The sequence below is a fragment of the Vitis riparia genome, chromosome 19, assembly GCF_004353265.1.
Source record: "Vitis riparia cultivar Riparia Gloire de Montpellier isolate 1030 chromosome 19, EGFV_Vit.rip_1.0, whole genome shotgun sequence".
NCBI classification, from domain to species: Eukaryota; Viridiplantae; Streptophyta; class Magnoliopsida; order Vitales; family Vitaceae; genus Vitis; species Vitis riparia.
In genome coordinates, this window is record NC_048449.1 from 2,221,413 (window position 1) to 2,293,501 (window position 72,089).

The following is a 72,089-nucleotide window of genomic DNA, read 5'->3' on the forward strand; positions in this document are numbered from 1 at the left end:
CTATGTGGAGTTTATTTCCATATATACGGATTTGGATGTGGATGGATGGGCCGCGTCTGATGCGTGTCAGAACCGGTGATGGAGTTTTAGTATTATTAAATGTAAGGAGCGCAGCAGGTAAAATGAAGGGTCCGTTTCCTGGTTTTTCCATTTTAGGTAAATAGAGGTGTTCAATTGTAATTATATAATTTAAAAGGAATGTTTTCAACCTTTTTTCAAATGAGGATTAAAAATAATAATAATAAAATACATTTTTAGAAAGAAAAAAAAATTAAATAATTAAAATTAAAAAAAATTCAAATAAAAGTTAAATGGACTTATCACAGTTCTACTGCGTTTAATTTTTTTAATGGGATGAGATATGAATTATTTTGAATAAATGGAGTAGGATTGGGATAAGACAACCCGACTCCTAAACATAATTTTCTCCCAAAACTTTAAATTATATTTTAAAAATTATAATTAACTAGAAGATTGACTAACTATTTATGTAAATCACTCATATTAACCTTAATTTTTTAAAAAAAAATATTAAATAAAGAATATTGAGAAAAAAAATGGTAGAATAAATAATTTTAGAAATATTTTTATTTTAAGATATATAAGCACTAAACATGCTAAATTTGATTGTCTTTTTTAACTAAATTGTTCATGTTTTCCTAAAAAATCATTTGTGTTATTTATGTTATTAAATTTATATTTCTGAAAAAAAAAATCTTATATATAAGCTGAGAATTGAATGGGCCAAAATGGGACAATAATAGTAATTAAAGTAAAAAAAACAAAATGAAATGATTGCATTTTTTTTAATTTAACCGTTGTATCATACTCCATTACCTACAGTAACTGGTGGCTTTTCAAAAGTTAAAAGAATATGAAAAGTTGGAAGATATCGTTGTTGTGAATTAATAAGAAACAAGAAGATAATAAATCAAAATTAGCATCTAATATACACAATAAAAAAGTTAAAAAAATATGCTTAATTTTTACATTAATTAACCCAAAAAATAAATCAAAATTCAAAAAAAATATTGCTTTATATAAATTATTTTTTAATTTATGCACAAAGTTATTACATGTTTAACAAACTTTTGTTTTCATGTAAAATAATAATAATAATGACTCACATTCAATCTTGATATTTAACAATCACCCTTTCATATAAATATAACGTTCTCGTGGTGTCTAATAGGATTACGAGATCAAATAAACAAATATCTCATTAAACACAAATAAATTTCCACACAAAGATTAGGATCTCATTAAACGCAAACAAATTTCCACACAAAGATTAAGGATGACTTTGATATCATTTCTAAGAATTTGTATTAAATAATGCAGATATCGTCGTTTATCACTTTAAACCCAAAGAGAATTCACGTGGATTTAAAAAGCGTTTATAAGATTAAGAAAAATTCATATTTATATCATTTTAAGAATTTTCTCTTAATGTTAAATATGATAATATTATTATTATTATTATTATTAAAAAAAAACAAATCTAACGCTAGTAAATGAGAAAAATAATAAAAAGTAGGAACATGAATAACCCGAGAACATACTTTTTATAGAATATAATCGAGACATTGAATAATATTTCTCAAAAGCTTCAAATCTACCTTGATCTAATTTTTTATTTTCTATTGCAAATGCATTGGACCGTAGCTAACATTTCCAACGGATCAATCAAAATCACATGCTCTCACGTTTTTTTAACATCCCTATTTTGTTATTTCATATGTCCCACCAACTTCACTTTATCCTTGGCCGTTAATTTCCTGATTTGTTCCCACACCCATGTCGGCCCTTTCGAGGATAAATTAGATTACGTGTCATCAACACCATGTGATCATAAGAGAAAATGATCGTATGGTTAAGGTTTGTTGTGTTTCTACGAATGGTCTTATCCGATGTACTTGAATCGTAAACCGACCAAATCAGCATCGATCGATGATTTCAAATTTCCCCACTTCACATCATATCTAAAATTTATTTTTGAAAAGAAAATAGTTAAACACGTCTTGGTAAAATATTTTTATCTAAAATATTTCTAAAATGTAAATTTTATAAGTGTATTTAAATCAAATTAAACGGGAAAAGGCGGGCATGCTAATTTTCCATCCTGTTTAACTTTAGTTTTGAAAAAAAAATTAAAATTTATAAATTTTTTAATTACATTAAAATAAATATAGTTTTATAAATAATTAAAATATTATAATTATTTATAACTTATTTTATTGAAAAGTATGTTGTTATTATTATTATTATTATATAATAAAAATAAGATAATTAAATTAATTTTATATATAACCAGAGTGGGATGGAGCAAGACAAAGGCAATTCCAGAACTCATCTCAAATTTATTTAAATTTTAAACCCATCACGTTAAGACAGATTTCCCAAAAAGCTCATCCCCATTTATTGCATTTGGATTTTTCTAAATACATACATATATATTGCTTAGCTTCTATTTGAATTTATTTTTGAGAAATCAAAAGTTCTCTTTTAAACCAAATATCAATCTTTTCGTAAGGTTTAACTTATATTAGAACATCTGTAAACTTTAATAAAACTTTTATAATAGTTTTTTTTTTTCAATGAACCATTTTGAATACAATTCTCGATCATTAACTCGTAAGCTAAATAAAACATGATTTATGCTTTTATGGTACAATTCATTGTATATATTGACAACTATGTTTCAATGATGTTTTTATTAATTGAGTGATGTTTTTATTAAAATTAAGAATAATTTCAAAATTTTGAAATTTGCTTCTCCATTCACATTTAAAAAGGGATGCATTTAGGACTTTTTTTTTTTTTACAATTGAAAGTTTTATTTTAAACATTATTAAAATTAGTAATTTTAAAAGGTTTGATTTAATTGGGTTTTGAAGAAAAAAAGAAAAGAAAAAAGAATCAATATGATCGGTTTATATTTAAATCAAATCGAATCGAAGTCTCGATGATAGACAAACTAAACAAAATCAAACCCATATTATTCAACATTGGTTTGTTGGATTTATGTAATTGATTGAATGAAAGCTAATTTATGTCTTAAGTTCAATTAGTTTTTAAACTACATTTGACAAAAAATGCATGTATGAAATATTAATTACTTTTAGATAACTAATTAACATTTGTATTTTATAAACTTTGATTTCTATTTTGTGATTTTTTTTTATATAATGTATAAAAGCATGCTTTTCCCTTAAAAATAAAAAATTATGCAAAAATATTATTGTAAAAATTGCATGTATAATACTAATATTAAATTATAATTATTTAGTAAATTTTATTAGCCCAAGTGATATTTAATAGGAGGGGGAAAGTATTTGTTGGCTTACTCAATCCCATCTCATGCAATTAAGTTTTATTTGGATTATCATCATTTTGGAGAAAACAAGATGAAAATGATAAAAATAGAATCAAATAATTTAAAGAACACGATCTCATTTGTTGACTTTAGATTATTCGTACTTTAAAAATAATTTAATTTAAATTATTATATAAATTAAATATGTTTGATAAAATAATCTAATATTATAATTTATAGTTAAAATGATATTAAGTATTAGATAAAAATAATTAATTTATTTTTAATTTTAAATATTTTTGGTTTTATTTTTAGATTAATAAAAATAAATATTAAATAAAATTAATGATGATAAATATTAATTATAATTAATAAGGACAAATATCTCATTAAATTTTATCCGACATCCACTTAATCTTCTAATATTATATTTTGTTTTTATTTGTTTGTATTTATGATGGGTGCTTCGGAATTTTCATGAGTAGTATCACCGGCGCGTCCGTCACTAACGGACACGTACAACTCGACGGAGACGGCAGTGGGCCCCACATTTAGGTTGGTGAACCGTGCACGTCGGCCGATAATACCAAGCTACCCATTTTCCGTATGGTGACTTTAAACAAAAGTGTGATGTGCTGTCATCCATGTGACGACAAAAAAAAGAAAAAAAGGGTTGGATAATGCTAATGAATATCTCTCCGGTTTTCTACTGGCCAATCATATTTCGGCACGTCAGCAAGATAAGGTGGAAATTTTAATTCTTTTATTTATAAATTTAATGTAATGAAGCATTTGTAAAATTTCTTCCTATTTATTAATAAAATTTAAAATTTAAAATTATTCAGTTTAAGGCCATATGTTTCATTAAAAAAATTTTAAGAAAAATAAGAGGGAAAGAAAATAAAGAAAAAATAAATAAATAAATAATAGATTTTAATTTTATAAATTAATTGTTATAAATTTATTTTTAGTAACCAAAGATACAATAAATTTATTATTTTTATTTTTATTTTTCTTTTCATGATATTTGATATAAAGATTTTAAATTAATTAAACAATATAAAAGCCCAATGAAATTAAAATAAAAGGTAATAAGGTTTACTTATTTGGGGGACATTATATATATCATAAATTAAAAGTCACGATAAACATTTAAAAAAAAATTTTGAAAAAAGAAAAATTTTAAGAGTATGCACGACAATACATTTAAGAAATGTTTTTAACATTTCTAATACTTAATTTTTTTTATTTTTTTAAGAGTTTCTTTGTTAGTGATTTTAAGAAGTATTTTTAATATTTTTAGTACTGAAAATTTTTATCATTAAGATGTTAAAAATATTAAAAACGTTTTTTAGAATTATTCCAAAACGCAATCTAAGTATTAAAAATATTAAAAATACTTTTAAAAAATTATTCCAGATATACTTTATTCTAAAAACACTTTCGGAGAAAATAGTATCATTAAAAATATTTTGAGTATAATTTTCTAAAATCATTAGTAAACATACTGTTCTTTAAAGTGGGTATTCCATTGATTTTGAAAAGTGTTGCTAATATTTTTAATACTTAAAAAATAAAAAAAATTAATTATTAAAAATATTAAAAACACTTTTCAAATCACTAAAAACACATTCTAATAAATGATATTAATTAATTAATTATATCCTTTTATCTCTGTCCATTTGTACATGGCAGAGAATATTTGCGGATTACCTTATTTATTTCTTGTCCACATTATTAACAGTTTTTATTATTATTTTTTAATTAAATTAATCAAAGGCATTCAGTACTATACCAAAAAGCACTTTTCCCTTCAATAAATAACAAAACAAATAAGTGAAATTTTAAATTGCTAGATGAATTGAAAATAATATACATGGAATTGTGTTAAATAATAAATTTTCTTAAAATTGTATTCATGAAAATATATTTAAAAAAAAAGGCTTTTTATGTTTATTTATCATAAAAAATAAAAAATAAAAAAATTAAATTTTATGTATTTTTAAATTATTTAAATTTTATATAAAAAATTAAAATAAATGAAATGAATATGAAATAGTAGTTTTGTAACAAGAATCAATGTGATGCTAAGGAACCTTGTGAATGCATATTGTAAGAATAATTTTACTTCTTGGAAATAAAAACTTTGAAAGTGATAGGTTACCAAATTTGGATATTTTTTCGGGGACAGTGTTGGTAAATTTAGAATTTTTTGAACAACCTAAAAGCACTTTTTCATAAGTCAAATTTCAAACTGAATCCAGGCCCTCAATCAGTATTAACTGAAGTTGTGGAAAAGTCAACAAGTGGTTGGCAACCAAGAAAATGGCCAAAATAAAATGGCTTTATCAGTGTATCACCAAGTGGATATTTATGATATTGTCTTGTGTCTATCCATGAAAAACTCTTCCTTTAGGCTATGAAATATTAGAAGAAAACAAAATACAAGGTTGAGTTTAGGAATCTCTTTGTGATATTTTAGATAGGAGAGTTTATCACGTTATATAAGTATAAAATTCTTTTAACTTTATAGATATTTTTTAAAGTGGTGAAAGCTTTTTTATGTTTAAAATAAATAATATTTATACGATTGGAAGTATACCATTACAAATGATATTATAATCGATATTTAATTTTGGTGTGGAGGTTTGCTTGATCTTATGAGAACCGATCTTTAATTTTGGTGTGGAGGTTTGTTTGGTCTTATGAGGGGTATTTATCTGTTTTACCTTATAATTTTATTGAACACAACGAATGCACTATAGAGATATTATGTCTGCAATGTGCACATATTTAAAAATAATGAGACTCTTGAATTTATAACAAACAATATTTATACCATTAAAAACGGATCATTACATTATTTCTCCATCATTTTTAAAATATATAAAATATTTTAAACCCCACACCTCTTGTTTTTTGTTTTTTTTTTTGCCCTTACAAAAAAATGATAAAAATTATATGCATATACAGATATATAACACCAACTAATGTACTATATGTAGCAATCAGGTGTCTAAGCTTCAAATTTATTATTATTTTCTTGTAGTTAGATGTTGACCATGTCCCTAATTGGAAATCTAGAATACCCAAAGTGGGACCAAATCTAAATAATAAATTTGTATTTATTTTAAACCTCCATCAAAGATCAAGAAATTTGACTAGTTGGAGGTGTCTCTATCCCTCCATAACAAAATTCCATTTGCATTCAATTTTTTGGGGTGGGTCAAATGGACTAGTGGTTGAAATTTATGTTATACAAATTGAATGGAGGGAAAAATTTGGAAAGGTGGATTGATCATCAACCATATATTTTTTTCAAAAAAAATAAAATAAAAATTAACTTAATAAATTTGAGAAAAAAATAAAATAAAATGGGTTGGTCATTGGATGGCCCCTTTTTTTTTTTAGAACTTTTATTTTATTAAAATAATTAGAAAATAAAAATAAAATGGGTTGGTCGGTGGATGACTACTTTTTTTTAAAAAGAATTGAACATTATTTATTTTTTAAGACATGATTAAAAAAAACTAAAATGGGTTGGTCATTGATTGACTACAATTTTTTTTTTTTTAAATAATTAGATTTGTTAATTGAAGAGAGCGTCAAAGTAGGGTTGCCACCTTCCATTTTTTATTTATTTTTTATTGTGGGAAGGCATAGGAACAAAGTGATACCTTTAATTGAGGATCTCAAAAGGTGGGATAGGTCAAAACCCAGATTCAGAGTTGCCATTTGTCATTTTCTTTTCTTTTCTTCTTTTTTTTTCTTTGGTGCTTTCCTCGTTAAGCGGGAAAGTGAAATTACAAAACAAAAACACAAGGATTCATTCCAAAGTAAAGGAAGATGTGGGGCTGGTTTATTGCCATCCCTTTTAGGGTACCTTGATGTGGAGAGGTCCATTGAAGTTGCCCTACACATTTGTGATTTTAAATTTTGTTAGTTATTATGTTTTAATTGGTATTCAAGGCATTTGCATATGGGTGAGATTTAAAATTCATTCGGTGATGATTTTGAAAAACGTTTCTAATATTTTTGACATATAATTTTATTTAATTTTATTAAAATAACAGTATTTAAGTATCAAAAATGTTAAATATACATTTAAAAATGAATAAATGCCGTTATATTATAAATGAAAGAAATCATGATAATAGTCAGAATTGTGAATTTTATTGAAGTGTTTATAAAAACATATGAGAATAAAATTAATTATTATAAAGTCTTTTATATAAATAAATAAGAAAGTTTGATATTAGTGTTGGCTAAATAAATTAAAATATGTATTTGACCATCTATTTTTTTTATTTTATAATAATTTTTAATTTTTAAAAATAATTAGATTATTAAAGAGAGATTCAAAGTAGGGTTCCACCTTCCATTTGTCTAACAAAGGGTAGAAATTAGGAATAAAGAGATACCTTTGTAAGAGAATCTCAAAAGCTATGAGAAGCCATGCCTTTACTCTTTGTTTCCTCTCCACCCACAAAAAACGAAAGGAAGAAAAAAGAAAGGGAATAGGATAAAGGTGAATTTAAGGTATTTTTTTCTTTTTCTATTCATTTTATTATATTTATTTTTATATTGACTTTATCTTTTCAAAAGCCGGGTTTATATGCATATAAAATATGATCAATGTAAATTATTTTTGGGATAAGTGTATTTAAATTTTTTTAATTAAATATATATATATTTTTTAAAAATTGATTAAACAAGGATATAAATTTTGATCAAATTAAAAAAAAAAAAGTTTTGAAAAATTGTAGGATATCGTGTTGTAACCCACTAAATATTGAATCTCAGCGGTTGAAAAAAAAAATCCATGAAATATAAAACAAAATGATAAAACCTAGGGTGATCTATCTTTTCGTATTGACACGTAAGCACCATGCACCAATTTTCTTCCCCACAATTTCTGCCTAAACGTGAGGAGGAAGCATTATCCACGCACACGCAAAAAGCTCCATTGATTTTGCCTTGACCAAAATAGGTGGCAAATGGATATATCAATTACCAAGAAAATAGTAAAATAAATAAAAAGGTTCGTCTTTAATTTCTAATGTTTTAGTTGTTGGTATTCATGCCATTGATGAGGCAAGTTGCCCCCCATCCACCTATCAAACTTTTGGAAACTTTCATTGATTTTATTTTTTCAACTATTTTTTTTTTCAATTTGTTTAAGCTTAATTAAGATCCAAGGGTCTCAAATTTTTTAATTTTTTAATACTTATTATTTATGATTATTTTACATAACTTCCATAAATATAGAATTCAAAATAAAATCTATATAATCCTCAAGGCTAGGTTTGAATCAAAGAAAATATTAGGTAAAGGAAAAAGAAAATCAAATATAATAAAAATTATTCAAAAAATAAATCTTATTTTGTATTCTCCTTTATTTATTTATTTTCCTTTTTTTTTTCTTTATCTCAAAATTTTCAAAAGCTTGAGCAACTTATCATGCAAATAAACATTTTCTTCATAATATCAAATATGTACTAATAAAATGACATGATGCCATGTTAAATGTCAAGAATTAATAAAAAAGGGTGACTCTTTGATATTCAAAAATATTTTTCAATATTACATTAAATATTTTTATCCAATTTTATAACTATGTAAAATAAGAATGTGATAAAGGTACAAAAAGATCAAATAATATTAGGGGGTACAACTTGGGTAGATTAGCCCGACTCAACCCGATGTTTAGACGGGTTTGAGCAAATATTTTTAATACTTAGGGTTGAGTTTGAATTAAGTTTTTTCGATTTGAACTTAATTTGATTGGGTTTAGACCAAGATTTGGACAACCAAACCCTAACCCAAACTCATTTTTAATAAACTCGATTTGATATTTATATAATATTTATAATGTTTATTATCCTATATAATAATGTTCATTTTTTTTAGATTTTTAAAGAAAAAAAAATCAAATTGTAATTATATTATATATTTTTTCATTTTTTATAAAGATAAATAAGTTTATTTTATTTTATAATTATTATCTTAAAGTTTTATTTTATTTACTATTTAAATTTTGATATAAATATATAGAATTATAAAAATCAAATTTTTTATAACCATTATGGAATTTGAATCATACAGTCAAATCAACTTGACCAATTCCAATCCAACCGAGTCAAATTGAGTTTAATTTAACCAACCAAAGTTTAACTTGGCCAATCCGAGTTCTAACTTGACCAATCCGAGTTTAGAAAAATGAGATTGAGTTAAGTTTAGGTTGGATGCCTCGAGTTAGAAGTTGAGTTAAGTTTAGATTGATTATTTCTTAATTTGAATTTGGCTCAAGTTAACCATTGGCCAACTATCCCATTTAAGTTACAATATTAAATACTAATAAAAAAAAATGAAGTGTGAGTAAATCATATATATATATATATATATATATATAGAGTATATCTTGAAAAGTGTAGAGAGTTTCAAATACAAAATGGTAAGAATTTAATTTCCCATTAATTGCAAATTAGATTTGATATTTACTTAGTAAAAACCCTTTATGAAGTGGGGCATTTGGAGGTCGGCAAACCAAACAACCAAAAGCAATGAAGTAACAAACAGCAACTAACTCGAAAGAGTCGAAGTACTTTTGTAAGATATTTGATGAGACACCATGGACCCATTGATAATTGATTTCGTATTTATTGGCAGTTGCCCACCCTTCATCCCATTCATTTTTGCTGGCACATGGTCCTCCCTCCATCCCCACTGCCCCTTTTCCTACTCAACCTCATTATTTGGCTGTCAGACTATCATTCATCCCTTAACGAGAAAATCCAGGAGGGAAAGAAAAAAGGTTATGCTTGGGTTTGAGAAATGTTTGAAAGAAGACGAGAGATAAAAAGAAAATAGAAAAAAATTATAAATATATTTAAAGTGAATAAATAATTTCTTATAACTACTTTAAACTCATTTAACTTATTTTAACTTTTCAATATAAAAATTAAATAATTCGACAAGTAAACATAAGAAAAATTTTTCGTAATTTTTTTTTTTATGAAAACCAAATATAACCTAAGAAAAATAAGCCACGAGAAGGTAGGGATATTTTTGAAGGGACACTTACCAAGATTTTTTGATGAACTTATAGCATTTAAAAAAGAATTGTAAAATTAATAATTGTAAAATTATGAGAAGAAGCCAAACCCTAGGTTGAGGCATGCCTTTACTCTTTGTTTCCTCTCCACCCACAAAAAAAACGAAAGGAAGAAAAAAAAGGGAATAGAATAAAGGTGAATTTAAGGTTTTTTTTCTTTTTCTATTCATTTTATTATATTTATTTTTATATTAATTTTGTCTTTTCAAAAGACGGGTTTATACGCATATAAAATATGATTGATTTAAATTATTTTTGGGATAAGTGTATTTAATTTTTTTAATTGAATATATATATTTTAAAAATTGATTAAACAAGGATATAAATTTTGATCAAATTAAAAAAAAAAAGTTTTGAAAAATTGTAGGATATCGTGTTGTAACCTACTAAATATTGAATCTCAGCGGTTGAAAAAAAAATATATCCATGAAATATAAAACAAAATGATAAAACCTAGGGTGATCTATCTTTTCGTATTGACACGTAAGCACCATGCACCAATTTTCTTCCCCACAATTTCTGCCTAAACGTGAGGAGGAAGCATTATCCACGCACACGCAAAAAGCTCCATTGATTTTGCCTTGACCAAAATAGGTGGCAAATGGATATATCAATTACCAAGAAAATAGTAAAATAAATAAAAAGGTTCGTCATTAATTTCTAATGTTTTAGTTGGTATTCATGCCATTGATGAGGCAAGTTGCTCCCCATCTACCTATCAAACTTTTGGAAACTTTCATTGATTTTATTTTTTCAACTATTTTTTTTTTCAATTTGTTTAAGCTTAATTAAGATCCAAGGGTCTCGAATTTTTAAAAATTTTAATACTTATTACTTTTAATTATTTTACATAACTTTCATAAATATAGAATTCAAAATAAAATCTACATAATCCTCAAGGCTAGGCTTGAATCAAAGAAAATATTAGGTAAAGGAAAAAGAAAATCAAATATAATAAAAATTATTCAAAAAATAAATCTTTTTTATATTCTCCTTTATTTATTTATTTTCCTTTTTATTTTATATATCTCAAAATTTTTAAAAGCTTGAGTAACTTATCATGCAAATAAACATTTTCTTCGTAATATCAAATATGTATTAATAAAATGACACCATACCATATTAAATGTCAAGAATTAACAAAAAGGGTGACTCTTTGACATCCAAAAATATTTTTCAATATTAGATTAAATATTTTTATACAATTTTATAACTATATAAAATAAGAATGTGATAAAGGTACAAAAAGATCAAATAATATTAGGGGGTACAACTTGGGTAGATTAGTCTGATCCAACCCGATGTTTAGACCAGTTTGAGCAAATATTTTCAATACTTGGAGTTGAACTTGAATTAAGTTTTTTCAACTTGAACTTAATTTGATTGAGTTTAGACTAAAATTTGGACAACCAAACCCTAACCCAAACTCATTTTTAATAAACTCGATTTGATATTTTTATAATATTTATAATATTTATTATCCTATATGATAATGTTTAATTTTTTTTTTAAAGATTTTAAAGAAAAAAAATCAAATTGTAATTGTATTATATATTTTTTCATTTTTTATAAAGATAAATAAGTTTATTTTATTTTTTAATTATTATCTTAGGGTTTTATTTTATTTACTATTTAAATTTTGGTATAAATATATAGAATTATAAAAATCAAATTTTTTATAACCAGTATGAATTTTGAATCATACAGTCAAATCAACTTGACTAATTCGAATCTAACCGAGTCAACTTAAGTTTAATTTAACCAACCAAAGTTTAGTTTGATCAATCTGAGTTTAGAAAAATGAGATTGAGTTAAGTTTAGGTTAAATGCCTCGAGTTAGAAGTTGAGTTGAGTTTAGATTGATTATTTCTTAATTTGAATTTAGCTCAAGTTAACCATCGGCCAACCAACCCATTTAAGTTACAATCTTAAATACTACTAAAAAAATGAAGTGTGAGTAAATCATATATATATATATATATATATATATATATATATATATATATATATATATATATATAGTATATCTTGAAAAGTGTAGAAAGTTTCAAATACAAAATGGTAAGAATTTAATTTCCTATTAATTACAAATTAGATTTGATATTTACTTAGTAAAATCCCTTTATGAAGTGGGGCCTTTGGAAGTCGGCAAACCAAACAACCAAAAGCAATGAAGTAACAAACAGCAACTAACTCGAAAGAGTCGAAGTACTTTTGTAAGATATTTGATGAGACACCATGGACCCATTGATAATTGATTTTCATATTTATTGGCAGTTGCCCACCGTCCTTCCCATTCATTTTTGCTGGCACATGGTCCTCCATCCCCACTGCCCCTTTCCCCACTCAACCTCATTATTTGGCTGTCAGACGATCATTCATCCCTTTAACGAGAAAATCCAGGAGGGAAAGAAAAAAGGTTATGCTTGGGTTTGAGAAATATTTGAAACAAGACGAGAGATAAAAAGAAAATAGAAAAAAATTATAAATATATTTAAAGTGAATAAATAATTTTTTATAACTACTTTAAACTTATTATTTTTTTAAATATCTTCCTACAACCAAATATAACATAAAAAAAAATTAAAACAATAGATTAAAAATTAATAAATTTCTTTCAGCTCATTTTACTTGTTTTTTTCTCATTTACATAAAGGTGAAATAATTTGAAATTTTTTTTAACTAATCAAGGTATCGAAAAAATTTATTATCTCAAATGTTAATTGTGATGTCTCACATTGAATATAAGAAAAAGTTCATGATGCTATATTAGTATGAACTTTTTTAATCTTGTAGGCTTGTTTCAAAGCCGTAAGGACCCTTTTTGGGTCCAAAAAGGGACAATATCTACACATGATTGAGTGTGGATTGATCCTTAACTTTGGTGTGTGGGAATTTGTTTGACCTCGTAGAGAGTGTTTGTTTGCTTAACCTTACAATCCCATGTGTTTGCATAGGAGGATATTTGTGACGTCACACATCCGATAAATATGAGATAAAGTTTATGTGTTGTATCAGCATGAACTCTTCTTAACCTTGTAAACACGTTTTACAGCCATGATGACCCATTTTAGGTTCAAAACGCATAATATTTATACTGTTAAATATGTGTCATTACATTAATATGTTTAAAAATGATTTTCAAAGATATAAGATAAATTTAAACTTTTTGTACAAGATGCTCTATTTTAATATAAAAGTTTATGATTTCAAACATAAGAGATAGGAAGTGTATCCAAATGGATGCTTAACCTATTGTTATTTATTTTTACATTGATCCAATCATAAATCACAGATGATAAATAGGGTTTCGTAATCTTTAATTTTTTTTTACTAGCTTACCATTATAAAATACTAATGTTATATCATATTTTCACAATTATATAATGGGGTGTTAGGGTTTCTTAGTCTTAATCGATTTGATATTGACTATCAATCCATATTATTCAATAATTCTTTTAAGCTTTTGGGATTTTGATAACATGCACCCACATTTTTTTTTTTTTTTTTTGTAATATTTTGTAATGGGTTTTGATTTTTTTAAGGGTCAAGATATGATGATTCAAGAAAAAGACAAGTATTAAGAATGATTCTTCATTGACAAGGAACCAAATTGAAAGTTGGATCATGGTGATAGGCAATTGACATAGAAAATTTGATTTGCCAACTCATGACATAAAGCCCAAACTTGAACTTGAAGGTAGGAAACTATATACAATACCACTTTATCAAAGTTGAAATGATCTTCAACCTCAATGCTAGATCTAGATTCCTTCCTTAGTGGAAAAGCTTTGAACACTATTCCTTTAAACTTATCTCTTTACTTATGGTTATAACCATTTTTCTTTCCTATTCCAACCTTGAATGGGGTTCACATCAATCCTTTGATTTTTTTTTTTGTTGGGTCAACCCCTTTGATAGATTTGAGCTCACAACTAAAAGGAAATTGGGTCATGATGTGGGCTAGGGTCCAAAGCCTAGACATGGTCCAATTCCAATTTAAGGGGTCCATGGGAGGAATTCTAAGCCCATAAGCATAGCAAATGAATGATTTTTACAATGAAGAACTTTAAGCTATTATTAGTTGTTGGAAAATTTGGGGGAAAATATAAAGGAAAGAAAAAAATGAAGAAAAATAAAACAATAAACTTGAAGTTAAAAATTCTTTTTATATATTACTTCAAACTTATTTAATTCATTTTAACTCTTCGATATAAAAATTAAATAATTTTAAAATGTAATTTTTTTATTTATATATATATATATATATTATTTATTTATATTTTCTACAACACAAGTAAACATAAGAAAATTATTTTCCTCAATTTTTTTTTGTATATTTTGGAAACCAAATATAACCTAAGAGAAATAAGTATTGTGAAGGTAGAGATCTTTTTGAAGGGTTATTTACCTAGATTTTTGATGAACTGATATCATTTAAAAAAGAATTGTAAAATTAATAATATAATGAAAAAATAGAGTACATCGATTTAGCTCCATAGATGGTAGGTTGATGTAATATAAAATCGTCTCTTGAAAAGATGATTATTTATTTTTGATTTTTGTTGTTTTCCTTTTATAGAGGGAGGGGTGTGGCATTTAGAGGGATGTTGTCCCTTCTCATATTGGTATATCAAGATTATTTTTTTAAAAGACAACTTTATTTTTCTCATATTTGTAAAAATAATAATAGAATTAAAATTGCTTTCTAAATTGTCATTTTCTATATTTTTTTAATCGGTTGTAATTAGGAAAAAAAAAAAAAAAAAACCCTACTTACCCTCTTTCATAACTTCATCCATAGTCCAACTACTAGAATCATAGATCACCCTAATCTTGGATTACCTGCTAAAAAATTTCTTTTGTCTAATGAAGCACCAGTTTTTTTGTCCAAATTTTCAGAGTAGATGGAATGCTGAAATGCTCATGGCACATTTCACAAAATTCAGAATAAAACAAAGAGAAACCAAAATGATAAACAAAAAACCATATTTCATATCAAACAATTAATCAATCATATTCTTCATGCAACAAGGCCTCAATCCAATGAACTAACCAAAAAGCAAAAAAAAGAAAAGAAAAAAAAAAAAAAAATGAACACCAAAGCTTCCAAAAATTCTCTCATTTTCTACCTTCAATGGTTCTACTTTTAGAACCATTTGGCAAAACCATCAAGAGCATAAACCAAAAGCAAGGACAATGGATACAGTAAGTATGCAACGATGGATGTCCAGACTGGGAAGATGGAGCGCAAGCTTGCAAACATGCCCATCACCATGCATACGATCATAACAACGAGTACTTCAGCCGAGAAATCCCATGTCAATTCGCGTACGTAAATTATGGACAATAGTACTGAAATCCCTAGGACATTGTTCATGAAGACTCCTCCATAGATCTGCATAATCATCACATCACTAAGTATTAATCCTCCAAAGATTATAAAGCACTTATACAGATGCTATCAGCCACATTTCATTATCACATGGACTATACTTTTTTCTTTTTGTGCATGTAAATATTAGCATATACTAGATTGATGAAATGGATCGGAATAGTAATTATGGGGGGCAGACCTCAGAAAATGTCAAGGAAGTAGTTCTTTCTTTTCTTCTACTCGCGGCGGAGATCGCTGAAGTTGCAGCCCTAGCGTTGGTAGCTAACGGGACGAGGATAAATGCGATGAAAAACGACGATATATTAGCAGCTGTTGAGAAGGATTGTACACTATGTATGAGGGGTTCTGCTAGAACAGATAGTATAAGAATTCCAGCCAACAAAAGCATTATGGCCTTGAACCATGCCCAAGGAGATTTATCAACTGGCCCTGCACTGGTCTGTTCTACCAACTCGTCTGTCTCTTTCCAAGCTTTCTGCATCATCATGAAGTGTATAAATACTTTTAATATTGTTTCAAGTAGTCAAGGTATCGTTTTTGGTGAATACCTAACTCGAACCTAACCCCAACCTAACCCAATGTATGGATGAGTTTTAACGATCATTTTCAATTTTCAGCCCAAGCCTTGGACAACTCAAGTTTGACCCTAACTTAATTTAGTATTTTTATAATATTTATAATGTAAAATTTTTAAGAAAATATATCAAATTATATTTTATCATATATTTTTATATTTTCAAATAGATATATAAATTTATTTATTTATTTATTTTGCTATCCTAAAATTTTGTCTCATTTGGGGTTTATATTTTCATATAAATATATAGAAAAAGTTTCTTAAAACACATTATAGATGAATTTTAAATTTCACAACCCAATCAACCCGAGTCTAAACTCACCAACTAAACTTAAACAAATGAAGTTAAGTTGAATGTCTTCGGTTAAAAGTCAAATTGGGTTAAATTTGGATTTATTTATTTATTTTTTAATTTGAATTTGACTTAAATTGATCATCAACATGATCAATCCGTCAAAGTTACATTCACTTACAAGGAATATTTCGTCGTTCGGTTTGGGCGACTGCAGGGCCTGATGGCTGGAAATGTTAACCCATTTGGCAAGGCCTTGGATGAACTCCTCCTCATCGATTAATCGGTCTCCATTGACGTCAAGTTTTTCCATTATTCTTGCGACCGCTTCGTCAACGTCTAGCGGCATGTCTCCAAACTTGATGCTCATAATGAGTTCTTTTAGTTCAGCTTGCGATATGCAATTGTCTCCATCAAGATCGATTCTCTCAAAGAGGCTGTAAATCGAATTAGCGCATGAGCCTTAGAACTATTATATGGGTTCGAAGAAATAATAAGGATATGAAAAAAAATACTAAAAAAAATAATTTTTTATATTTAATTTTAGTATAGGAAACATAAAAAAAATTAAATATAATTAAAATTAATTAGTTAAAATTTATTTAGTTTTAAATTATTTAATTTTTATATAAAAAAAACATAAAAATAAATTAAATAAGTTTGAAATAACATATAAAACTAGGTATTTTTTCCTTAGTATTTTCTCTCAAGGATTTCATGGATAAAACATAATTTTACAAAAATTAATAATTCAAAAGAATATTCAACATTTGATTAATCAAACGTCCTAAAGTCAAATTCATAATTTGTTTGTTATTACTTCCTCGATGTCTTTCAAGTTAGGTATACATTGAACCACACTCGATGAGGGAATTGAGCATGCATGATATATATATTATGACCCCAAATCCGAACAACTTAAGAAAATCAGTAACATAACATCCTTAAAAAAACCCGATTTTCGAAATTTATTGTAACATGCAAGAATAGTCTAATTAAAAGAATTGTAAACAAATTATAATACGCTATCTTACCTTTTTATCTTTGCTATATCCGGCGTGTTATCCTCTTTAAGCAGGCTTCCTAGGCCACTGTTTTGAACATGTCTTAAAATCCCAGACATCAATTTTTCCTTCATTTCATTTTCGTTCCTTCTCTTTAGAATCCAAGGCCGAAGAACCTAAACAAAAACTCGACCAAATCAAAAACCAAATATTTGTTTGCTCATTTGAAAATGTTTTTAAAAACACTTTTAGTCTAAAAAAAATTTTAAAGAAAAAAAAAGGCTTCAACAAATTAATTTTGCAAAACACTCTTAAAATATTGAAAAATAACTTGTAATGTTTCATAGAGAAACATTTGGTAAATGATTTTTCCAAAAACACTTTTAATAAAAATATTTTCATTAAACACTACTAAATATGTGTTTTATAGTAATTCTATAAAATATTTTAATTATATATATATATTTTAATATTTCAAGCAATAGAAAGACTAGAAAAACTTTTTAGAATTATTGTCAAATAGATAGTCTTAACCCGTTTGGTAGTAATTTTATGAAATGTTTTTAATATTGTTTAAATTTAATTTTTTTTTTATCATTTAAGTGTTAAAAATGTTAAAAATGTTTTTTAAAATCACTACTAAATGCAAGTGTGTTTGATAGTGATTATTGAAAATATTTCTAATATTTGAATATTAAAATTTTTAAATATTAAAAATGTTAAAAACATTTCTTACAATCACTACCAAACAAACTTTGTAATCTAATTTAACTAAAAACACTTCGAATACAAATACTATAATTCGTTTGACAATGATTTTAAAAAACACTTTTAGAGTTCTTGAAAAAAAAAAGTATTTAACAAAATTTAAAAAACATTTTAAAAAATGTCAAACATATCAAAGAGTCACTTGTACAGCGTTTTCAAGGTAAACACTTGATGAGCCATTCTTTTCAAAACACTTGTAGAGAAAACCCTAGAGAAAACCTTGCCATTAAAAATATTCCGACTAGAAACACAGTCAAGTGTACCAGCACTTCAAAATCAACATTAATGTTGCAGCTTGCAGGCATACCTGTTGTAGATCTTTCAATGAATTATTGGAGTAACTTCTGTCATGCAATCCTTTCTTTGTCTCATCAAGCCATTTTGAGATCCCAGCTATGAACTCATCCTTTGTTATTGTTCCGTCACCATCAATATCAAACTGTCCTAGAACATCTAGCACTGCATCTTCCTTATCGATTAAGTGTGGTTTTCGAAACCTGATCCCAAGAAGAAGCTCCTTGATTTCAGCAGGCGATATATAGTTATCCCCATCAAGGTCTGTTTCCTCAAACAGCCTGCGATTAGATACAAGTATATGCTGTCAAACATTTAATTACATAGAAATACCGAAAAATCAAGATCAAAACAGTATGGTATACTTAAGGAAAGATGATCGCACCCTCTTATAACACTTATGTTCGGAGCTCCATCGTCTGTGAGGAGTTTTCCTAGAGCATGTTCTTGGAAGTATCGTAAAATTCTTATCACTAAATGATCATGTTTTACGTACTCTAATCTTCTTTGCTGAATCCAAGGCTGAAATATCTGCATATTTTTTCAAGTAAAAGTTTGAGGTATATTACAAAAAGTAATGCGTCAAAATGCATAATCCTAATTAAGTAAAATTTCAAGGCACTGAAAGGATTTCATAAACTCCCGATCCAAGCGTAAGTACAGAAAATTTGTGTAGGTTAATAAAGGTACAAAGAAATGAGACATATAATTAGATAGACAAAAAATAAAATTAATATATAAATGAATTTCGACCTAATCAAGCTAAGGTACAAATGAATGACCATTTTCACTAACTATTTTCTTATATGACACTAAAAAAATAGTACTAAAAATAACCTTAGATATGATATTGTATATCGGATAGAGAAAAAAGTTTCTAACACTATATATGTACGAGTTTCTTTTAACTTTATAAACTTGTTTTAGAATTGTGAAGACTTTTTGAGTTTATAGTGAACAATATTTACATAGTTAAGAACAAATTGTTATAGAATAGTATCAGAGCCAATTCCTTACTTTGGTGTCGGAGTTTGTTTGAGCATGTTCTAGGTGTTTCTCTGTATGAACTTGTAATCCCATGGGACACAAGGAAAACGTTGTATTTATATGAGAGGATCATTGTGATATATCACATTTGATAAGGAAAAAAATTATTGAATCTGTATACATATATATGAATTCCTATTAACTTTGTAAATATGTTTTAAAGTTGTAAGGATTCATTTAAACTCATAGTAAATAATATTTACATAATTGGAAGTGAGGTTTTATACTAAACCTAAATGTTATTATTAACCATATGAAACCAATCCAAGAAAAATTGTTGCTACTTTGTACCAAGATGATCAAATGGATGTTATACTGAGAATTCAAATGAATGTAATACTGAATTCTCAATTTGAGTTCATGTATATTGGACCATTGAATAAAAATATAAAGAAATAGTATTAAAGTTTTTTTTTTTTTTAAAAAAACCTCTGAAATACAAATAAATAAAATCATTTTTGTCATGGAATTGTTTCTAATTGCTATCATATGCATATTGTGTTTAAACTCTACTGAGAATTAATCCAAAAAGTTTGGAGAGTATTAATACCTGATAGATGAAGTAGAGGAGAAGAAAAATAAGAGAAACAATAAGAGTGATCAAGATCACAACGCGTTTCCCAGAAGACAATTGGAAAAATATTGTGATTTGGATGATGATGAATGGTATTATTGATAGACCCATGATCCTTGCCATGTACCCAGTTTCTTCATCTGTTGCAATCCCATTACCTTCATACATTTCACACAATATAAGGTTTTATTTGATACATATTTTTCTAAAACACTTTTCTATTTTCTAGAAAATATATTTGATAATTAAAAAATAAAAAATAAAAAATTAAAAACAGTTTTATGTTCTTAAAAATAAAAAATATAATATTTTCTAAGAATATTTTTTAAGTTGTTTTCACTTATTTTTTTTTAAATAATTATATAAATATAGAGAATGATATATAAAAGTTATTGAAATTTACTTAAAAACATAAAAAATAAATTAAAAACATTCTCAAATGTACTTTTGTTTTATTAAACAATTTTAAAAAATTATTCTAAAAAACTGTTTTAAAAAATGATTACCGAACAAGGCCTCAATTACCATCCTAAATGAGAGAAGAAACATGTACCTGTTAACATCAATAATATTTTCCGATATGGTTTTTGCATTAAACTTGAATCAACCGAAGCGCCCGAACCAGCGCCGGGAAATTCACTACTCCCAACAATGACACAAGTGCCCCAAAGTACAGTGAGGAGCAAGATCGTCGATCCGGCCAACAAGCCGACGGCGGTGAGCACATACTCTTGAGCAGTGTCTTTGCTGTTCAGAAGTCCAGACGCTGAAATGGTTCAGAGAAAAACATTGTTACAGCTAATTAATTTTCAATGCACCAACCCAACCCCCCTCCCCCCTTTTTTTCTGAGGTATATAAATTTTAATTAATTGAAATCAAACTATATTCAATGGATGATTGTGGCCTCCACGATTCAAATATGAGAAATCTTTTGCGTGTTACCACATACTTTTGACTGCTTCAAATCGTACAAAATTTGACTAAAAACCATATTATTTTTCTTCATTGTCTTTGAAGTTTAGGAATTAGATTATTACACGGCTAATAATGTTCAACAATAGATATTAATGAAGATGATGATAATGTGTACGAATTGTTTTTTTTTTATTTACATAATTTAAAATTATTTAATCTCTATATAAAAAATTAAAATATTATATAAAAATAATTTATTAATTTAATTTTATTTTTTTGTATATATATTTTAATTTTTAAGTGTCAAACGTGGGTAGATATATTAAATGGAAGTGGTCTTCAGTCTCCACATGACATATAGGAAGAAGAAGTTAGGGATAAAAAACAAAAATATTAAAATTTTATAATAATTGAAAATGTATTTTTTGAAAAATGATAAGTTTATTAAAACAATTTTTTCAAAACCATAATTTTTTTAAAGCATGTTTAAAGAATTAGTTTAATGAAATACATATAAAGAAAATTTGAATAAAACCCTTAAAATTTTATCATATATTTTCCTTGATTTTTATAATATAAAGAAAAAAAGGGTTTTTATTTAATTAAAATAAAAAAAATATATTTAACAATCGAAAAACAAAAAACAATTTTGAAGTTATTTCAAGCATTCTTAAAATTTAATTTTAGGAAAACAATTCCTAAATAAAGCCGTAAATTTTAATTCAAAAATTCAAAAAAAAAAAAAAAAAAAGGGAGAGGAAGAAGAAGACATGGCAAAGAGTTGAGAAAGCTTACCAAGAAGAATCAAGGACTCAGGGAGAGCACCAAGGACCTGAAACACACTGGCACCAAACACCCCAGGCCCTAAAATCTTGAAAATCTGCTCACCCCCAGATGCCACATATGACTCTCCATGAAACATCAAGTATTCATACACAACAATTAGGAACAGATGCCCAAAAATATTGTTGCTGCATGGCAAAAACCCATACAATTGCTCACATTCCTCTGAAGAATACCCCATTCCTCTCAACACCAAAACTGAAGACTTCTGCCCTTCACCCTCATCAATCCCATCTGATACCAACTCATGAGGATACCCATTGAACCCTAGAGGGCGCCCTCTTACATCAACAATAATGAAAAGGTAAATAAGCAAAATAGAGAATGCTCTATTTTTTGGAGTTTTCCACATCTTGCAGAGATGAACAAGAGGATGAGGAAGAAGAAGATGGAGGATGGGATACTTTATGGATAACATATATGGGGTTTATATATATATAAATGTATAAATATGAGTTAATATGTATCCATGAATTCTTTGTAATTACGTGAATATATAACTTGTCAACAAGTTTATGTTCATAAAGTCAAGGACTTGTTCATTGGTTTGAATATATCGATTTTATATTGGAGAAAAAGAAAAAAAGGAAAACCCCCAAAAACCCATATCCCATTTTCTTCTTTGATGCATGGCAGCCCTGCTAGGGTTTTGCATATACAAAAGGAAAATGAAAACCTTTGCAGACAAAATTGAAATAGAACCATTTATTGATAAGAAGAAGAAGAAGAAGAAGAAGAAGAAAATGTATTTCATTAAAATATACATAGACCAAGTCCCAAGTTTTCTTTTGACATAAGTTTTATACATGTATATGATTAAACACGAGGTTGCTTGTAAGTTTAATATAATTTACTATAATTAGACCGTTCATGCCATTGACCTAGCTGTCAAAGTCTGCTAATTAGTGCTTCCATTTTATCATTATTGATGAGGTTGGTTGGTTTGATGAGATTAAGTTGCCTTGATTTTGGGTTAGCTTGCGTGGAGTCTTGTTGGGGCGGCTCATTGTCATATCAAAAGCTTGTGAAATAGGAAACTCAAGAAATTTCAAAGTTCTACAGTTTCTGATAAAGCTTCAAAGAGGCAGCATAATGGTTTTTATATTTAGGTTTTTATTTGAAACCTAAAATCCAAATAATATTTTTTTGTCGGATTTTATTTAGACTTATTCATACTTTAAGTAGAAGAACAAATATGATCTTAGTTCGTGATACAATATCAAATTCTTTCGGCCATTCATCTTTCATCCTTTAAAAAACTAAGAATAGTTTTTGTGTTTGTTTTTTTTTTTTTAATTTTAAATATAAATATAAATTAATTTAATTTAACTATAAATACAACTTAATAGTATGTTTGTTTTTTCACAATGAAAGTTGAGTGTAAGGGTTGGGGATAAGAAGAATGATTAACTAACATTTTAGATTTTTATATTAAGTTAAAAATATTGATAAACAAGTTAAAATTTAAAAACAAACAACTGAAATCTGAAAGTAAATTGCATTCAGTATTAAGTTAAAAAACAAACACCACCTTAATTGGATAATTAAATAAAATTTATATTGTAAGTCCAATCCTTAGTATCACAATATAAAATATTAAATAACATAATATTATTTAGTTATTTCTTGGATAATTTTATTTGAAATTTTAGGCTTAATTTGAAGGGCCTGGTAAAGCTGTGGGCTGGCCCAGGCAAGGCCAAGCTGGGGCCAGTCAACCCATTCCTGGCCCATTATCAGGGTAAGGCATGGCCCAAGAGATTACCACCCCCACTTTTGAATTCAAGCTCTTTGATTGTTTGATCAACATTCAACTTTCAACATTTTTATACTACTACTATATGAGGAAAGTTATTATTCCCATTTTTTATTGTTAATATTCACATAAAATTTTTCTTTATTCTATTAGGAATATTTTCCATGAATTTAGTAAGAAAATATATATATTTTTTATATTTGATTTTATTATGAAAAAATAAATATAATTAAAATTAATTAAATTTTTATATATTTTCAAATTATTTAATATATAAAAAATTTAAATGAGATAAATAAATTTAAAATAATAAATAAAAATATTTTATTAACTTTAAATTTATTTTTATTTTCTTTCCTTCTATTTTCTTTTTCTTACATTTCCCCTTAATTTTTTTGAGTAACCAAACATTACATAAATAATTCTTATTCTTCCTTTATATTTCGTACTACTATATACAAATTAAACAAAGCAATTCATATTTATTTCTATTTAATTATTATTTTTTTGAGATTTTCCCTATTCCAAAGATAGTACAAAATTTTACTCATGTCTAGGCTTAACCTAACCCATTCAAATTAATTTCATGATCTCGAAGTCTTCTAACTAAACCTATGTTCACTTGCTTAAGTTTTAACTTAATTTTAATTAGAGTAAGTCAAGTTTAAGATATTACTTTAATAAATGGTTTTCAAGTTTGGGTTGAGCTCCATTAATAGCAACTATTCTTCCCTTAATTATTAGATGATCAAGAGAAAACTGAAAATTTCAAGATCAACCAAGCCTAGCTTGTTGCCAATAACCTAAAACCTCTTTTGGGCCATGAGGGTTCTAACTTTGGATAGGGTGTGTTGAGGCCCACCCAATCCATGTTTAGTGAAGGTTGGGCCCATTAGCAAAGTATCATTTTTTTTAAAATTATGAATTTTTAAAATAAAATTAATGAAATAAATACAAAATATCGTACCCCCAAAGTATCATTTTTTAAAAGGTGACAGTGTCAAAACTATTTTTAAAATTACAATACTTTTTTAAAACATCAACCTTTTGAAAAGATAATTTCAATTCAAATATTAAAATTATTTTTTTAGATAACAACTCCAATATTCAATTAAAATTATATTTTGAAAAGAAAAATTTTGAATTATTATATTTTAAAAAATATTTTTAAATTTGTTGTTTTTTTTCCCTCAAAATCCCTGAGAGGTACGTCTATGACATTACCTTCTCAATGGGTTTCTTCCATTTTTGAACCTTCTCTCTTGTCCTTTAGACTTTAGTAAGAGCAAGTTGGAATATGACAATTCCATACTTATTCTACTGTCCAAAGTTTGTGGGCCCAAAAAATACCCCCAATGAAGAATAAGAGCCATAAGAATATAAATATTAAAAAAGAAAAAAGAAAAAAAAGTAACCATCCTTATCCACCTTATAAAAATATAATTTTTCCTTGCTGAAATAAATTTATAATAATTTCTATATTTATTATTTATCATGAAAAATGCTGTGATTTATTGCCTTAAATTGAAGCTTTGCTTGTGTAATTTGCAATAAATTTTATATATTTACTTACAATATGATTTTTTTTTTTGTAATAAAGATATTAAATTTATATATATAAACTATTTCATAATTTATTGTATCAGAGTCCAAAAATCAAGCAAAATCCTTATTTCCAGGAAAGGAAGGAGATCGGTGGTCTTGAAGAAGTCATTGCAGCAAATGTTGATAATTCTCACCTTGGAAGCAATGTCTCTTGGAAGTGGATTAGAATTCCATTTGCATTTGCATATATTTGAATTGGTCACTTGGAAATTTTGTCTTTTTGTCAAGAATCTCAGTCTACCACCCTATACCATTAAATTGACAAATTAAATTTTTATGTATTTATATTTCCAAATATTTGTGGGAAAGAAAAATGAAAACCTTAGACTAATAAAATAGTAATACATATATATAATTTTCTTGTAGAAGTAGATGTCTTTCCAACCAAGGCACCATTACTCATTATTATATTCCAACAATCTATTAATTTCAACATATGCTTTGATTTTTCTCAAGATTCAATTCCCATCTCCAAGAGGTTTCACATTGAAACCATGTGACAAAAAAAAAAACCCCACAACTCATAATTAATTAATATATCCTAATAAATTCATTGTAATTTAATGTTTCCATATGCTTAATTTGTATTAAATTTTTTTTTTAATAAATGGTGAGAACTCTAAAATAAATTGAGAAAAATATAAATAAAATGACTTCTATAACCATATACTAATCTTAAAAAAAAAAAGAGAGAGAGAGAAGGAGGAATTATGAGACCATAGAGGTGATGAGTTAAACCTCCTTCAAAGATTCCATAGCCGACTCTTTCGTGACTTTCTTCCTCAAGTGAACAATTTATTGATCCATAGGAAAATCCAACAAAGATATTTTGCATGAACCTTTATGAGAAGTTATCTCCCCAAATACCATTCATTTCTGCGACTGCACCCCAATTTCACCTGGTAAAATCCATGAGATGCTTCTCCCAATTGTTTGGACTTGTCTCACTCAACATGCAATCGAGCTGCACCCCAATTTGACTTGATAAAATCCATGAGATGCTTCTCCCAATTATTTGGACTTGCCTCACTCAACATGCAATCAATCTTAATTAGCTTATTAATTTGATCTGAAAGTTTGATTTGATAAATAATTTATTAATACATGAAATCAAATTAGATTAAAACCTTAACATACTGTCTCATTGGTAAGCAGGCAAGGTAAGCAAATTAACTCTGATCGATAAATTATGACTAAAATTATACTTGAACTCTACGTAAACTAAAACCTTAACACCCTTTGCTTGCCTATCTAGAAAAATAAATATCATCAAGCTTTAACTCTATGAAAATCAATTCAAAAACTTAAACCGTTAAATAATGAACCAATAATATATATCAAATAAAGTATAATTAAAACCCTAACATTTGAAGTACATATCACTTTCAAACTTTTTGTTTTTTTGACAAAAATCTTTGAAGTATTCTCTCAACTAGATGCGTAAAAGTTGAGTATAATTTTCGTATATGTTGTCAAACTCTACTTGTTAACATGACCTAACAAACAAAAATAGGCGCCTAATCCATCTTTTCATAAATTAATCTCGAAGTCGTATAAATGGACTATAGACTTTGAGGCCACCATCAGGAAAATTAAGAACTATGAAATTAAGGTCTCAACTCTCTGTTCATTGCCCAAACTACAAGAAAATGGATTCATTTCTCTTCTCCTTCATGGCCACAATTCTGTTGCTTCCAGGAGCAGCATCCGAAGTAGGCACCGGCCATATGGGCAGTATTGGTGTCATCGTCGATAATAGTTCGCGTATCGGTAAAGAAGAGATAGTAGCAATGAAGTTAGCCATCTATTACTTCAACAACAAAACTAATCGACAATTGGATTTGCATGTGAGAGACTCTCAAAGTGATCCAGTTCTTACTTTGATTTCCGGTAAACTCCACCAATCTAATTATCTTTCAGTAATTCGAAGGAAACTTAATTTGAAGATGTACCCGATAATTAATTTGAATGAATTTTGTTTCTAACTTTCGTATGTATTCTGGGATACAGCCAGAAATCTGATCAAGAAGAGGAGAGTGCAAGCTATTATCGGCCTTGAGACATGGGAAGAAGCATCTTTAGTTGTGGAGCTTGGTAGTAAAGCTCATATTCCGATTGTTTCCTTGGCTGATGCAGCTCCGCAGTGGGCAACAGATCGCTGGCCGTTCCTTGTTCGAGCCTCCCCGGAGAAACACCTGCAAATGAAAGCTGTGGCAGCCATTATCGGGTCTTGGGGATGGCGTCGGATCAATGTGATATACGAGGATACCAACTCTGCTGGCTCTGAGATCATTCCATTTCTTGCTGATGCCCTCAAGCAAGTTGGTTCAGAAATCGGATACCTTGCAGCTCTCCCACCATCATCTGCAGTTAATTCTTCTTCTTCTTTATCTGATCAGCTCCAATGGCTTAAAGGAAAGCAGTCACAAGTCTTTGTGGTTCATTCATCTTTATCAATGGCGGAGCGTTTGTTTTCAAAAGCTAATGAATTGGGCATGATGGAAAAGGGTTCTGTTTGGATCACTACAGACAGCATCACAAATCTTGTACATTCCATGAATTCCTCAGTCATCTCTTCCATGGAAGGTGTTCTAGGAGTGAAGAGCTTCTTCCAGGAAGACGGAGCCCGGTTCCAAGACTTCTACTCCAGATTTCGACAGAAGTTTCGATCACTGTACCCTAAGGAAGACAACCACGAGCCTGGGATTTTCGCCGTTCAGGCATTTGATGCTGTGTGGTCTGTTGCTCTAGCAATGGACAACAACGGGTCGACCCAACAATTGTTAGAAAAGATTGAACTCAGCGATTTCCATGGCCTCACAAACAGAATCAAATTTGAGAGACGACGCTTGGCTCCACAGCGCATGTTTCAGATTGTTAACGTGATTGGAAAAAGTTATAGAGAGCTCGGATTCTGGTCGGAGGGATCAGGCTTCGCCAAGCCTACTAATGGTCAAATTCAAAACAGTAGCTCCATGGACATCCTGGGGCAAGTGTTTTGGCCAGGAGGCCCTACTTCCACCCCAAGAGGATGGGCATTTCCTACAAGCGAAACCCCATTGCGAATTGGAGTGCCCCTCAATGCCACATTCAAACAATTTGTTTCTGTAAACTACGATATTGATGGAGGCCATCGATCGGTTTCCGGGTTCTCAATCGAAGTCTTCAAAGCAGTTCTGAAACATTTAAAATACAATCTATCTTATGAGTTTTTTCCCTACAGTGGTACCTATGATGATTTGGTGGAACAGGTTCATCTCAAGGTGAGAGATTTGTTCATTCTCCTTACTCTTAACTCCATTTTAAGTTACATTACTGATACTTTTCTATACTTAACATATAAAATTGTATCTATGTGAAGAAATTTGACGCACTGGTAGGCGATACGTCGGTAGTTTCAAAGAGATGGGATCTGGCCGAATTTTCGTATCCCTACACAGAACCAGGATTGCTGATGATAGCTCCTGAGAAAGTAGAGACATCCAATAGGGCTTGGTTATTCATGAAGCCCTTCACCAAGGCGATGTGGGTTCTAACAGGTGCTATAACCATCTACAATGGCTTCACCCTCTGGTTGATAGAACGAAACCAAAACCCAGAACTTATGACAGGCTCTACTCTGAACCAAATGGGAACCTTGGTTTGCCTATCCTTCACCACCCTCTTCTCTATGCATGGTAAGGGCTATAAATCATCCATTTCATCTACTGTATCTGAAACTGAACATATCACTTCTCATATAGAATTAGTATATAATTTTGTTGCATGTATCCATTTCTTTCTTCAATGCTATGAAAATCATGAGGGTTCGGATGATATTTCCAAATGCACATTTTATGTCATAATTTCAAGCCAATTTGACATAATAATTGCTCTCTTGATCAGCTAAGAGTAACCCCAATAGACTTGATAGGTTTATCTGATGAATTTTTTCGTATCCCATTGTTCATAATGTAACATGGAAGATGGGGATTGAGGCTGTACAGGTCTTTAAGGTTCCCTCATGCATTTATATTTCTGAATTACAGGAGGAAGGCAACATAGTAATCTGTCCCGGTTGGTAATGGTGGTCTGGCTGTTCGCATCTCTGGTGATAACGAATAGCTACACTGCTAATCTTACGAGCATGCTTACGGTCCAACGCCTTGAACCTACTGTGGTCGATGTGGAAGATCTGAAGAGTGCTAATTCCATTGTTGGGTGCAGCAAACGATCATTCGTGGTGAGGTATTTGGTGGATGTCATAGGAATAAAAGAAAGTAACATAAAAGATATTACTTCAGCTGAAGAGTATGCTCCAGCTCTCAGAAGCGGAGAGATAGCAGCAGCCTTCATTGAAGCTCCCTACGCCAAAATATTCCTTGCCCAAAACTGCAAAGGCTTTGCAGCTTCTGGGAAAACATACCAAGTTGGTGGCTTTGGATTTGTAAGTCCCTATATTCCTTTATAGCTAACTCTCCTTTTTCCATCTTACTAAAATTTTCTAAGATCAAAGGTGAGCCTATCAACCTGCCATTCAATGCCATTTGGGCTGTGTTTCTTGAAAAAGTACATCAGGGAGATTATCACTGAAAGCACTTTTGCATTAGGGCTCAATTGGGTGGTGGTTTGTTTTCTCTGAAGTCCCAAATCAATAGAAGATTTCTTCCCTTTTCCCCAACTTTTCTCAGCAACCAAACATGCAGAACTGAAACCCATTTAGCTGCACCAAACCAAAATTAATTAGTCTATCTAGTGTATGATTATTAATATGATTGATTAATTAATTTGCTGATTTTTTCAGGTGTTCCCAAAGGGATCACCTATTCTTCCAGACATATCTAAAGCAGTCTTGGAGGTGTCTGAAAATGGTGAGTTACGTGAATTACAGAACATGTTGATTGGATGCCAGAAGTGTAATTCAAATATTACAGAAACCAGTGAGGATAGCAGTAGTCTTAGCCCTAGCAGCTTTTGGGTACTTTTCTTAATAACAGGAGGTGTATCAACAGTTTGTCTTGTAATCTTCATGGCCAGAGAAAGGTTAACCTATTTGTATAATCATTCGTTGGGGCATATGGCCATTTGGAGACTAATATCAGCTGTAATGAGAAGCTGGAGATCACATCCACGTGAGCGATTCTCTAGAGGAATTAGCGACGAAGAAAGTAATGGAAATGCCCAACACACATCTATGCATTCACCACAATACTTTGGATATAGAGTGCCATGGCAGAGAAATTACAGCTCCAGAAGTTCTTCCTAAATTCACAAGCTAAATCAACCCCAAAAAATACAAATTTTAGAGGATGCTTGGGAAACCATAACCCATATGTGAATGCATTTAAGCACAGAATTTATAGCATATTTTCTGTATGTTTGTGCTCTGTGAAATGCAATATAATTCTTATTTTTAAAATGCATTTGTGTATTATTGTACGTACCATTTTAGATAAAGCAATATATAAATACTCTTGATTTTGTATGTAAAATCATATATTAATGTGATGGATTTAGACTTGATTCTTGTTTGGAGCTTAAAGCCCATCTGTTGATAAGCATGCGAAAGGAAAAGCAAGCTTAAAACCGATGATAAACCCTAAAAATCTAGACACTATTCAATTGAAAATAAAAATGAAACATATAGCAAAACTATATAAATGATGATTCAACGTCTCTCAAGGACAAGTTCAAGCTGTCAAAACCATCATTTTTTCCTCCTTTGGTAATTATTTTAAGGGTGGTAACCAATTCTTCTTTGAAACTTCTAAGACTTACCTAATCCCATGCTGCCCTAATACCAATTGATATTCAAGATCAGCTAATTATTGGTGAATAATGCATAATTGTATAAATTTAAGGTTATAGTCATGATCTTCAGATCCAACCAGGAGGAATGGTAGATATCACCAAGTTTTCCTTGACTTTTCCTCACTGGGCGAATGAATGGTTGTAAGCCCTTTGTCAATTTAAAGAGATACATAATCAAGAGAAAGACATGAATGATAAGATCTTTCCGTGTGGAGTAGTGAAATCGAATGAGATGAAGCGATGAAAGCTATTTAATTAGTGAGTGATTAAGAATTGTAGAACAAGGGAATAATCTTGAATTTTAACTCCCATGACCTGGAATTAGCATGTAGTGGCATTTGAATTTATCGTCTCCTCAACATAAAATTGTTACCTAAAGGCATTTTGTCTACTCTACACGTCAAGCTATTGAAACAAAAAATTAAGAGTCTATTAATGGTAGTTAGCAACAAATTCAATGTCAAGATTCTAATCTCAGGATTCTTTGATAACAAAGGCACTGACTTAGTTTAAGATTACTCGATAATTTCAACAATCTTTGATCAATGCGTGTATATATTACTATGACGAAGAAATAAAAAATTCTAGTCTCAATAGGGCCTATATATTTGAACAAGTCAAGTGTTTCAATGAGTTTCAATCAATCCACATATATGAAGAGAAAAAATCAAAGGACATGCATGTTTACCAATTTTCATACCAAATATACTGGCAATTCCAAATAAGGAACCCTCCAAAGTCACATGTTTATAGTCCTGTCTAAACAGGTCATTCCATGAAAATTGATAGTATATATTTGTTGTCTTGTGCCTGTTGGTATATACTGGATTAATTAATGTATCTAGAAAGCTGCAAAGGAATTCAATTCAAACGAAAGCAATGTGATTTGACAACAATATTTGAAAATTAATACACCCCAATGTCTTACAAGTTTAACCGAAGAACAACGTTATGTAACAATAAATGCATCCTTTTCTAATGATCAGTGAAGCATTAACAACGTAGCGCGGTAGTTCTAGAATTCTTCGTTTCAGATCTAGGGGTGGAGCCAGTACTGATCAATTGGTCCACAAGAATGGGATTCAATTCTTTGAATCATGCCCCATAAGATGGGCTTCAACTCTTAAAGTTGACCCAGTAAGCGAAAAAAGAGAAGACAAATGAGGCAAAGAAAGGAAATTAAAGCATTCTTATCCGTATATAAAGGGAAGGGACCATGGTGGCAATAATTGTTTTCTCTCTTCTTCTCTTTGTTGGTCTTAGATTTGTTGTTTCTGCAAATGGCAACAGCCGATGGAGGCACCGACTCAATTGAAAAAGCTGATGTCGAGGGAAGTATTGGAGCTATTCTAGACTATAGCTCGCGCATTGGGAAAGAAGAGAAGGTAGCCATGGAGATGGCTATAGAGGAATTCAACTCTCAGTACTCCAACCAGCATATTGACCTGCTGATAAATGACTCTCAAGGGGAACCCATCCAAGCAGCACTTGCAGGTAAGTCTATCAGTTCATCTCCTTTAATTTCTGGCAAGTAATGAGAGTTCTCTACAGTACCATGTTTGACATTGAAATTCAGTTCCCATGACCACATCCTAGTTTGCAATAGATCTTGTTCATGCATATGTACTATATTTCTGGGCAAATTATAGATGACTCAGGACATCGCTAGGGCATTCAGAAACAGATATATATATTGCTAAATGTTCATGAGGTTCATATATATGACAAGATATTCTTAGTGATAAATGGGTTTTTGGAAATGACTTTTACATATATACAACTATGAGAACTGGTGGTTAACACTGGGCAGATTCATTACCTACTTAGCACTCCACTTCAAGCTATGAATTCGCATTAGTTTTCTGGGAAATGAAAGGAGTTACTAAAGGAACTAACCATAATATTTTATGCATTCATTAGCATCTTAGCATAACCATTGATTTCAGTACATAAAACAAAAAAAGAATCAACCATTTTTGGCCTTGTTTTGCGTATTAGTTTCATTATACATATATAAAGTACTGATATTGTTTTGATTGTGAAATTATCAAACCAAGTAGAAGCTGCTACACTTCTACTAATACTGCTACTACTACCACCACTCCTACTGCTGATTTTTTGAACATTGTTGCATCAATATACAGCACGGGAGCTTGTATACAGGCATCGAGTAAAAGCAATTCTGGGGCCCCAATTATGGGAAGAAGCATCCTTAGTTGCAGAGGTTGGCAGTCAAGCTTATACCCCCATTCTTTCTCTTGCCTATGCAACTCCACAGTGGGCAACAGAAAGGTGGCTCTTCCTCATCCAAGCCTCTGCAGACCAGTCTGCACAAATGAAAGCCATTGCTGTAGTTATTGAGTCTCAGGATTGGCATCGGGTGACCGTAGTATACAAGGACATCCCGTCCTCCGCCACTGGAGCCGTTCTCCAACTCTCAGAAGCCCTGAAAGATGTAGGAATAGAAATAGGCCACCTTCTGCCTCTCCCACCTTTGTCTTCTTCTTCTTCATTGGTTGAAGAGCTCCATAGTCTTAAAGAAGGGCAGTGTAGAGTGTTTGTGGTTCATACATCCTTGCAATTGGGGGTTCACCTATTCGAAACTGCCAAGAAGATGGAGATGATGAAAGAAGGGTATATATGGATCATTACAGACACCATTTCCAGTCTTGTCCATTCCATAAAAGCCTCTACCATCTCCTCATCCATGGATGGAATTGTAGGTGTCAAAAGCTACTTCAATGAAACCACTCCCCAGTTCAAGATATTCCGGGGGAGATTCAGGAGGAAGTTCATCTCAGAACACCCTGACGAAGAAAAGAATGAACCCGGGATTTACGCAGCTAAGGCCTATGATGCCACTTGGGCTGCAGCTCTAGCAATGAAGGGAGGAAGGGATACTGGCCAACAACTCCTAGAAAAAATTTCAAACGGCCAATTTGATGGCTTAACTGGAAAGATCCAATTCAGCGATCAGAAATTAGCCCCAGCACATATATTTCAGATCATCAATGTTGTAGGGAAGAGTGATAGAGAACTAGGGTTCTGGTCCGAGACATCGGAGGAGTCAGGTTTTTGGGGAGATGGAAGAGCTCTGGCACAGGTGGTTTGGCCTGGGGGACCCAGGAATACTCCAAGGGGATGGACTCCTTCAACAGATGAGAAGCCACAGAAGATTGGCGTGCCCAGTGGGTCCACTTTCAAACAGTTTGTAGAAGTGATACAAGATGGAAATAATATTTCTTTCAAAGGATTCTCAATCAATGTCTTCAATGCAACTGTGGAACGCTTGCCATATGCTTTGCCACATAAGTTGTATGCCTTCAATGGCACATACGATGAACTAGTGAGACAGGTTTATTTAAAGGTACGAGATATGCTGTCTTCTTTCATTCAGTTTCTTGCTCTTCCGATTTGAAAGGTCTGTTCGGTGATACTTTATTTTTAATCATTTTCCATGTTTGTACCATCATTTTTCAAAAACTGTTTTTTGTCAAGAAAAAATAAAAATTATCAAACCTATACAGCTTTCAATTTAAAAACAGTTCCCAAATAAACTCTAAGTTTCAGGTTTTGTTATTCACATAAAACTTGTCCATATTTGTATATTTACTTGAAACTCTCCAAATGTGAGCAGAAAGTTGATGCAGTAGTTGGAGATGTTGCAATAGTAGCCAAAAGGTTTGAGCATGCAGAGTTCACACAACCTTATGCTGAACCAGGATTGCAGATGATAACCACAGTTCGATCAAAAAGCAGCAATAAAGCATGGCTATTCATGAAGCCCTTCACAAGAGCCTTGTGGATTCTAATAACATTCATAAATGTCTACAACGGATTCGTGGTATGGTTGATAAAAAGAAACCACTGCAATGAACTTAAAGGCTTAGTCCTCAATCAAATAGGAACCCTACTTTGGCTAGCCTTCTCAACGCTCTTTTCTCTGCATGGTAAGAAGAAATCCCTACATATCTTAGAAATTTAAGGCATATTTGATAACTATTTTTCAAAATAGTTTTCGATCCTTTAAAGAAAAAAAAACCCAAGAAAATACATTTAACAACCCGACAAAACAAAAACCAATTTTCTCAAAAACAGAAAACTTGATGTTTTCATATAATCTTTTAATCGTTTTCGATTGTTTTCTATATCGTTTTAAAAAATAATTATACAAATATTGAAAATGATTATAAATAAATTATTAGATATCAAGTTAGTTTTAAGACATATTTAAAAATATAAGAAATAAGTTAAAAATATTTTAGGTTCTTAAACCGAATTTTCTTCTATAAAATATTAAAAACCAGTTTTTCAAAAACCGTTTTTAAAAACATTTCCCAAATAAAAGGGAAGTTTCTATATGTTATAAAATTGATAGCCTCACCCTAGTTGATTTGTTTGAACATGAACTCGAAGTATGCTCTAAAAGATGAAGGCATGTAGTTGAAGTGAAGATGTTGGTCAAATAGTTCGTAAACGATTGATTAGACATGAGTAAGATAACTCCTTGTACATATTAAATTTCTTTTAGGTGAAAGTGTTTAATTGTTAGTAGGCCCATGGGTTTTCATCTCTTATAAGATTTTCTATGTAAAAATCAGGTGTTATGGTCTCCACCTCATTCTTCTCGTTTTTCATTATCATTTATTGATGCTAATTTCATTCTTAATCATACATGTTAAATGGGTGAAAAATAAGTTGAAATGAGTTCAATTATTCTTTAGAAATTTTGGATACTTTTCTTTTCAATTTGATTATGATATCAAAAGAGTAATTAGAAATATGTTTTAAATAGTTAATTATTATTATGAATTTTGAACGGGAATCTTAATTCATTTGCATACAAATTGCATTTATTAAAATTTTTAGAGAGTTTTGGTGCATCTATTCTTGCATGTGATTTTTATTTTTTATTTTTTTTTGTTAAAAAGTTGTTAGAAGATATGAGAAATTTTAAGGAAAGACGATTCATGTTGGAGCATCTCTTAAATTTATTTAGATACATGTTGGAGTATCTCTTATATTTATTTAGAAACACCTATTCACCCCTTTGGGGATAGTCCAACATTAAAACTTATCCTTGGTTTTTATTATGAATATTTTATTTTTCAAGTGGAGATCTTGAGAAATGTTTATATATGGGATGAGTGTGCTTTAAAAAATAACAAAAGTAAAAATAATTTTCATGTTTTTTTTGCATAATAATTTTTTAAAAGTTATTAATATTTTTTTTAAAAGAAAAACCATATTTATTCTTTTGTGGTTTAAAAACTTATTTGAACACATTGTGTCATCAACTTAAAAAGACATTTTAGATATTGATTGAAATAATAGAGACATGAGAATGCATGAAATCAATTCTAAATTCTAAATATTTTAGATTTATGAATATAAATTTGATTTAAAAAAATGCAAGTTCTTATTTTCTTTGATTTAAAGGAACTATTTGTCCCCTTTTGCAAATTTTTAAGTTCATAAAGCATGATGACTCATTAAATGAGAAAAATATTTATCCTCTTTATAATTACGATTGTGGACAATCTTTCTTAATATGGTTTGAGTTCATCTTCTGAGGACTATGATAGATTTCACTATCTTCCTCCATAAATGTTGTACAATATTCCAAATTATATACAATGGAAGATTTCAAACAAACACGTAAATGAATTAAAATTAAGAATATTATGAAGGATCTCAAATACTTAATTGTAAAATATCCATATTTATAATCAATAACCCAAGTCATTCCATATACACTACCATCAATACGTAATAGTAATTACTCCAGAGGCTTATAAGATGTGGGGTATGCTTTTCTGAATGAAAAACTACATGAGGAGGTTTCTTCACATCTAGTTAGTCAACTCAAGAAGGCATTGTACAAACTAAAACAAGCAAACTCCGATTCGAAAGCACGAAGCAAAGGTTGATTGTAGATAAATTTTGCATTTATAAACCCTATATAATGGTACTAAATATTATTTACATTAAAATGGTTTTCTTCTTTCTCAAACGATATAAAACCATATTAGTCCTGATTTTCATATTAAATGAAACTATTAAAATGTAATTTGTGTAAAACATCTATATTCAATTAAATCAAAATTTTACCTCATATTAGTATTAATATTAAAACAAAATCTACCCTATAAAACAAATTCAATATATGTATTATTACTTTTATATATTTCCATAAAAGCCAATTATTGATATTTCATAAATTTTTATATTTTTTTATTTTCTCATTCTGACTTCTAAATCACGAACTTCTTTCATAAAACCAGTTTGAAAGGCCCTAACCAAATTAAAAGAACTTCTTAACTTCTCAAAATTATTATTATTTTGAGAATTGAGGAACGTTCCAGTTTGAAACCCCTCAAACTCTCCATGGGGACCAAACATTTAGATACTAATAACGCCCACTACAATCGGCACCAGATAATCCTGGACATTCAATCAACAATAGAAATCAAATCTAGGACCATGTGCCTCTACCACCGACGACCACTAACCAATTGGACACATCGATGGGCTTAACTTCTAAAAATCCATCCAAACCAAACCCAAAATAATTTTTCTTTCATATGTATATCAAATAAAGAGACTTCAGATTCTTTTTTCCCCCTTTTTCCCTGCTGATTTCCATCATCCAAACATAGCCTAACAATTAGAGCTCAACAAAATACAAAAAATGGTTCAGTTTTTACAGGCTTAAGGACTTTAAGAGTTCATTTGAATCTTGAGGATTCCAGCACTAGGATAATTTTTTTAATAACTCAAAATATAAGACTGAAGGGACTCAGTTCAGCTCAAATATCAGTTGAACAAAAGTAATAAAATCGGTATTCAGCAGCAAAATTATTTAAACACGACCTCAAGTAATAGTGGTTTTAACATAAAGATCAACCTTCATATTTAAGAGGAAGAACAAAAAAGACTCATGTGGCATTGAAAGCAAAGTAATCTTCACCTTTCTGAACACTAGAAAATTTGCTATCTACCATTGCTACAAAACAACGTTTCAAGCAGTATTAGCTCAAAATATAGATGTAGGTGAAACAGCCGAGAATTCAAAAAAGAGTAATAATCATAGAGCTTACAATACAAGAGAGTGCCTCCCGTAAAACTTTTGTGGTCTCCATGAATCTATGACCAGCCAAGGACATAGTCCAAAACATAAACCAGTGCCAGGGAGAAAGGGTATAGCAAGAGAGCTACAAAAGATGTCCAGAGAGGGAAGGTGGTGCGGAAACTGGCAAAAACGCCCATCACAACGCAAACTATAAGAATGACCAGCACCTCTGATGAGAAGTCCCATGTTAATCCCCTAACATAAACGAGGGCTAAAAAGACTGACAGGCAAAGGACATTATTCATTGTTACCGCCCCATATAACTGTATGAGAAAAAGAGATGAAAACAGATTAGAGGGATGATTTCATAACTCCAGAACAGAACAATTAACTATTAAGCAAATATAATGATCCCTGTAAACAATAACACCGATGTTTATGCCTTGTGAGTTCAAATTCTGCACTATTCCAAGATGAACCTATGACTACTAGAACTCTGGTCTACAGACAGCTAACATGGTTTGCATAATTCAATATACACCAGTCATTTAGAAAGTCAGTTCCAGAGACTGCATTTCACTGGGGGAGGGAGAGAGGATTACAAGAACTGTTATGAGATTGTGAGAAATACAGGTGTTATAAGAAGATGTCTCAGGAGATCAAATGTAAGAAACATCGATTTGACTAAAAGATAAAAATTTTCAAGTTCTAAAAATGTTGAAAGCGCTTCCTAGAATCACTACCACACTCTAAGATACCAATATCTATGTTTAGCTTTAAAAGGGCATATAATGTTCTACCACATTCAAATATTTTAATAGAATAAAAATTCTATCTGATCGAAATAGAAAAGATAATCACCCCTCATCATTTCCCACTATAATATGATGATATTCATAGTTGGTGATGCAAATAAGAGTCCCTCTGACAATGCTTTTAGAGAACACTTGTAACATAAAAACATTTTTAGAGAAAAATTAAGTGTCTAGTAAAAGTTTAAAAACACTTTTAAAAAGTTTAAAAATCACTTATAACGCTTTCTGAAGAAGTACATTGATTCTCTCAAAAAAAACTTTAAGAGAAAAGCACTTCAACTAAAAGTACTTCAAATAAAAACACTCACAGACGCATTCTTAGAAAGGTATTGGGAATACACTAGAAGTAGCTCTAACTGGATGCAACCTAATACCCATTAGGCTGAAACTTGGTCTCATAGAAACTTCAGCTAGAGCAGTGGTTAGATCATAGTCTATAAATGTACTTCACATTATTCACTCAAAACTGAACATTTTCCAAAAGAAGTAAAGCTTAGAACTGCCTTTAGACAACTTGAATTTAGTCAACGTTATAAAAACCCAACTTCCCAAATCAATAGAATATTTAAATGGACCTTCACTATAAAACAACCTATGAAGTTTAGCCAAATCTAAGAGCTAATGGGCACTTTGCAGTAATGAAAAAGCAATAATATCTACTAATCTTAAGTTTTTCACTAGAAATCAACAGATTAATTAGTGAATGACAAATCACAAATTTTTTTCATTTTCTTAAAAAAATAGATTGTTAAGTTTGGGAAACATTAGAAATATTGGATCATTAATCAAATAATGCTCTGCTATATAGTTCCAAACAGGTGGTGTGATTATATAGTATCCAAAAATTACATAGAAGAGAAGGGAAGAAACACACCACTGAAAATGTCAAAGACGTAGTCCTGTTCTTTTTGCGGCTAGCAAAGATAATTGCTGAAACTGCTTCACTGGAGGTAGCCAAGGGCAGTGCAATAAATGAGATGAAGAAGGAAGGAATGCTCGTAGCATCAGAGAAGTTGTCAACAGCATCTACAAGGGGATCAGCAAATACAGCTGCAATAAGAGTTCCCAACAACAACATCATCACTGCTTTAAAGGTAATCCACTTCGGGTTTTCCACAGCCTCAACCACCTCATCAATTTGATCCCCCCCCAAACGATTGTGCTCTCTCTTTGTTTCCTGCAGACGCAGTTCAAAAAGTTGGCAATCTTGCTCATAATAAGCTGCTGCTGGAGAAGGTTGTTATGAGACAACTTACCCTGTGAAAAGCATCTAAAATACTTGATGAATTAGGACCAGCATCAGGACCAGAACCCTCATAACGCTTTGCTTCCGTAAGCCATTTTGAAATTCCTTCGACAAACTCTCCCTCATCAACAAACTGATCATTGGATGTATCGAAATCACTCATCACTTTGTCCACAGCCTCATTCATATCCAAGTCTACCTCCTCAAACTGAATTCCTACAATCAATGCTCTTAATTCGACTTTTGAAAGGGTCCCATCGTGATTCTCATCAAGTGTATGAAAAAGCCTGTGGCAGTACCAATCATGTGCTCAGGAAATATAAGTCATACTAACAGCACACGCGCATTTGATAAAACACTTACTTTCTTATAATTTCTTCATTAAGTTCACCCTCCTCTGTTAGGAGCTTTCCTAGTGTGTGCGTTCTTAAATGTTTAAGAAGTCCAGATATTACATGTTTATGCTTTGCATAAGCAAGTCGTCTCTTTTGTATCCAAGGCTGAAAAACCTGCACCGATATTAAAAAGAAAAGTCGAGCATCAATACAGAAAGGAGACCAAGATTCCTTTTTCTTTTGTATTTTTATGAATAACAATTTTGTCGAATCTATTAAGAGAAAGGCAGAAACCCATCTACAAGTGGATTATAAATTGGAAAGCAGAAAACATAAAATCTATAAAATCATGAAGGAGAAAACCTTCCCTCCATATGATACAACAAAAATGGCAATTCCACAATTCAATTTAAAATTGCCAATCCCAAGAAGAAGAAGAAAGAAAAAATAAAAATTCATATTAGCTAACTCTATGGCAAGAAAAAAAATTCTCGCCATTGACTGTAACAATCCCGGTTATATTACTCAGCGGCTGACTAAGGCAGCCCTAAATTTTCCCTTTTTAGATGGAAAGTCTGTTCCTAAGGCATTGAAAACTCAAATATGCAAAACTTTGTAAAATGTAAGAAAGGGTGTCTTTGACTTTGCAATAAACTATGACATGCTATTTATCCAAAGAACAGCACATTATAGCATGCATATAGTTTCAAGTTTAAATTTCCAAATGTTTCCCTCAGACATCCCAAACGCTTCCATTTTCAGGAGATAAGTGATAGATAAATGAAAATACAAAATATTTTAGATTAATTAATGGTGCATTTGACAAAAGGGACGTTGTTATGATTGAAACATTTTGATGAAATTTTCTCAAAAAAGAAATCTTATAAATTATCAGTGAATGGAAGAGATTCTTGAGCGCTTATCAATCCATAAATAAAGTCATACAATTAAAAGTATTCAAGCATGAAACCAAGGGAATTTTCAGATCCATTCCAAAAAAAAAAATGAAAAAGCTTTAGAGACATGTTTTAGAAAACAGCAGGAACATTTGGAAACATGCTGTCATCAATTGTTTCATTTTCTTGAATGTAAACCAGAAAACATCATTTTGATGGTTCTTGGAAGGACATGATGATTTCAAAAAGAAGTTCTCAAAGCAAGGGGGTTTCCAGAGATCTAAGTGGCAACCTGTCAACATTATTCGACTTTGTGGCCATAGTTGTTAACTCATAAAACTAAATCATGAATCTTTTTTCTATTTTTCCATATCAAATCATGTACTGTAGGATTTTTATATAGCGAAAAAAAAATTGAAAAAAAATGCACACATGTACATATTAGAACCATGAAGTATAGTAATAGATAACCAATTTCATGGAAGATAGTAGGATTTAAAGAGTCAAACTATGTCTGTGAGTAGAGGACAGCAAAATAGCATTGGTCACCAACTTGTGGTTTGGAACAATGCAACATGATTGAAGATGCAGTATGAATTAAGTGGGAAAGTTGTGGAAATTTGGGCTAAGGAAATTAGGTTTCTTTCACTTCATGAGGATATATAGGATTGGTGCCAAGGGTTGTTTAGAAATTTATCTATTACAGCTGCTTGTATGGTTCACTATAACTCCTAATACAAATACTGGTTGCTTGCATCATTCTCTTGTTTCTATTATGGTGCCTTAAAAAGGTTGACCATTTATTACTACTGGTTGCTTGTATGGTTCACTGAGATGATAATTCATATGAAAACATTGGATACTAGAGGTTTAAAAAAATATTCAATTTAACAAACATGAGTTTAATGCATAGGAATTTCATGAATTTAGGCCCTAGTTGGATCGACAAAATGATGAGGGGGGTGCACAAGAGGTTCAAATTTAATCAATCCTTTTAACTGTTGAAAATTTCAAAACACATAAAAGTCTAACAAAAATGTCAAAGGTGACAAACTCTCAACACAATAGGAAACCTTGAATTGCTAATAACAACAGAAAGCTAAGGGATGTTGCTTCCAATCAAGTACTTTCATCATCTCAGTGTAACAACAAGAATGGAACACTTAAACATTACCAAGTCCTAAAATACTACATACAACAACAAATATTAACAAACAAGAAAGAATAACATAAAGGATTGAATAGATATTTTTTTTCCTTCGGAACATGGAATGAAATCTAGAATGCACCTATCCCATCCTAACCCCTTGCCACATGAGCCCTTGCCTCAAGGAATCAGACATGATTAAAATTAAAAACCAAAGTGTAATTAAATTTGATGACTGCCAAGAAAATAATTACCTGGTACAAGCAATAAGTAATCAATTGTATAAGGGAGACAATAAGCGCAATCAAGACAGCTAAGCGTCTTGCTGAAGTTGAATGTAGAACTTGAGGTAGTTGGACAATGATAAATGGGATGACTGATATCACCATGATGATTGCAGCGTAACTAGTCCAGATATCGGTACTAACACCAGAACCTGTGAAGGTGGGGAATTATTTTAAACATGTAGCAAATCTGTTTATACTATGGCATCAAACACAGTTTAAGGATGTGTTTTTAGTCATCAACTTTTGGGATATGTGAATATCATTCCTGACACTTAACTCAGCAGTAGGATGACATTTACCATCACTTAAATGGAATTAGAAGATAGCAAAGAAAAGCAACTTAAATTTATACAAGTCTCAAGGGTATGTGTATTTTAGAGAATATCTATTTTCATCAATCACACTTTTAAAGGTCAACATAGTGATAGCTCAAATCTTCTACACTTGACTTTTCTAGTCATGTAACAGCAGCAAAGTTAACAGACATTCTAAGCCTACAAAAAATTTGCTAATAAGGAATGATATAAATGGCTCAACATATTTCCAAAATATCCTTACTAGTTATATGCATGATGTGTAACATGTGGAAGAAATCGAGAGAGAAGGATGAACAGGTAAACATGAAGGTATAACACATGAGAGAAGAAAATTAAGAGAAGTTGAAAATGTAATTTATTGTGGGACCCACTATCTTGTTAAATGATATTAGACACTAATTCATCTGTAAAATATAGATATGCTCCTTATTACACCATGTAATCCATAAGTCCTCCATCAAATTATCAAATTAAACAAATGTCCCTGCCTTAATCTTAACAGCATGCAACATATGTAGTTTTTGACTGGGCTTGTGACTGCCGAAAATGTATACAAGCCAGAACTTAGTAGTTTATCAGAAAGAAATAGTAAATGATATAGGATAGCACTCTGCACAGGTAAAGGTATATCGGCATGGGCATACCGGTTAGGCTAAATCCTTTGGTATCTTGCGAGTCTTTGGCAACTGAATCCTGAAGGTCACACTTGCCAACAATAACACAAGATCCCCACATTATTGTAAGGAGTATTACAGTTGATCCAGCAAGCAACCCCATTCCTACAGAGACCTGACTCTGTGCAGTTTCTGTACTTCCAGAAAGTCCAGATACTACATGAAACATGAGAGTTGATTAGAAGGAACATGGAGATCAATCATTAGATACATGATTGCAATGTCACTACAAAAAAAGATAAAACATAAAATGAAAATAACAGAAAAGGATACAGGACTACCAACGAACATGCACGGTCTCCCCATTGGAAACATGGAAAAGAAAATTTAGATTTTGAAAATGTGGGGATACAAGGGGTGAGCAGCATCATAAATTAATCACTGCAAAGCAGTGAAGCACTACTGGTTTTAGGCAAAAGAAGGCATGACTAGTATATAAGATAAAGCAAACCATCAATTCAAGAATCAAAGCAGAGAATTGAATATTTACTAAAGCTGTCAATGCATATCATGGTATAGTTCACGCCCTTCATACTATGGGATAATTGATTATTCCATCCTTTTTTCCTTTTACCCCAACCAAAACTCCAAAATACCATTCTCATTTGAAAGCGATAGTTCCAAAATTTGTGCGACAGCACCAATGAGCATTTGGGCTAAGGCATAGGGTACTTCCAATCAAGATAAAGCATCGGACGTATTTGGAAGGTTTCCTCTACTGCGTATCTAATGTGATCATCAACTTAAACATGGATTTCAAATTGTTAGAAGATGCTTATTCATGATGTCACGTCAAAGTTAGTGCTAAAAACTTCATCTATGCTCAAAGTTGGGATCAAAAAATAGAAAAAAAGGAAAAAAATATTAAGAACCAAATCATCTGCAGAACTCTTGCTCTAAAAATAAAGCATAATGTTGGGGATATTACTTAGCAAAGAAATTTGCAAAACAATGGCTACAGGACAAAGGATGGAGAGAGAGAGGTTTGCTTATGGACTCAAGTGGAGTTTCGAAAGGTGGAAAGTGTTGGTTTGCCGTTGAATCTAAGATGTTCGAAATCTCCATTGTAATGGTCCGAGGTAAACTGAGAGGAACTATTTTGGAGAGGAGTAAAGGCTTTTCCTCTTGGATAAGATTTGGTGAAAAGAGCTTAAGTCTATTGTTGGAAGGTGTGGAAGCTTGGTGTAGAGGAGAGTCAAATTCGAGGAGTTTAAAAGTTTGGGAAGAAAGAGGATAAAAATTTAGGTTGGATTGTCGTTCTAATGAGGCTAGGAGGTTTTTACTCTGCTTGATCAGAGATTTGGAAGCTAAGAAGTTTTGTCTTGTTTTTCCAGAAGGAAATGGCTTAGTAGGGGGTTGGTTTCTGTTGGCTAAGAAGTTAAGGGCTCTTGGGGTCTCCATTCCAGTTCTGACGAATAGCTTCCAGTTTGATCCAACCGCTGGCAAGGTGGGGAGTATTGTAAAAGGTTTAGAGAATGAGTCAGGTTCGTTTGTAGAAGTAGTGAAAAGGAAGGCAGGAGAGTCAGGGGATTCTTTAAGGGTGCACCTAGGGGAATGGGAACTGCTGTGTAGGGAGGAGCAACTAAGGTGTTGTCTGGTGGGCTGTTTTGGTGGTAGTCCTGAGTACATTCCTCTACTGCATTCTTTGAAGAGATGGGCGTTTGAAAGTTGGTTGCTTAAGGGGGATTTAAGAATTTTCAAGCTGGGTGGGGCCCTTATGTTATTTGAGTTTCAAAATAAATGGGAAGCTGATATGGTGCTTTTAAAAGTGAGCAGACGATTCAAGAATAGAGATTTTCTCTTGCAAAGGTTGGGACCGGAAGTGGGGTGCACTTGGAAAGAGAGCCTTGCTAAGGAAGTTTGGGTAAGGATTGTAGGACTTTCTCTTCATCTTTGGAGTAGAGAGGTTTTTAGAGAATTGGAGAGTGTTGTGGGAAGTTTGTAGCTGTGGATGAGGAAACTGTTTTCTTCTCCCAACTGCAGTGGGCTCGGATTTTGGTCAAAGTTTCGGGAAAAAAATGGCCAAGGTCTCTACAGGTGGAGGCTGGTAACTCTAGTTGGGAGCTTAGCCTGTGGTGGGAAGCTTCATTGCGGGTGATGCGGGTTGAGTCAAGTTCATGGTTGCAGATGAGAAAAGGGTGTGAGGTTAGGGATGAAGGTGGGGGAGTTTCACGCGCTGAAGCTAGAGTATGGGAGCCTCAATTTGAAATTCAAAACAGGGGGTCAGATGTGCAGGTGGCGTGTGGCAGTGGACTGAGGACTGCTAACAGTGTAAGGGGCAGGTCGGCAGTAACTCCTGCAGCGGGCTCCTTAGCGAGTGGGCTTGGGCCCAAGTCTGGTTGTTGGGTGTCTTTAAGAGGCGCAAGTGGGCCGAATTTAAAAGGAGCAACGGGATGGGCCGAGGACCTTTCTTCCCTAAGCCCTGCGGTTTCGGGCTGGGGAAAGGTGTCAAAGGAGCCTTTTGGGCCTTTGAATCCTAAGGTCCATCCGAGTCCTTTTGGGGAGCCCGTCCCTTCTAGGGCTCCCTCGGAGTTTGTCGGGAATAACGCGGGGTTGGAACATGAGCTCCTGGTAGTGGGAGACGCCGGTGGCAAGGTTTCGTCTCTTGGCCATCTGAAGCTCACCGACGAAGCGCTTTTGGATGAAGCATCCAGGTACCCCCTTCACCTCAAACTCCCTATTCTCTTTTTGGGGCTTGGGGTTTCTTCTTTTTCTACTCCATTCTTGGGGCCCGATGTTGCTGTGATGGGGAATGAGGGGGTTTCCAGTGGGATGTTTGGGGCAGCGAAAGGAGCAAGGAGTAAGGCTCCTTTGCGTGAAGAGAGGTTGGAAGTCTTTTCGCCCCCCCAAAGGGTGGAACTTGTCTCCACGGGCTGCGGGTGGCGGTGCAAGTGGGTCTAAGCTAGCTATAGTTCCATTTGGAGTGGATTTAGAAAGTCCATTAGTGGAGACGATGACCCTTTAGCTAGAAGAGGGGGGGAGAGAGGAAGGATGGAGTTCCAGCTGCCTTGCAAAGTTCAGTCGTTGTCTGGGTATGACGACAGAAGGGTTTGAGGAGGAAATTTTGTACATTTTGAGGAGAATGAGGGGGAGAATTGAACAAAAGAGCCAGGATAGGGAGTATAGAAAGACGAAGTCTTCGGCTTCAAAATCCAATAGGGAATTAAAGAAGTTGGAGTGGATAGTAATCTATAAAGGAGCTAGAGTGGCTACCAATGTAAGCAAGTTTGAAGGGGCTTCAAGACCGGGGTGCAAATGAAGATAAGGATTTTATCATGGAATGTCAGAGGGGCAAACGATAGTGATAAGAGAAAAGCCATTAAGTTCGTCATAAAATCCAATAAAGTGGATGTGGTGTGCCTGCAGGAAACTAAAATCAAGGAAATGAGTATGGGGCATGTCCGCAGTTTTGGGGTGGGAAGACATCTTGACTGGAGAGCAATCAATTCTAGGGGGGCAGCTGGAGGTGTTCTGGTGTTTTGGGACAACAGAGTGGTTGAATTGTTGGAGGTGGAAGAAGGGATGTTTACAGTATCATGTCAGTTTAAAAATTGTGTGGATGAGCTGAGGTGAGTGTTCACTGGTGTTTATGGGTCGGTGTACAGTAGGAATAGAGAAGATTTCTTGGAGGAGCTCGGGTCAATAAAAGGGTTATGGAGAGATCACTGGTGTGTGGGGGGAGATTTCAATATAGTCAGATACCCAGAAGAGCGTAGTAGGGGGGGTGGGCTTTCTGTGTCAATGAAGAGATTTACAAAAGTGGTGAAGGATTTGGAACTAAGGGACTATCCTTTACAGGGGGGTCATTTTACATGGCGAGGCGGGGAAAATAACCAGTCCCAGTCTAGGCTTGACAGGTTCTTAGTGACAGATGATTGAGACAGTATGTTCAATGGGGCCGTGTAGAGGATCCTTGCTAGACTAGTCTCTAATCATTTTCCCATCCTCCTAAAAGGTGGAGGTTTGAAAAGGGGTCCTTCACCGTTCAGATTTGAGAACATATGGTTGGAGGAAAAGGGGTTCATGGATTAGATGAAGAGGTGGTGGGGGAGTTCATCTTTTACTGGGTCTTTCAACTTTGTTTTGGATGCAAAACTAAGAGCCTTAAAAGATATTTTAAAGATCTGGAATAAAGAAGTTTTTGGTTTAATTAATACTAAGAAGAGTGAAGCTTTTAGTTAGGTGGAGTACTGGGATGAATTGGAGAAACATTCAACTCTGAGTTTGGAGGATTGTGAAGCAAGAAAGAAGGCTAAGGAGGCTTATAAGACTTGGGTGTTGAGGGAAGAAATTTCTTGGAGACAAAAGTCTAGGGAACTATGGTTGAAGGAGGACAATAACATTAGATTCTTTCATAGGATGGCGAATGTGCACAACAGAAGAAATTGGTTGTCCAAGTTGAAAGTGGATGACTGTTGGCATACGGAGGAGAATGATTTAAAAAATAGTGTGGTGGGGGCGTTTAAAAAGCTGTATACCGAAGAAGGAGGGTGGCATCCTGGTGTTGAGGGGCTATCTTTCATGAGGTTAGCTAGCAGTGAGGCTAAGGGGCTGGAGATTCCTTTTGCGGAAGGAGAGGTGTTTGCGGCACTTTCAGATCTAGGTAAGGATAAAGCCCCAAATCCGGATGGCTTTACCATGGCTTTTTGGCTGTTTTGTTGGGACGTAGTCAAGATTGAGATAATGGGTTTTTTCAGGGAATTCCATAAGAGGGGCAAATTTGTTAAATCTCTGAATGCAACTTTCTTGGTCTTAGTTCCAAAGAAGGGAGGAGCAGAAGATCTAAAAGATTTCAGACCTATCAGCCTTGTAGGCAGCCTCTACAAGTTGTTGGCCAATAGAATTAAAAAGGTGATGGGGAAAGTGATTTCGGAGTCCCAAAATGCTTTTGTGGAGGGTAGATAGATTTTGGATGCAGTTTTGATTGCAAACCAGGCTGTGGACTCAAGGTTGAAAGATAATGTTGGAGGGGTGTTATGCAAGTTGGATATAGAGAAGGCTTATGATCATGTTAGTTGGAGCTTTTTGTTGGCAGTTCTTCAAAAGATGGGTTTTGGGGAAAGATGGATTAAGTGGATAGATTGGTGCATCTCCACTGTGAAATTCTCCGTTTTAATTAATGGTTCTCTATCCAGTTTTTTTCAAAGCTCGAGGAGGTTGAGACAAGGAGATCCCCTCTCCCCTTACTTGTTTGTGATAGCCATGGAAGTGTTTAGTAGTATGTTGAGAAGGGCTATTAGTGAGGGCTTCTTATCTGGGTGGAGGGTGAGAGGTAGGAGTGGTGAGGGGTTTCAAATCTCGCATTTGTTATTCGCGGATGACGCGTTAGTTTTTTGTGAGGAGTCTTTAGATCAAATGACTTATATAAATTGGCTTCTCATGTGGTTTGAGACATGTTTAGGGTTGAAGATCAACTTAGAGAAGAGTGAGTTGATCCTAATGGGAAGGGTGCATGATAAAGAGGGATTGACCTTGGAGTTGGGTTGTAAAGCGGGTGGGCTTCCTTCTTATTACCTGGGATTGCCTTTAAGGGCACCTTTCAATTCATTGGCTATGTGGGATGGGGTTGAAAAGCGTTTTCGCAAAAGGCTTACTATATGGAAAAGGCAGTATATATCTAAAAGGGAGAGACTCACCCTAATCAGAAGCACTCTTTCTAGCATGCATATTTACTTTATGTCTCTCTTCTACTTGCCAAGAAAAGTGAGGTTGAGATTGGAGAAGATTCAGAGGGATTTTCTATGGGGTGGGAGAGCTCTCGTCCAAAAACCTCACCTTGTCAGATGAAACTTGGTTTGCTTGGAAAAAAAGAAAGGTGGGCTAGTGAGAAATTTAGCTTTGATGAATAGTGTTTTTTTGTGCAAGTGGAATTGGAGGTATGCTAATGAGAGAGGCGTTGTGGAGGCGTGTAATTAGCCTCAAGTATGGTGAAGAAGAGGGAGGATGGTGTACTCGGGATGTAATTGGGAGAAACGATGTTAGGCTTTGGAAAGCAATCAGGAAGAAGTGATGGTTGTTAGATGGTAGGTTAGCTTACCATGTGGGTAATGGGTAAAGAGTGAGATTTTGAAAAGACAAGTGGTACGGAGATGGGCCACTTTGTGAGTCCTTCTCCTCTCTTTTCTCCATTTCCATGTCTAAGAATGTTTGGGTTTCGGAGGTTTGGAACCCTGTTGGAGATGAGGATGGCTGGACTTCTCTTTTTGCAAGGGCGTTTAATGATTGGGAGATCGATTTGGTGGAGCGTTTGTTGCAGAAGATCCATGCCTTCAGGGTTCAAAAGGAAGAGGAAGATAGAGTGATCTGGACAACTTCAAATGACGGTACTCTCTCAGTTAAGTCTCTTTATTCTATGTTGGAACGGGGGGGTTCTTCTATTTTCCCTAGCGAAAGAATTTGGAGGGTAAGAGTGCCTCCAAAGGTAGCTTTCTTTGCTTGGGAGGTTTCCTAGGGTAAAGTCTTAACTTTGAAGCAACTTTAAAGGAGGGGGTTCTCTTTGGAAAACAGGTGCCTTCTTTGTCTATCCGAAGCAAAAACAATGGATCATCTCTTACTTCATTGTGTTAAGACGCGGGTCCTGGGAACCTTCTTTTCTCCCTTTTTTGTGTATCTTGGACTCTTTCGTGTACAGTGAAGGCAACCCTTCTTGGATGGAATGGAGTGTTTGTGGGGAAAAGGCACAAAAGGGCTTGGCAAATGACTCATTTATGTATATTTTGGTCAGTCTAGAAGGAAAGAAATAGACTAGCTTTTGGGAATGAGGAACTCTCGCTTCAAAGGTTGAAATATTCTTCTGTATGCAATATTTGGTCTTGGGTAAGAGTTTCCTTAGTAGAGAGTCCTTCTTCTCTTGTAAGTTTTTTAGACTAGATAGACTCCTAGTAAGGGAAGGCGGTGCGTATACTCCCTGTATACTTTGAGGGCATTGGTTTTTTGGTGTTTCCTCTTTTTGATTAATATACTTTCTTTTTACTTATATAAAAAAAAAATGGCTACAGGACAAAGGAAAGTACGAAAGATCGTTTACCATCCATCTCAAATGGATCTTTCACTAGGTATCTCAGACACAAGAAACAAAAAAACTCCCACCAAGAAACTCCAAACTATAAAAGAACACAAAAAAATTCAGGTTGATGTGTTCTTAAATTCACCAGCTGAAATAAAACACTGTCAGCAAAAAATTAATATGTTTAGATATTTTTATTAAAAGAATTTATAAATTTACGAGAAATCAAATATGTTTTTTTTTTCGAGTTTAATAAGAATGTTTTAATATGTTTAGATATTTTTATTAAAAAAATTTATAAATTTAAAAGGAAAATCTAATAAAATAATGGTATGTTGGTCTGAAATCAAAATAAAATTCTCAAATTGGGACTTCAAATTCAAATAAAATTATGGATTAATTCTAACTTCAGTTTTTCAACTTACAAACATATATCTAACATCCCAACTCTAAATCACACACTCAGAGAGTTTTCAATGGAATGAAAGAATTTGTCTGCAATACCAATCCTCAGTCATCCACTAATTTGGAAAAAATTTCCACCTACATTCTCAACCTCACATCAGTACAGCCATACCACGTCAGAGGATGACATCCAATCCAACCAATAGCAGGCATCCTCTGCAGATAACCCATTTCTCCACCCATCCCATCCTCCTTTGTCTCATCACAAATACAAACCACACAAATCAAAAAACACCACCTCACCGCAAGTCTACTACGCTTTCTATTAAATTATCACCACACCCTCCTCCGGCTCAACCATGAACGGCGCTGCCAACACCGTCAAGGCCGCCAGCGCATTGCTCGCCAGCAATGCCATGGCCGTAGAGGTCTCGCTCGGCAGCAGCGACGGAGGCCTGGTGTTTGTGCCGTCGTCCATCACCGTCTCTGCCGGAGAGACGATCACGTTCAAGAACAATCTTTAAAAAAAATTAGAAAATTAGAAGGAAAAGAAAACACTTGATTTACATTCTTTGTAGCTGATTGATTTTTTCCCTTTTCAAAATTAAAAAAAAAAAAAAAAGAAGATTTTTTTGGTTGCTGGAATCTTCAGAGTTTTTCAACCCATATAAAATAAATAAATAAAAAATTAAAAATATATAGCGAGAAATGAATGACCAAATTTCATTGTTATAAAAAGTTTATGAAAATTAAAAAAAAAGAAAAAGCATAAGTGAATCTGAACAAAAACAATGTAAAACAAAAGACCCAAATCCAATCTTTCCGCTTCCTCCAATTTCCGGGGAACCAAATCAGAAACAGATACGCCGCTTGATTACCAAGAAAATGAAAGAATAATTAAAAACTTGGTAGCAGTGAACACAGAAAAATGAAAACCTCTCTTAAAACAACCACTTCACCTAACTGTTTCGAGCATTTCATTTTCAATAACGCTAAAAAAAATGACGGTTCTGTTATTTTCCTCCACTTTCTCATCAACCCAACGGTCATTTTACCATTTACCTACACTTTCCCTGTAAAAGAACAAAGAAAAGAGAGCAAAGTCCGTACCAAGGATAAGAATGGCATCGGGAAGAGCGCCGAGTATGGGAACGATGAGGCCACCGACCAGGCCAGGGCCCAAGATTTCAAGCAGGAGCTCACTGCCGGAGGAAAGATAGGTTGCGGCCAGGAACATGAGGTAACCATAGACCACAATGAGGAAGAGGTTACCCACTGTTGTCGTTGTGCAGGGCATGAATCCGTACGTCTGGTCACATGAATCCGAGGCTGAAACGGCGGAAAATGACCTGAGAAGAAGATAAGGCGAGCCATTGCGGTGGTCGTGGACGTCGTCAGAGACTAGGTCGGTGGACAATGTGCGGTTGCTTATGACTCTGCCGTCGACGGCAGCGCCGGCGGCGAGGAGCAGAAGAAGGAGGACGGAGCCGGAAGCGGTGGTGGCCATAGTTGTGGAGGAGAGCGAAGAGTCTTACGTAGAGTCCTGCTTTTTCTATCGTAGGTAAATAGAGGTGTTCATTTGTAATTATATAATTTAAAAGGAATGTTTTTAACTTTTTTTCAAATGAGGATTAAAAAAAAATATATATATATATATATATATATATTCTTAAAAAAATTATTTTTTAAAAATAATTAAAAACTCATGAAATAAATAAATATTTTATACGAGGTAAACTAACCCCCACCCTAAAGTTAAAGTTAGAGATCTACTCCAATATCATTTATAACTCATTGTATTCAATAATATAGATATTATTCGTTTTGAAATTAAAAGAAGTTCTCATATTTTAAAAATATGTTTATAAAATTAAGAAAAACTCATATTTATATAATTTTAAGAAGTTTTTCTCGTATGATATAAGATTTGCCTATTATTATTATTATTATTATTAAAAAACAATTTTATCCATATTAAATGAGAAAAATAATAAATAGTAGGAACATGAAGAACCCGAGAACATACTTTTCAAATCCACCTTGGTCTAATTTTTTACTTTATATTGCAAATGCATTGGACCATAGCTAACATTTCCACGATATCAATCAAAATCACATGCTCTCATGTTTTTTGAACATCCCTATTCACCTGAATTTGTTATTTCTTATGTCCCACCAACTTCACTTTATTTTTGGCCGTTAATTTCCCTCTTTTAGTGATTTGTTCCCACACCCATCACCTATGTCGGCTCTTTTTATGGTAAGTTAGATTACGTGCCATCAACACCATGTGATCATAATAGAAATTGATCGTATGGGTAAGGTTTGACTTATTGACTTATATTGACTTATTTGGTTTAAAAACTTTTATAATAATTTTTTTTTCAATGAACTATTTTAAATACATTTCTCGACCATTAATTCATAAGCTAAATAAAACACGATTTATGCTTCTACGGTACAATTCTTTGAATTTTTTAATTAAATAAAAATTTGCTTCTCCAATCACATTTTTAAAAAGATGCATTTAGGACCTGTTTTTTTTTTAAAGGCAATAAATCACATTTAAAACATGGACTCACAATTGAAAGTTTTATTTTAAACATTCTTAAAATTAGTAAATTTAAAAGGTCTAATTTAATTGGGTTTTGAAGAAAAAAAAGAAGAATCGAACTGAAATCTCAATGATAGAAAAACTAAATAAAATCAAACCAATATTATTCAACATTGGTTTGTTCGATTTATATAATTGATTGAATGAAAGCTAATTTATGTCTTAAGTTAAATTAGTTTTTAAAACTACATTTGACAAACAAAAATGCATGAAATATTAATTATTTTTAGATAATTAATTATAATTTATATTTTATAAACTTGGGTTCCTATTTTATAGTTTTTTTATATAAGTGTATGAAAACACGTTTTTCCCTTTAAAATAAAAAATAAAAATAAAAATTAAGTTTTGTTTAGATTATCATAATTATGGAGAAAACAATAAAAGGATGAAAATGATAAAAATAAAAAATCAAATCAAATAATTTAAGTATGAAGGTTTAATAAACAAATTTATTATTTAAAATTAATGAAAATAAATATTAAATAAAATTAATGATGATAAATATTAATTATAATTAATAAATATACATCCACTTAATCTTCTATTATTATATTTTGATTTTATTTGTTTGTATTTTTATGACGAGGTAAATTTTAAATTATAGAAAAGCTTTTGATGGGTGCTTTGGAATTTTCATGAGTAGTCACACCGGCGCCTCCGTCCCTACCGGACACGTACAACTCGCCGGAGACGGCAGTGGGCCCCACATTTTAGGGTGGTGCACCGTGCACATCGGCCGATAATACCCAGCTACCCATTTCCGTACGGTGACTTTAGACAAAGTCACAAAAGTGCATTCTTGGTCTTGATGGTTATCCGATGGTTATCTAATCACTTGATGTGAAAAATGACTCATTTCGTCCTTGCGAAAAATGATGAAGAATTACTTGGTCTTGAAGTACCATATCTTAGTGCTATTAGTGCACTTATGTATCTTGCTAATTGTATACGTCCAAACATTGCTTTTTCTATCAATTTATTAGCAAGATACAATTCCTCTCCAACTCGAAGACATTGGAATGGAATCAAACATATATTGCATTATCTTCGTAGAATTACTAATATGAGTCTATTTTACTCAAGGGAATCAAAGCAACAATTGCTTGGATATGCGAATGTAGGATATCTTTCACATCCATATAAAGATAGGTCACAAACAGGGTATGTGTTTAATTGTAATGGTACTACTATTTCATGGAGATCTGTCAAACAAACAATGGTAACCACATCATCAAATCATTCAGAAATACTTGCAATTCATAAAGCAAGTAGTGAATGTGTATGGCTAAGGTCAATGATCCAATATATTCAAGAAACATGTGGACTATCTTCCATCAGAGGCAATGCAACTAAGTTACTTGAAGATAATGTTGTTTGTATTGCACAAATTAAAGGAGGATCCATAAAAGGTGATAAAACCAAGCATATCTCTCTAAATTCTTCTATACTCATAAGCTCCAAAAAAAAAGGTGAGATCGATGTTCAACAGATTCGGTCATGCAATAATCTAGCAGATCTATTTACAAAGGCGTTACCTTCTACCACATTGAAAAAGTTAAGGTATGACTTTGGAATACGAAGATTGAGAGATCTACCATTTGAAATGTTGAAGAAATCATAATCATGTTTACATGAGGGGGAGAATGATAATATGGATATACTGCACTCTTTTTTCCTTCGTCCAGGTTTTGTCCCATTGGGTTTTACTGACAAGGTTTTTAACGAGGCAGTTGTAGTAATCCAAAAGAATATTGTATTCTTTTTCCTTCACTATGGTTTTTTCCCATAGAGTTTTTCCTAGTAAGGTTTTAATGAGGCATATTCTTATGATCATCTAATGGGGAGTGTTATAAAATAATGAAAATTTATCGGATTATGGGAACTTATGGATGATCATCTTTATTGATGTATATCTTTTTGTGACTCCCTATAAAAGGGAGATACTTCTAATGAAAATTATTTTCTATTCTTTTCCTATATTCTAATTTCTCTTTCTTGTTTTCTTCTCCTTTCACTTTATAATTTTACAACAAATAACATAATATTATTTAGTTATTTTTTAGATAATTTTATTTGAAATTTTAGGCTTAATTTGAAGGGCCTAGTAAAGTTGTGGGTTGGCCCAGGAAAGGCCAAGCTAAGGCCACTCAATCCATTCCTGGCCCATTGTTAGGGTAAGGCATGGCCCAAGGGACTAACACCCCCACTTTTGAATGCAAGCTCTTTGATCGTTTGATCAACATTCAACATTCAACATTTTTATACTACTATACGAGAAAAGTTATTATTCCCATTTTTTATTTTTAATATTCACATTAAATTTTTATTTATTCTATTAGGAATATTTTCCATGAGTTTAATAAGAAAAAAAATATTTTATTATGAAAAATATGAAAAAAAAATTAAAATTAAAATTTTATATATTTTTGCAAATTATTTAATATATAAAAAAAATTAAAATGAGATAAATAAATTTGAAACAACAAATAAAAATATTTTATTAACTTTAAATTTACTTTTATTTTCTTTCATATTTTCTTTCCTTCTATCATTTCTTTCTATTTTCTTTTTCTTACATTTCCCCTTAAATTTTTTGAGTAACCAAACATAACACAAATAATTTTTATTCTTCCTTTATATCTCGTACTACTATATACAAATTAAACAAAGCAATTCATATTTATTTCTATTTAATTGTTATTTTTTTATATCTTCCCTATTCCGAAGATAGTACAAAATTTTACCCATGTCTAAGCTTAACCTAATCCATTCAAATTAATTTCATAACCTCGAAGTCGTCTAACTAAACCTATGTTCACTAGCTTAAGTTTTAACTTAATTTTAGTTCGAGTAAGTCAAGTTTAAGATCTTACTTTAATAAATGGTTTTCAAGTTTGGGTTGAGCTTCATTAATAGCAACTATATTATTCCCTTAATTATTAGATGATCAAGAGAAAACTGAAAACTTCAAGATCAGCCAAACCTAGCTTGTTGCCAATAACCTAAAACCTCATTTGGGCCATGAGGGTTCTAAACTTTGGATAGGGTATGTTGAGGCCTACCCAATCCATGGTTAGTGAGGGTTGGGCTCATTAGCAAAGTATTATAGGAAGATCCCGTAATTATCAATTCCTGACTAACATTTTTTTTATTCCTTTCTTGTTCTTAAACTAACAGCCAAACATACCTATACTCTCCAATGAGTTAGATTACTTAATTTGGAAAAAATTAAAATTATTTTAAATACCCTTTTCAATACTTTTAATTTGGATATATTTTGAAAAGAAATTTTTTTAAAATATTTTTTGAATTATTATATTTTAAAAAATATTTTTAAATTTGTAGTTTTTTTCCCTCAAAATCCCTGTACATCTCATGACAATTCCTTACTTATCCTGCCGTCCAAAGTTTGTGGGTCCAAAAAATAACCCCAATAAAGAATAAGAGCCATAAGGATATAAATATTAAAAAAAAATAATTAGGTAACCAACCTTATCCACCTTATAAAAATATAATTTTTCATAATTTATTGTATCATGGTCCAAAAATCAAGCAAAATCTTCATTTCCAGGAAAGTAAGGAGATCGGAGGTCTCGAAGAAGTCATTGCAGCAAATGTTAATAATTCTCACCTTGAAAGCAAAGTCTCTTGGAAGAGGATTAGAATTTCAAATTTTTGGACTTTTTTAATTTCCATTTGAATTGGTCACTGTTCGGAAATTTTGTCTTTTTGTCAAGAATCTCAGTTTACCACCCTATACTATTAAATTGACAAATTAAATTTTTATTTATTTGTATTTTCAAATATTTGTGGGGAAGAAAAATGAAAAAGTTAGACTAACAAAATAGTAAAAATAAAAATAAAAATATTTAGTTTTCTTGTAGAAGTAGATGTCTTTCCAACCAAGGCACCGTCACTCATTATTATATTCCGACATCTATCAATTTCAACAGTCAACACATGCTTTGATTTTTCTCAAGATTCAATTCCAATCTCCAAGAGGTTTCACATTGAAAGTTTGAAACCATGTGACCAAAAAAACCCCAAATCCTAATAAATTCATTGTAATTTAATGTTTCCCATATGCTTAATTGGTATTAAAACATTTTTTTTAATAAATGGTGAGAATTCTAAAATAAATTGAGAAAAATATAAATAAAATAACTTCTATTACGATATACTAGTCTTTTTTTAAATAAAAAAAGAATGAAGAATTATGAGACCATAGAGAAGAGGTGATGAGTTAAACCTTCTTCAAAGATTCTATTCATGGGTCTTTCTTCCACAAGTAAACATTTTATTAATCCTTAGGAAAATACAACAAAGATACTTTACATGAACCTTGATGAGAAATTATCTCTCCTGATTCTATGGCTGCACCCCAATTTGACCTGGTAAAATCCATGAAATGTTTCTCCCAATGGTTTGGATCTGCCTCACTCAACATGCAATCAATCATATTTAATCGGAAAGTTTGGTTGGATAAATAATTTATTAACACTTGAAATTGAATTAGATTAAAACTCTAATATATTGTCTCATTAGTAAGCAGGTAAGTCAAGCACATCAACTTTGATCGATAAATTATGACCAATATTATATATGAACTCTACGTAAGCTAAAACTTTAACACCTTTGCCTATTTAGAAAAATAAATATCATCGAGCTTTAACTCTATGAAAATTAATTCAAAAACTTAAACTGTTAAATAATGAACCAATAATATGTATCGAATAGAGTATAATTAAAACCCTAATATTTTAAGTATGTATCACTTTCAAACTTTTTTGTTTTTTGTTTACAATAATTAGTTTTTGTTATCAAATTTTGTCATACCCTTCTCAAACTAATTGTGATAATTTATATGTACATGAGAGGATCCATCAAATAGCTAGTGAAAAAAATCTTTAAGGATTCTCTCAACTGTATGCGTAAAAGTTGACTATAATTTTCGTATATGTTGTCATGGTCCACTTGTTGACATGAGCTAACAAACAAAAATTGGCGCCTAATCCATCTATTCATAAATTAATCTCGAAGTCGTATAAATGGACTATAGACTTTGAGGCCACCATCAGGTAAATTAAGAACTATGAAATTAAGGTCTCAACTCTCTGTTCATTGCCCAAACTACAAGAAAATGGATTCATTTCTCTTATCCTTCATGGCCACAATTCTGTTGCTTCCAGGAGAAGCAGCCGAAGTAGGCACCGGCCACATGGGCAACATTGGTGTTATCGTAGATAATAGTTCGCGTATCGGTAAAGAAGAGATAGTAGCAATGAAGTTAGCCATCCATGACTTCAACAACAAATCTAATCGACAATTGGATTTGCATGTGAGAGACTCTCAAAGTGATCCAGTTCTTACTTTGCTTTCCGGTAAACTCCACCAATCTAATTATCTTTCAGTGATTCGAAGGAAACTTAATTTGAAGATGTACCCGATAATTAATTTGAATGAATTTTGTTTCTAACTTTCGTATGTATTCTCGGATGCAGCCAGAAATCTGATCAAGAAGAGGAGAGTGCAAGCTATTATCGGCCTTGAGACATGGGAAGAAGCATCTTTAGTTGTGGAGCTTGGTAGTAAAGCTCATATTCCGATTGTTTCCTTGGCTGATGCAGCTCCGCAGTGGGCAACAGATCGCTGGCCGTTCCTTGTTCGAGTCTCCCCGGAGAAACGCCTGCAAATGAAAGCTGTGGCAGCCATTATCGGGTCTTGGGGATGGCGTCGGATCAATGTGATATACGAGGATACCAACTCTGCTGGCTCTGAGATCATTCCATTTCTTGCTGATGCCCTCAAGCAAGTTGGTTCAGAAATCGGATACCTTGCAGCTCTCCCACCATCATCTGCAGTTAATTCTTCTTCTTTATCTGATCAGCTCCAACGGCTTAAAGGAAAGCAGTCGCAAGTCTTTGTGGTTCATTCATCTTTATCAATGGCGGAGCGTCTGTTTTCAAAAGCTAATGAATTGGGCATGATGGAAAAGGGTTCTGTTTGGATCACTACAGACAGCATCACAAATCTTGTACATTCCATGAATTCCTCAATCATCTCTTCCATGGAAGGTGTTTTAGGAATGAAGAGCTTCTTCCAGAAAGACGGAGCCCGGTTCCAAGACTTCTACTCCAGATTTCGACAGAAGTTTCGATCACTGTATCCTAAGGAAGACAACTACGAGCCTGGGATTTTCGCCGTTCGGGCATACGATGCTGTGTGGTCTGTTGCTCTAGCAATGGACAACAACGGGTCAACCCAACAATTGTTAGAAAAGATTGAACTCAGCGATTTCCATGGCCTCACAAATAGAATCAAATTTGAGAGACGACGCTTGGCTCCACAGCGCATGTTTCAGATTGTTAATGTGATTGGAAAAAGTTATAGAGAGCTCGGATTCTGGTCGGAGGGATCAGGCTTCGCCAAGCCTACTAATGGTCAAATTCAAAACAGTAGCTCCATGGACATCCTGGGGCAAGTGTTTTGGCCAGGAGGCCTTATTTCCACCCCAAGAGGATGGGTACTTCCTACAAGCGAAACCCCATTGCGAATTGGAGTGCCCCTCAATGGCACATTCAAACAATTTGTTTCTGTAACATATGATGATGGAGGCAATCAATCGGTTTCCGGGTTCTCAATCGAAGTCTTCAAAGCAGTTCTGAAACATTTAAACTACAGTCTACCTTATGAGTTTTTTCCCTTCAGTGGTACCTATGATGATTTGGTGGAACAGGTTCATCTCAAGGTGAGAGATTTGTCCATTCTCCTTACTCTTAACTCCATTGTAAGTTACATTACTAATACTTTTCTATACTTGACATATAAAATTGTATCTATGTTAAGAAATTTGATGCAGTGGTAGGTGATACGTCGATAGTTTCAAAGAGATGTGACCAGGCTGAATTTTCGCATCCCTACACAGAACCAGGATTGGTGATGATAGTTCCTGAGAAAGTAGAGAAATCCAATAGGGCTTGGTTATTCATGAAGCCCTTCACCAAGGCGATGTGGGTTCTAACAGGTGCTATAACCATCTACAATGGCTTCACCCTCTGGTTGATAGAACGAAACCAAAACCCAGAACTTATGACAGGCTCTATTCTGAACCAAATGGGAACCTTGGTTTGCCTATCCTTCACCACCCTCTTCTCTATGCATGGTAAGGGCTATAAATCATCCATTTCATCTACTGTATCTGAAACTGAACATATCACTTCTCATATAGAATTAGTATATAATTTTGTTGCACGTATCCATTTCTTTCTTCAATGCTATGAAAATCATAAGGGTTCGGATGATATTTCCAAATGCACATTTTATGTCATAATTTCAAGCCAATTTGACATCATAATTGCTCTCTTGATCAGCTAAGAGTAACCCTAATAGACTTGATAGTTGTATCTGATGAATTTTTTCGTATCCCATTGTTCAAAATGTAACATGGAAGATGGGGATTGAGGCTGTACAGGTCTTTAAGGTTCCCTCATGCATTTATCTTTCTGAATCACAGGAGGAAGGCAACATAGTAATCTGTCCCGGTTGGTAATGGTGGTCTGGCTGTTCGCATCTCTGGTGATAACGAATAGCTACACTGCTAATCTTACGAGCATGCTTACGGTCCAACGCCTTGAACCTACTGTGGTCGATGTGGAAGATCTGAAGAGTGCTAATTCCATTGTTGGGTGCAGCAAACGATCATTCGCGGTGAGGTATTTGGTGGATGTCATAGGAATAAAAATGAGAAACATAAAAGATATTACTACAGCTGACCAGTATGCTCGAGATCTCAGAAGCGGAGAGATAGCAGCAGCCTTCATTGAAGCTCCCTACGCCAAAATATTCCTTGCCCAAAACTGCAAAGGCTTTGCTGCTTCTGGGAAAACATACAAAGTTGGTGGCTTTGGATTTGTAAGTCCCTATATTCCTTTATAGCTAACTCTCCTTTTTCCATCTTACTCAAATTTTCTAAGATCAAAGGTGAGCCTATCAACCTGCCATTCAATGCCATTTGGGCTGTGTTTCTTGAAAAAGTGCTTTTGAATTAGGGTTCAATTGAGTGGTGGCTTTGTTTTCTCTGAAGTCCCAAATCAATAGAAGATTTCTTCCCCTTTCCCCAACTTTTCTCAGCAACCAAACATGTAGAACTGAAACCCATTTATCTGCACCAAACCAAAATTAATTAGTCTATCTAGTGTATGATTATTAATATGATTAATTAATTAAATTGTGCCGATTCTTTCAGGTGTTTCCAAAGGGATCATCTATTCTTCCAGACATATCTAAAGCAGTCTTGGAGGTGGCCGAAAAAGGTGAGTTAGACGACTTAGAGAACAATTTGATTGGATCCCAGAAGTGTGATTCAAATGCAGAAACCAGTAAGGATAGCAGTAGTCTTAGCCCTAGCAGCTTTTGGGTTCTTTTCTTAATAACAGGAGGTGTATCAACAGTTTGTCTTGTAATCTTCATGGCCAGAGAAAGGTTAACCTATTTGTATAATTATTCGTTGGGGCATATGGCCATTTGGAGACTAATATCAGCTGTAATGAGAAGATGGAGATCACATCCACGTGGTCGATTCTCTAGAGGAATTAGCGACGTAAAAAGTAATGGAAATGCCCAACACGCATCTATGCATTCACCACAATACTTTGGATATAGAGTGCCATGGCAAAGAAATTGCAGCTCTAGAAGTTCTTCCTAAATCCACAAGCTAAATCAACCCCAAAAAATCCAAATTTTAGAGGATACTTGGGAAACCATAACCCATATGTGAATGCATTTAAGCACAGAATTCATAGAATTTTTTCTGTATGTTTGTGCTCTGTGGAATGCAATGTAATTCTTATTTTTAAAATGCATTTGGGCATTATTGTACCATTTTAGATTAAGCAATATATAAATGTTCTTGATTTTGTATATAAAAAATCATATATTAATATGATGGATTTAGAGTTAGGTGGTGTTTGTTTTTTTTTACTTAATTCTAAATAGAATTTTAACGACTTAATAGTGTTAAGTGTTAGGTTGTTTGTTTTTTTAATATTTTATTTCTATTAAACATTAAAAAGATAAAGAAAAACCAATATGTTACTTTTTCCATTTAGAAAAAACAAAATATTTTGATTTTTTTCTATTTAGTAAAAAGTTTATAATAAATCGTGAAAAAAGTAAAAAAAACAAATAACTTTAAGTCTGAAAGCAAATTACTTTTAATAAAAAGTTAAAAAAAACAAACATCCTCTTAGTTCTTGTTTGGAGCTTAAAGCCCATCTGTTGGCAAGTATGTGAAAGGAAAAAAAAGGCTTAAAACCCATCAAAAACCCTAAAAATCTAGATGCTATTCAATCAAAAATGAAAAAGAAACATATAGCAAAACTATATAAATGATGATTTAATGTCTCTCAAGGACAAGTTCAAGCTGTCAAAACCATCAATTTTTCCTTCGTTGGTCATTACTGTAAGGGTGGTAACCAACTCTTCTTTGAAACTTCTAAGACCTACCTAATCCCATGCTGCCCTAATACCAATTGATATTCAAGCTCATCTAATTGTTGGTGAATAATGCGTAATTGTATAAACTTAAGGTCATAGTCATGATCTTCAGATTCAACCAAGAGGAATGATAGATATCACCAAGTTTTCCTTGATTTTTCCTCACTGGCGAATGAATGGTTGTAAGCCCTTCATCAATGTAAAGAGATGTGATCAAGAGAAAGACATGAATGATAAAATCTTTCCACATGGAGCAGTGAAATCGAATGAGTTCAGGTGATGAAAGCTATCTAATTAGTGAGTAATTTATAAGAACAAGGGAATAATCTTTAATTTTAATTCAGTTAGTCAATCCAAATACAAGTATAACTTATAATATAAGGCATAGTCAAGACTCCCATGGCCTGGAATTAGCATGCAGTGACATTTGAATTTATGTGTCTCCTCAACATAAAATTGTTACCTAAAGGCATTTTGTTTGCTCTACACGTCAAGCTATTGAAACAAAAAATTAAGAGTCTCAGAACACAATGGTAGTTAGCAATGAATTCAATGTCAAGATTGTAATCTCAGGATTCTTTTATAACAAAGGCATTGACTCAGTCTAAGATTGCTCAATAATTTCAACAATCTCTGATCAATGCGCGTATATATTACTATAACGAAGAAATAAAAAAATTCTAGTCTCAATAGGGGGCCTGTATATTTGAATAAGTCAAGTGTTTCAATGAGTTTCAATCAATCCACATATGAAAAGAAAAAAATCAAAGTACATGCATGTTTACCAATTTTCAAGCTTTGTTTCTAGTGATAGTATACACCAAATATACTGGAGATTCCAAATAAGGAACCCTTCAAAGTCACATTTTTATAGTCCTGTCTAAACAGGTCATTCCATGAAAGCTGCATCAATATTGCAAGGAAATTCCCAAACCTACCAATTCACAAAGAAAAGTCACATAATTTTTTGTTGTCTTGTGGCTATTGGTATATACTGGATTCATTAATGTATCTGGAAAGCAGCAAAGGAATTCAATTCAACCGAAAGCAATGTGATTTGACATTAATACACCCCAAGGTCTTACAAGTTTAACCGAAGAAGAACGTCATGTAATCAATAAATGCATCCTTTACTAATGATCAGTGAAGCATTAACAACGTAGCGCGGTAGTCCTAGCCCTCTTCGTTTCAGATCTAGGGGTGGAGCCAGTACTGATCAATTGGTCCACAAGAATGGGATTCAATTCTTTGAATCATGCCCCATAAGATGGGCTTCAAGTCTTAAAGTTGACCCAGTAAGCGAAAAAAAAAAAAAAACAAATGAGGCAAAGAAAGGAAATTAAAGCATTCTTATCCATATATAAAGGGAAGGGACCATGGTGGCAATAATTGTTTTCTCTCTTCTTCTCTTTGTTGGTCTTAGATTTGTTGTTTCTGCAAATGGCAACAGCCGATGGAGGCACCGATTCAATTGAAAAAGCTGATGTCAAGGGAAGTATTGGAGCTATTCTAGACTATAGCTCGCGCATTGGGAAAGAAGAGAAGGTAGCCATGGAGATGGCTATAGAGGAATTCAACTCTCAGTACTCCAACCAGCATATTGACCTGCTGATAAATGACTCTCAAGGGGAACCCATCCAAGCAGCACTTGCAGGTAAGTCTATCAGTTCATCTCCTTTAATTTCTGGCAAGTAATGAGAGTTCTCTACAGTACCATGTTTGACATTGAAATTCAGTTCCCATGACCACATCCTAGTTTGCAATAGATCTTGTTCATGCATATATACTATATTTCTGGGCAAATTATAGATGACTCAGGACATGGCTAGGGCATTCAGAAACAGACATGTGTATATATATGCTGAAATGTTCATGAGGTTCATATATATGACAAGATATTCTTAGTGACAAATGGGTTTTTGGAAATGAATTTTACATACATACAACTATGAGAACTGGTGGTTAACACTGGGCAGATTCATTACCTACTTAGCACTCCACTTAAAGCTATGAATTCGCATTAGTTTTCTGGGAAATGAAAGGAGTTACTAAAGGAACTAACCATAATATTTTGTGCATTCATTAGCATCTTAGCATATCCATACATCCATACAGACTTGACCCATAAGTCTTGAGGAAAGAACAAATTAAAACAGTTGCTTTTTTAATGAGTTTGCATAGCATTGTGAAGAAATTAAGTAAACAACAAATTACAAAGAAATCATGGTGTACTAATATATATATATAGGACATATATACCAAGTTTTTACAGCTTGTTTGTGAAGTATTCATAGGCAGGAATGGTTTGATTTCAGTACATAAAACAAAAAAAGAATCAACCATTTTTGGCCTTGTTTTGCATATTAGTAACTATACATATATATAGTACTGGTATTGTTTTGATAGTGAAATTATCAAACCAAGTAGAAGCTGCTACACTTCTACTAATACTGCTACTACTACCACCACTCCTACTGCTGATTTTTTTAACATTGTTGCATCAATATACAGCACGGGAGCTTGTATACAGGCATCGAGTAAAAGCAATTCTGGGGCCCCGATCATGGGAAGAAACATCCTTAGTTGCAGAGGTTGGCAGTCAAGCTCATACCCCCATTCTTTCTCTTGCCTATGCAACTCCACAGTGGGCAACAGAAAGGTGGCCCTTCCTCACCCAAGCCTCTGCAGACCAGTCTGCACAAATGAAAACCATTGCTGCAGTTATTGAGTCTCAGGATTGGCATCGAGTGCCCGTAGTATACGAGGACATCCCGTCCTCCTCCACTGGGGCCATTCTCCAACTCTCAGAAGCTCTGAAAGATGTAGGAATAGAAATAGGCCACCTTTTGCCTCTTCCACCTTTGTCTTCTTCTTCTTCATTGGTTGAAGAGCTCCATAGTCTTAAAGAAGGGCAGTGTAGAGTGTTTGTGGTTCATACATCCTTGCAATTGGGGGTTCACCTATTCGAAACTGCCAAGAAGATGGAGATGAGGAAAGAAGGGTATGCATGGATCATTACAGACACCATTTCCAGTCTTGTCCATTCCATAGAAGCCTCTACCATCTCCTCATCCATGGATGGAATTGTAGGTGTCAAAAGCTACTTCAATGAAACCACACCCCAGTTCAAGATATTCCGGGGGAGATTCAGGAGGAAGTTCATATCAGAACACCCTGACGAAGAAAAGAATGAACCCGAGATTTACGCAGCTAAGGCCTATGACGCCACTTGGGCTGCAGCTCTAGCAATGAAGGGAGGAAGGGGTACTGGCCAACAACTGCTAGAAAAATTTTCAAACGGCCAATTTGATGGCTTAACTGGAAAGATCCAATTCAGCGATCAGAAATTAGCCCCAGCACATATAAGAAGAAGAAATAAAAAGCTATTATGGTGATTGAATTGTTGATAAAATAGAATTCTAGATAACCAATGTTAATGAGCAAGTCACTTTTGAAAATGTATTTCATTAAAATATACATAGACCAAGTCCCAAGTTTTCTTTTGACATAAGTTTTATACATGTATATGATTAAACACAAGGTTGCTTGTAAGTTAAATATAATGTACTATGCTTAGACCTTTCATGCCATTGACCTAGCTGTCAAAATCTGCTAATTAGTGCTTCCATTTTATTATTATTGATGAGGTGGTGGATGGCAGCCATCGATCTTTGAGGTTGGTTGGTTTGATGAGATTAGGTTGCCTTGATTTTGGCTTAGCTTGTGTGGAGTCTTGTTGGGGCGGCTCATTGTCATATCAGAAGCTTGTGAAATAGGAAACTCAAGAAATTTCAAAGTTCTACAGTTTCTGATAAAGCTTCAAAGAGGCAGCATAATGGTTTTTATATTTAAAAAACAAAAAAGGGAAACACTTTTCACAACAAAACAAATAATCATTTAGTATAGAAAATAGAAAAAAGAAAAAAAAATAAAAATAAATCCATTTTAGGCTACCAAACGCAATCGGGGCTTCTAACATTCCGAGCTTGAATGAATTACGAAGGCACGTATCATATGGGGCCATGCATATGATCTGTAACACTGTACCATAAAAAAAAAATTAATAGGTTTGTACGCACAAATTTCGTAAATGGTTCTGCAAAATTAACAAAATAAATAGGAAAATAATACGAACAAAATGTTTATTGAAATTAAAAATATTGTAGGTACAATTTCAAAAATAATATTCTTGTTGAATGACATGTCCTAGGAGCTGCTGACATGAAGCTGAGTAGATTGAAGTGGAAGTAGTCAAATAAGTTAGTCATGTGGAACATTTACCTATTCCTTAGGAAGTATTTGTTGGTTTATTTCTATTCTTTAGGAAGTATCTATAGGTAGTAGATTTGTTGCTATTTTTTTTATGTTTTTCTATTTTAGGCTAGCGGTATAAATAAGTACTTTAAAGCTTAATAATATATATCACTTTAGATTCCTCAACGTTATGTTGCTTCCTGAGAGTTTCTACACTTTGTTTCTATCAAAACCCACAAATTGGTATCAGAGCCAAGTTCTTGAGTAACTTGTGAGGTGAGTGAGCCTAAAAAACCTACAAACAATATCCAGAATGACTTCAGAAGCTTCACTAAATGCACTGGCACCTCCAATGTTTGATGGAATAAATTATCAAGTGTGGGTTGTCCGTATGGAAGCCTACCTTGATGCTAGTGATCTGTGGGAAGCTGTTAGTGAGGAATATGAAGTTCCTCCTCTGTTCGACAATCCAACTATGGCTCACATAAAACTACACAATGAGAGAAGGCAAAGGAAATCAAAGGCAAAAGCTAGTCTATTTGCAGTTGTCTCATCTACAATTTTCACCAAAATCATGACACTGAAGACAACAAATGAAATATGAAACTTCCTGAAGAAGGAATATGAAGGAAATGAACGAGTCAAAGGTATGCAAGTGCTGAACCTGATTAGAGAATTTGATATGCAAAGGATGAAAGAATCGGAAACAATAAAGGATTACTCAGACAGACTTCTTAGTATTGTTAACAAAGTAAGACTTTTTGGTATTGACTTTTCTGATTCTAGAATAGTTCAGAAAATTTTTACAACAGTTCCTAAAAAGTTTGAGACTACAATATCATCTCTAGAAAACTCAAAAGATGTGTCAAGTATCACTTTGGCAGAGCTGTTGAATGCATTACAGGCTCAAGAACAAAGGAGGCTTATGAGACAAGAAGGATCTATGGAGGGTGCAAATTAGGTCATATCTCAGTACAAGAAAGAGATGCAAAGCAACAATAACAGCAGCAACAACACTCAAAAGTTTCCACCATGTCCTTACTGTAAAAAATCCAATCATCCACAAAAAAAAATGTTGGTGGAGGCCGGATGTAAGATGTCACAAGTGTGGTCAGCTAGGACATGTGGAAAGGATATGCAAATCTCAACAGCAACAAGGAAAAGTCAAGGCTGTTGTGGAAAAACTTCAAGATGAGCAACTGTTTGTGGTATCATGCTTTGCCACTAGCAGCTCCCCAGAAACTTGGCTTATAAACAGTGGTTGTATAAACCATATGACTTATGACCAAGGGCTCTTCAAGGAACTTGACAAAACTGTTACTTCCAAAGTTAGAATTGGAAATGGAGCATATCTTGCAGTAAAAGGCAAAGGAATAGTGGCAATTGAAAGCCACACAGGTTAGAAATTAATCTCTAATGTCTTATATATTCCTGAGATTAATCAAAATCTATTGAGTATTGGTCAGCTACTGGAAAAAGGCTATAAGGTGTTGTTTGAGGACAATCATTGCATGATTGCTAATGCATAAGGCAGAAAGGTATTTATAGTCCAAATGAAAGGCAAAAGCTTTGCTTTGGATTTGATGCAAGAAGAGCAGACCGCAATTCACAAAGAAAAAAGCAATACAATGCTTTGGCATAGGTGTTTGGGACACTTTCATCATACCACCCTTATCTTTATGAAGAAGAACGATCTTGGAGAAGGCTTTCCTGAATTAGAGGTGAAGCCTCCTACTTGTGTAGCCTGTCAGTATGAGAAACAAACAAGACTTCCTTTCCCACAAAACAAGGCCTGGAGAGCTACTCAAAAGCTGTAGTTAGTACACACTGATGTCGGAGGACCTCAGAGAACACCATCACTGAATGGCAGTAAGTTCTATATTGCTTTCATTGATGATCACACAAGAATATGCTGGATTTATTTCATGAAATTTAAATCTGAAGTTGCTGACATCTTCTAGAAGTTTAAAGCTTGGGCTGAAAATCAAAGTAAATGTAAAATGCAAGTGATCAGGTCTGATAATGGAATTGAATACACCTCAGAGAAATTTAACAAATTTTATGAGGATGTAGGCATTGAGCACCATCTTACATTATAACCCCTCAACAGAATGGAGTCGTTGAGAGGAAAAATAGAACACTTATGGAAATGACAAGGTGTTTGTTTCATGAAAAAGGCTGCCAAAGAAATTTTGGGTTGAGGCTGCACATACATCAGTCTTTCTGCTGAATAGACTGTCAACAAAAGCTTTACAACAAAAGACTCCATTTGAAGCATGGTATGGCTATAAACCAAGGCTGCAAAATTTAAAAACATTTGGTTGTCTTTGTTTCTCTTATATTCCACATGTTAAGAGAGACAAATTGGATAAGAAAGCAGAAGCTGTGATCTTTATAGGCTATAGCTCAATATCAAAGGCCTATAGAATCTACCTTCCAGAAAACAACAAAGTAATAGTTAGCAGAGATGTCAAATTCTTCAAATCAAAAAGTTGGAGTTGGGAGAATGATAAGAAGATTGAGTTTAAAGAGAATCTTAAGTTCCAGAAGGACCTTGAGTTTCAGGAGGAGAATGACAATATTGATGATGAACCTGTCAGGGAAACCAGATCACTCTCTGACATCTATCAGAGGTGCAATGTTGCTATAATAGAGCCTGCAGGGTATGAAGAAGTTGCAGCTAATAAAAAATGAATGGATGTAATGAAAGAGGAGCTTAAAATGATTGAAAAAACTAGACTTGGGAGTTAGTGGACAAACCGACACACAAAAGGGCAATTGGAGTCAAGTGGGTTTATAGAACTAAACTCAATTCTGATGGTTCTATAAACAAACACAAGGCAAGACTGGTTGTCAAAGGATATGCTCAGATGTTTAGGGTGGATTTCTCTGAGACTTTTGTCCCAGTTGCTAGATTGGACACTATAAGAATGTTGTTGGCTCTTGCTGCTCAAAAGGGTTATAATATACATCAGATGGATGTCAAATCAACCTTCTTGAATGGATACTTGGAGGAAGAAATTTTTGTGGAGCAGCCTGAAGGTTTTATTGTTAAAGGAATGGAGGAGAAAGTATATTTGCTGAAAAAGGCCTTGTATGGTTTAAAACAAGCACCAAGGGCCTGGTACAGTAGGATTGATTCACATATGTTGGGCTTAGGCTTTACAAAAAGCCTAAGTGGATTTACTCTATACTTCAGGAAGGTTTGTGATGAAACACTTGTGGTATCTTTATACGTTGATGATCTACTTGTGACAGGAAGCAATATGGAGCAAATTGACAATTTCAAAAAGGAAATGAAGGATGTTTTTGAAATGGCTAATCTTAGGAGGATGACATTCTTTCTTAGCATGGAGATACAACAAAAGCAGAATGAGATCTTCATATGTCAACAAAATATGCCAAGGAAATCCTGAAAAAGTTCAAGATGGAATAGTGCAATCCAAGTGCAACTCCAATGAATCAAAATGAGAAGTTTTGCAAAGAAAATGGAGCTGCAAAAGCTGATGAAAGGCTTTACAAGACCATTATTGGGTGCTTGATGTACCTAACGACAACTAGACCAGATATTATGAATGTTGTAAGTTTACTCTCAAGGTACATGCATTGTGCTAGTGAAATTCACTTTCAAGTAGCAAAAAGAATAGTTAGATATGTCAAAGGTACAATTGACTACAGTCTGAGGTTTTGTCATGTTAAAAACTTTACTCTCCATGGTTATTCAGATAGTGATTGGGCAGGTTGTGTTGATGACATGAGAAGTACTTCAGGTTATTGTTTCAGCTTTAGTTCTGTTATTTTTTCATGGTGTTCCAAAAAGCAAGAATTCATAGCTCAATCCACAGCAAAAGCAAAATATGTAGTTGTTGTTGCTGCTGTGAATCAGGCTCTCTGGATCAGGAAATTGATGGCTGACTTGTTTATAGAGCAAAATGAAAGCACACAAATACTCGTAGACAACCAAGCTGCAATTTCAATTGCAAATAATTCGGTGTCCCATGGCAAAACAAAACATTTCAAGCTGAAACTCTATTTCCTAAGAGAGGTATAGAAGGAGGGAGAAATATAGCTTGTCTACTGCAAAACAGAAAGTTAGAATGCTAATATCTTAACCAAGCCACTTCCCAAAGCTAGATATGAGTTCTTGAGGCAAAGGTTTGGAGTCTGCAGCTCCAGATACAAGAAGAAATGTTGAATGACATGTCCTAGAAGCTACTGACATGGAGCTG

At 32.7% G+C, this 72,089-nt stretch overlaps 6 protein-coding genes across 6 annotated transcripts in view; 3 read left to right on the plus strand and 3 right to left on the minus strand.

Moving 5' to 3' along the window:
• Positions 1 to 32, minus strand: part of LOC117908071 (sodium/calcium exchanger NCL-like) — a 7,822-nt gene extending 7,790 nt beyond the window's left edge. Inside the window, exon 1 of the mRNA XM_034821729.1 lies at positions 1 to 32. This exon is cut by the window's left edge and continues 421 nt beyond it. The gene's annotated coding sequence lies outside the window, so the exon portion shown is untranslated.
• Positions 33 to 15,402: 15,370 nt separating this feature from the next.
• Positions 15,403 to 22,540, minus strand: LOC117908070 (sodium/calcium exchanger NCL2-like). The gene is made up of 9 exons (XM_034821728.1): positions 22,096 to 22,540; positions 20,938 to 21,150; positions 20,361 to 20,542; positions 19,149 to 19,294; positions 18,777 to 19,044; positions 17,732 to 17,877; positions 16,879 to 17,134; positions 16,007 to 16,303; positions 15,403 to 15,828 (listed from the first exon to the last, which is right to left on the minus strand). The coding sequence occupies exons 1-9, from the start codon at positions 22,493 to 22,495 to the stop codon at positions 15,580 to 15,582; spliced, it is 2,157 nt and encodes a 718-aa protein (XP_034677619.1). The 5' UTR covers positions 22,496 to 22,540; the 3' UTR covers positions 15,403 to 15,579.
• A 4,613-nt stretch (positions 22,541 to 27,153) lies between these two features.
• LOC117909052 (glutamate receptor 2.7-like) lies at positions 27,154 to 32,647 on the plus strand. Its single transcript, XM_034822956.1, has 6 exons — positions 27,154 to 27,394; positions 27,515 to 28,767; positions 28,866 to 29,181; positions 29,533 to 29,930; positions 30,288 to 30,461; positions 32,585 to 32,647. Exons 1-6 carry the CDS (start codon positions 27,154 to 27,156, stop codon positions 32,645 to 32,647), a joined length of 2,445 nt encoding a protein of 814 aa, XP_034678847.1.
• Positions 32,648 to 33,629: 982 nt separating this feature from the next.
• Positions 33,630 to 34,712, plus strand: LOC117909053 (glutamate receptor 2.7-like). Its single transcript, XM_034822957.1, has one exon. The coding sequence runs from the start codon at positions 33,630 to 33,632 to the stop codon at positions 34,710 to 34,712; it is 1,083 nt and encodes a 360-aa protein (XP_034678848.1).
• Positions 34,713 to 38,097: 3,385 nt separating this feature from the next.
• LOC117908072 (sodium/calcium exchanger NCL-like) lies at positions 38,098 to 53,035 on the minus strand. The gene is made up of 7 exons (XM_034821730.1): positions 52,605 to 53,035; positions 44,054 to 44,239; positions 43,060 to 43,241; positions 40,791 to 40,936; positions 40,438 to 40,714; positions 40,056 to 40,358; positions 38,098 to 38,689 (listed from the first exon to the last, which is right to left on the minus strand). Exons 1-7 carry the CDS (start codon positions 52,999 to 53,001, stop codon positions 38,441 to 38,443), a joined length of 1,740 nt encoding a protein of 579 aa, XP_034677621.1. The 5' UTR covers positions 53,002 to 53,035; the 3' UTR covers positions 38,098 to 38,440.
• A 6,297-nt stretch (positions 53,036 to 59,332) lies between these two features.
• On the plus strand, positions 59,333 to 62,894 carry LOC117908069 (glutamate receptor 2.7-like). Its single transcript, XM_034821727.1, has 5 exons — positions 59,333 to 59,492; positions 59,613 to 60,859; positions 60,958 to 61,273; positions 61,625 to 62,022; positions 62,357 to 62,894. Exons 1-5 carry the CDS (start codon positions 59,393 to 59,395, stop codon positions 62,813 to 62,815), a joined length of 2,520 nt encoding a protein of 839 aa, XP_034677618.1. The 5' UTR covers positions 59,333 to 59,392; the 3' UTR covers positions 62,816 to 62,894.
• Positions 62,895 to 72,089: the final 9,195 nt, after the last annotated feature.

Coding starts and splice junctions, on each gene's coding strand:
- LOC117908070 (XM_034821728.1), bottom strand. CDS start 22,495: ATGTGGAAAACTCCAAAAAATAGAGCATTCTCTATTTTGCTTATTTAC. Junction 17,135..17,731: donor GATATAGCAAAGATAAAAAG/GTAAGATAGCGT, acceptor TTCGATTTACAG/CCTCTTTGAGAGAATCGATC. Junction 15,829..16,006: donor CTTCCTTGACATTTTCTGAG/GTCTGCCCCCCA, acceptor ATGATTATGCAG/ATCTATGGAGGAGTCTTCAT.
- LOC117909052 (XM_034822956.1), top strand. CDS start 27,154: ATGGATTCATTTCTCTTCTCCTTCATGGCCACAATTCTGTTGCTTCCA. Junction 29,182..29,532: donor CACCCTCTTCTCTATGCATG/GTAAGGGCTATA, acceptor TCTGAATTACAG/GAGGAAGGCAACATAGTAAT. Junction 29,931..30,287: donor AAGTTGGTGGCTTTGGATTT/GTAAGTCCCTAT, acceptor TGATTTTTTCAG/GTGTTCCCAAAGGGATCACC.
- LOC117909053 (XM_034822957.1), top strand. CDS start 33,630: ATGAAAGCCATTGCTGTAGTTATTGAGTCTCAGGATTGGCATCGGGTG.
- LOC117908072 (XM_034821730.1), bottom strand. CDS start 53,001: ATGGCCACCACCGCTTCCGGCTCCGTCCTCCTTCTTCTGCTCCTCGCC. Junction 40,937..43,059: donor TTACTTATTGCTTGTACCAG/GTAATTATTTTC, acceptor ATATCGGTGCAG/GTTTTTCAGCCTTGGATACA. Junction 40,359..40,437: donor TTTTAGATGCTTTTCACAGG/GTAAGTTGTCTC, acceptor CTGCGTCTGCAG/GAAACAAAGAGAGAGCACAA.
- LOC117908069 (XM_034821727.1), top strand. CDS start 59,393: ATGAAGTTAGCCATCCATGACTTCAACAACAAATCTAATCGACAATTG. Junction 60,860..60,957: donor TGGAACAGGTTCATCTCAAG/GTGAGAGATTTG, acceptor ATCTATGTTAAG/AAATTTGATGCAGTGGTAGG. Junction 61,274..61,624: donor CACCCTCTTCTCTATGCATG/GTAAGGGCTATA, acceptor TCTGAATCACAG/GAGGAAGGCAACATAGTAAT.